Source organism: Aphis gossypii, chromosome X (genome assembly GCF_020184175.1).
Source record: "Aphis gossypii isolate Hap1 chromosome X, ASM2018417v2, whole genome shotgun sequence".
Lineage (NCBI taxonomy): Eukaryota > Metazoa > Arthropoda > Insecta > Hemiptera > Aphididae > Aphis > Aphis gossypii.
Window position 1 is genome coordinate 23730056 of NC_065533.1, and position 66994 is coordinate 23797049.

The 66994-nt window shown below is 28.4% G+C and overlaps 2 protein-coding genes and 1 long non-coding RNA gene across 8 annotated transcripts in view; all 3 read right to left on the reverse strand.

Annotated features, from left to right (window-relative positions):
• Positions 1 to 824: 824 nt before the first annotated feature.
• On the reverse strand, positions 825 to 25304 carry LOC114121265 (zinc finger protein 628-like). Its single transcript, XM_050205827.1, has 5 exons — positions 25130 to 25304; positions 20392 to 21020; positions 16841 to 16995; positions 11534 to 11684; positions 825 to 3416 (listed from the first exon to the last, which is right to left on the reverse strand). The coding sequence occupies exons 2-5, from the start codon at positions 20840 to 20842 to the stop codon at positions 3067 to 3069; spliced, it is 1107 nt and encodes a 368-aa protein (XP_050061784.1). The 5' UTR covers positions 20843 to 21020; positions 25130 to 25304; the 3' UTR covers positions 825 to 3066.
• A 7489-nt stretch (positions 25305 to 32793) lies between these two features.
• On the reverse strand, positions 32794 to 39445 carry LOC126552758 (uncharacterized). Its single transcript, XR_007606177.1, has 2 exons — positions 39226 to 39445; positions 32794 to 33044 (listed from the first exon to the last, which is right to left on the reverse strand). It is a non-coding gene; the product is annotated as an uncharacterized LOC126552758 (long non-coding RNA).
• Positions 39446 to 59814: 20369 nt separating this feature from the next.
• The window catches only part of LOC114121259 (uncharacterized protein F21D5.5-like), an 8563-nt gene continuing 1383 nt past the window's right edge, over positions 59815 to 66994 (reverse strand). For 2 of the 6 annotated variants that reach the window (XM_027983511.2, XM_050207565.1), the window contains 6 exons: positions 65488 to 65816; positions 65060 to 65410; positions 64710 to 65000; positions 64356 to 64649; positions 62119 to 62180; positions 59815 to 60136 (listed from right to left, as the gene is read on the reverse strand). In XM_027983511.2, coding sequence (XP_027839312.1) covers positions 60019 to 60136; positions 62119 to 62180; positions 64356 to 64649; positions 64710 to 65000; positions 65060 to 65410; positions 65488 to 65816 — 1445 coding nt within the window. In that variant the 3' untranslated portion in view covers positions 59815 to 60018. Of the gene's footprint in view, positions 60137 to 62118; positions 62181 to 63747; positions 63953 to 64355; positions 64650 to 64709; positions 65001 to 65059; positions 65411 to 65487; positions 65817 to 66994 lie in introns of those variants that run through there. The other 4 variants (XM_050207563.1, XM_050207562.1, XM_027983512.2 and 1 more) reach the window with 4 other exon arrangements.

Consider the following 66994-nt stretch of genomic DNA (forward strand, 5'->3'; position numbering starts at 1 on the left):
ATATAAACACTTACCGGGTGAACTGTCTCATAATAAAATATTACTTATATCGTTATTATCGTGTACGACAAAAATGACGGTCTTCGCCGCAAAATGTGTACATATTATTATATCGCACCTGTAAAGGTCAAAAATTCTTTTTTTGTTTTTTTTTCTCCAGACTCCAGTCGTTCTAATTACAGAATAATAACACGGATTTACATTTATATTATATATGTATATAGATGTATATATAATATCTTCGTATAAAAAGTACATTACAAAAATCATTGTTTATCGTAATATTGGTAATAATAAAATAATATAGGTATACAATTAGTGTGATTTTTCTCGTTAGTTTTATCATAAATCAAATAACAGTGTATAGATATAATACGCAAAGAATGTTATACAATCATTGTTCATAAATTCAATTTGTATTCGGCTCATTAATGCTCACCGTGGTAAGGAGATTAGTAGATACTTAGATTTTCCACCTTTTCACATATCACAACGGATCACTAGTGAGCCGAATCCGAATCAAAGTAATGAGCGACAAAATATCTTTACATTTGTGTTGCATACATCTATATTATGGTATATTTAATCTGTGGTTTTATAAAGAGCTGTGCGTGATTTTTGACAACATGCAGGGCCAAAAATTGTGATAACATATAATTTTTGTTAACTTTGGTGTTTATACATATTTTAAGAATTAATACATACTAAATAATTATATAATGAAAAGTTAATTTGCACAAAATAAAAACGTAGGCGTACAATTAAAACTATTCATATCCGATAAACGCACCATTTTCGGAACGTAATACACAATAATTTGATTAAAAAAAAGAAAACAAAGAGTAAAACAAAACAAATCGATATATAAAAAAAAAAAATTATAGTAAAAGGAACAAAATAATGTCTTACATAAAGTTTAATAAAATTACCGACCGTCACGTATCGTGATGTTATTTAAAAATCACTGGTGTATACGGACAACGGTGAGGTACGAACATAATAATATCAATATCAATATAATAATAATAATAATTATTAATTAGTCAAATATAATAAAATATGATTAAGAACGACAACAGAATGTGTAAAATATTGTATTACTTGATATTGTTGTTTCTTGATTTTTAATTATCACTTTCTTAAAGCTAGCATAAAACAAAAACGCATTATACATAATAATAATCACAACGATAACACGACGTGTACAATATTATGGTTTTGTTTAATTGTTAACATGAAGTAAACCGATAGTGTATAGTGGCAATTTGGTAATTGTTATAGAACACGGCGTATAGAATTATTAAGATTTATGACAAATGCTAGTATTACGGATTGTTCGTCAATTGCATTGAGCTCGATGTACGTTAAAATAATAATTGTAACGGTAAAAATAATATCAACGCCGATTATATATTATATGGCGGCGCCGGGAAAATAATTAATAATGCGGCACGTGCCCTCCACTGCAGAGAAGGACAGGTGTAAATAAAAAAAAATTTATGTAAAAAAATGATCGAAACCGTGAAATGTGTGTCGGGTATTTTATTATCGTTTTAAGTGCTGCGCGGTGTACGTTTTTTTCTTCTTCGCTATGATATATATATATAAATAAATAATTATTTCGGAAAAAAACTCGCACCACCGTAAAACTTAAAATGGTTTCTTTTAATAAATTTGCCGTACTATTATAATGACGCTGCGAAAGATACGCCTGTACGGAGTAATCATATTGTAATATCGATACGATAGCCAATAATACGCTGCAGAATGCAATTGAAATATTAATATAATAAAAAATATTTTATTTGGGGTGAATGCGTGTATATAATATTATTAATTATTAATATTAATAATAATCAAGCTGCGTTTACTATACTCGCCGACTGCCCGGCGTGCGGTTTCGGACGCATCTAAATAATAACATAATATGATTATAGAAAAAAAAAAGTACCTAACACGGAGGCTATAACGTTATAATATATTACACGATTCTGCACACTCGTAGAAAATCGAATGGTAAACGTGTGGACGGACTAGAGATGCTCGCATATCCGCTACGATGTACGGCAGGCGTTTGTATTCTATACGTGGCAGATAATGAACTATAATAATTTATACTTTCGATATACACATAATATGACTCGACGTTAAAATAATAATTATGTACAATAATAATATTAATAATAAATGGTGTGTTGACTATATAAATAATAATTATAATAATATGTTCACGATATTGGTTCTCTCGGCAGTCGATAACCATCATAAAACACGACTTGTCGAATCCTCGTCCTTCGTTGCAGTATTATGGATGTAGTTACACGCGATTTTCGGTATCAAACGTGCCACGTTTACGAGTCGGAGACGCGTCCCGAAAGACTTGCACCGACCGAGGCGAACGGACATTATTGTTTTACTTATGCTAAAACTCACCCAAGTCCCGAGGCAGGTCGGGGTGACCGGCAGCCGTTCGTAATTCGTTTAATACGAGGAGCGTGTTGTGTCGTATCCGTCGCGGCCATCGTCGTGTTGCTGTTTAAAAACGCTAATCGTCGATTTCGTCGTCATGATTTCCTGCAGCGCGTGTTCGGACGGGCCCTCTCTCGAACGGGTAGACGATAGTGTGATGACTGATGACGATCCGACAAAATTCTGAAAACCCGGGGGCGCCTCCCCGAGCGGTGGTTTTTCGGATTCGTTTTTTCGACTCGTCGGCGGCGGGGAAGCTGCGCGTAGATAAACGATTTATAACCTAACCTTGTTCCAACGCGAAATTTTGGATTAGTTGCCGACCGATCCACGATTGATTCACCGCGCGTTGAAACAAACCATATTTTATCGCATATTATAAATGGTATTATATTATATAGAATAGCTTTTTTTTTTCAAATAATATCTCTTATTATATACAATCATACATATATATATATAGTCTTTGGAGAGTTGGCGCGTCGTCGTCCTGTCGTCGTCGGCGGCGTCCAGGCCCGCCGCGGTACGGGACTAGTGCGGCGGCGGCAGTGGACTCGGCGCACGACGAGAACGAGCGGCCCGCGGACGCGGCGTCCACTAGCTGACGACCGTACCGGCGTCGACGGCGGCCGTGCCGGCGGCCGCGGCCGCGACGACCGCGGTGGACGGGGCCGCCTGCGGTTGCGGCGCGGTGGCGACGGTCGTCGCGGCGGTCGGGTGCTCGGCCACCGCGGCCGTGGTGCTGGTGATGTGGTACTGTTGGGCGGCCGGGGACCCGGGGTGCACGCTCTCCCGGTGCCGGCGCAGGTCCACCTTCCGCTGGAACGCCCTGTCGCACAGGCCGCACGGGAACGGCCTGTAGCCCGAATGTTTGCGCAGGTGCGTGATCAGGTTGGACGACTGGCTGAACGCCTTGTGACACACCACGCACTTGTGCGGTTTCTCGCCTGAAAAACGACCGGAGAAAACAAATATATAAATATAATATTATTATTATGTATATAATACGCGCGGGGCAATGTACATGCGATATACGTCGAACGTTGTCGTTATTATTGTATATTTGTATCGTATTTTTTATATATTCATAGCTTCGCTGCACCCTTAAAAAAAAACAACAGTCGCGTACTGTCGCCAACTGCACAACCAGTAAAATATATAATGCCATGCGGGGCTTTATGATATATATGCATAGACCTTATACTGAGTATAAGGTCTATGTATAAATGTATTATTATGTTATGGTGTGCACAGAAATAATCGACGGTCTATATATTGGTGAATATACGCGTATTAATAGTATATCAATGTATAACTGTCCGAAAGAAATTACCACGCTCGAATTAATCTCTCCCCCGCACACGATTTATCGACGAGTTTAGTCATTTTTTTTTTTTTTTTTAATGATATAACGTTCTCCCGTATCTTTTGACCGCATATTACTCTTATATTATATACACGCAACATATACTTATTCTAATCAAAAATAATTTGTCGTAGATGGACACATATATCGTACATACCGAAACACAAACATATTATGTTTTGTGTTCGAGTCTTTTAGGTTCTTTTTATCCCGATCAACATTCAGGCACATTACCTGCGATAGCTAAACGTTAACTGGACTAGCCGTATATTATATATTATAATATTAGATCACAAGCGGGTTTTTTAAATCTTTCATCATCATCACAAATCTTCCAATAGGTTTTCTACTTCTCGATTCGTAATTCTAATGAAAAAGGAGGGGAAAGAAAGAGCTCTCCAAAGGTTAGGTTTTTTTTTTCGTCAACACTTTATTTTGCTCTAAATTATATGCAATTTTATACACCACCTGCTATTATACACCTGCAGCTGTCTATATTCTATAAAATATATTCTGCTCAACATTTTTTTAAATGTCCAACTACATATTATCGTATCATTACTTTTCAATGCTTTAATATTATCTGATAATATTGTACACGGACAGCCCCCTTCTCACTACACAAATACAAAAACCTGCAATTCTAATTACGTCATTAAACTACATAGGAAATATACATACTTATTAATTCAGCGATACACATATGTAAAATATTATTCGTCTAAACCACAATTTACAAATTTAGGACGGAAAACGATCACTCTGTATATTATAATATCAAGTGTATAATATATTATGTGTTCGTGTGTGTGTGTATGTGTTCGTAAACATTCGACGCGCCCCCTTCTCGTCTCGCTCAGTCGCGACCACCCTCGCCAGTGACCGGACGGACCGCGCAAACTTTACACCAATCCCTGCACGTGACGTCAGAGTTTTGCGTACGGGGGTGGCGTGTTACCGGCACCACAGGTAGGGCGGCGGTAGAGGACTCACCGCCGTTCTGTTTGACCGTGTGCACTATATAATCGTATTTGACTATATATACGAGAGTATAATATATAAGTCGGGTAGATTAGCGTATGTATTTCGTACGCTGTACTTAAACACGATAATTAAAATGCACTTACTGCGACTAATAATTGCACATTCGCCATAATATACCTAACGTAATTATACATTATATTTGTGACGCCTGCGACGACGTATACATATAGCTCCGAGGGTTGAGCTTATTACGCGACGGTCAAAGTGTATACTATCCGGTGGAAAAAAACTCGTAGGCCGTTATATAATTATATTTATACGCCGCTTGCGATTTATAATATGTTATTAAATCGTGTAATTAGCTCGCTAAAAATCGTCATCAAGCGCCCGCAGTACCTTATAAATAATTAAAATACAAATATACAATAGATATATACACGCAATTAATGTATTTATAATATAAGTGTTTGTCGAAAGTCGATAATATATATTATTATTATTATTACAGTTCGTCGTGATAATATAATATAGACCATAATTATTATTGTTGTCCGTGGGGGCATGTATACACTCTTTCATAGCTTTTCATATATATATATATAATACGCGCGTAGTAAATATTCAAAAATATGTCAATTTATAAAATATGTATCGTCTACCTTGGGCGTAAAGTATAATATTTTACTGGTATATATTGAGTATAAGGTACCTTTTATACATAAGTATATTTAAAGATAGGTATTACTTGGAATTCTATACTGACATCAAATCGTTGGATCGACATTTACGGGTTGTCGGTATAGGTATATTATGATACGCCTACAATACAATATATTCTAGTGACATAATGATAGAGTGATAGGTATTGAGTGATATAGCCGGAAAAAAATAGATAATAGGTAATAGTTATACCACTTATACCTATATATTTATAGGTATAAATTTTTATTGTGATTATTATTGTTATTTCTTATTACTATTAGTTATTATAGGTATATTATTATATTACCGCTATCATATTATATTAATTAGTAGTATATATTTTTTATTTTTGTTAGAAGTTAAAGCTTCAATGACATAATTAGCCTATACTATAAGCAAGTCGAGAACTTGCGGCTCTTTGGAGTATCCATCAAATCAATATCGAGACCCGTGAAATATAAATTAAAATTCGATTATATTATTATAATAAAATAAAGATTTTCTGAATTTAAGACTTATATTATTATATTTTTAACACATACCGATTCCCGATGAAATTGCTTAGTGAAATATATTAATCATTTTTATGTACCTACTATGGCATGTTTTTCTTTATCTTAAGTAGTGCGGTTCTTTGAAAATCACAATTTTGCAATTATTTGAAAAAATGGCTTGTTAACACTACTGAATTCGTTGCGGTAAAATGCTTAACCAACTATTGTGTACTACAAAGAAAATTTATGGGAACTCGAAGTTATAGATTCAGGAACAAACTATTGTATAACAATCAGATAGACTATAATACACAGCAGAAAATAAGATTAATTTTTATAGACTATAACAGAAAACAGCTAATTTATGTACATTGTACCTATAAGTTTTTGTAAAAATGCAAAAACGTTAGACTTATTAATTATTAGTTATTATTATGACAAACGTGTAGCGATAATTATTAATATGTTTTTTTTTTAAGTTTTAATAATTAGAATTAAAGTTAATTAAGCATTTGTTAATTTGTAATCCTAGTCCTAATCCTTGATTAAAAAAAAAAAAAATTCAACATTGATTATTTCAATAATTAATAAATGATTTATACGAATTAAATGTTATACACCAGTGTTTCTCGACCTTTTTAGTGTCACGATTCCCCTATGTATATTAAGTACAAATTTAAACAATAAAAATATCATATCATCAACCAATTAACCAAAGAAAATATAGGTACTATTTATAAATACTACGTGTAGTACCTGATTTAAACTTGTAACAGGTATAGTATTTTTTTATCCAATAAAAATGTTTATTTTGTAAATTATCGTTTTATAATTTTAGCCTACTTGACCTTCAAGTTGAGAAACACTGTTATACACTACATATGCATATGCAAAAATCGAATATTTTATGTGACTGCATCATATTATATAGGTACATATCATACGAACCCAACCCACCTGGGAACAAAACAACTACGATCAAAAAAAAGAGTTGAAAATTATATATAAATATGTGGAAAAAATTCTTAGAAGTTACTGTTTATTAAATTGTGCAATTCTGAAAACGATGTCACATTATCAGACTTGCGTCTTATGGAAAATCCAAATATTCGAAGGTCACGTTAGTATTTTATGTTGACCTACCTTATCTGGTTTAAAAGCAAACGAAGAATAAAACGGTTAATATATAATATGAAAAGTATAATATAACCGAGATATTAGTGGTATTATATTGAATTAAATAAACACACAACATTTTTCTAAAATACATTTCATTATTATTAGTCAATCTGTAGTAGGTACAAGTAGATTTTACAAAAAAATTTTACTATTCTCAAAATAAACGATTTAAATTAATACCCTCATACGCTAAAGTATTAAATAATATTGTCGATTCTCCAATGTATGAATGCAATTACAATTCAAAATCGACAAAACTAAATCAAAGAATAAATCATTATTTTATTTAGGCCGTGGCTAAGTAAACATAGCGTTTTCCATTGCGTAGACACTTTAATAGCCCCTTAAAAAATATCTAATAATCAATAATCATAATATTATCTTATTCCTCGGATTTACTTATATTTACTATAATTCGAGCCTACAAGAAATAAAATTAATGACGTATACGTTTTCTTAACTTCGTTTTCAAATTTATCTATATGTTTTCATTATGTAATATTAGTAGTTTATAATAAGGAATTTTGTACTTAAGTAGTAATACTACTATTTTATTTAAAGCGAATTTCGAAAATTCTCCTGAAAATGTATTGCAAGATGTTTTAGAAAAATAATTTAAAATATAAATATAATCGTAAAACAAAAATTAATAATTAATAATATTATATGCACAAAATATGCAATAATACCAGAAGAAAAAATTAAGATACGTAAAATGGAAAGTGAGTTGAATCGGATTCTACTGCGAATAAAAATTATTAATTTGAGCCCTAAACGATCTAAACACAATAGTCAAGGATTAAAAGAGAAAAAATTCAATTACAATAAATTCCGTTTAATTTAGTGATAAGCATAATGAATAATATTATAGTAGGTACTGATTATATGTATATAGGTACCTAAAACCACTGCAGTAAATATTACAAATACCACTAACACGTATTCTATACACCTTTTCCATCATTCGGGTAAAACGTGTACTTATAACATAATAATAATAATAATAATAATACTTATAATAATATTATTATTACGATTTACGGCAGTGCTGCAGGGGTGTGACTCCCGTATATACCTACAACCACCTTCCTATAATATATACATATATTATACATAACAAATATAATATTATATGTGTCCAAGTTCTACATAACACAAGCACACGCGTCACACACACACTTTACGGTATATGCGACCGACATAATAATATTTCCGAGGGTTATCGATAAATCATTATATTATTCAGATCGGACAAACAACACAAACACGCCTATATACTTATTGCTTATACATATATATATATAATGTTATATACACACACGTATACAATACATATACGGGTGGTAGAGTTTTAAGAGTCGGTGGGTAAACGTCGTTATTAAAGGACGTTTGATTTACGGGTGAAATATCTTATAATTATGCAATTATTTACGAAATACGTATATATAGTATATAAAGTCGTCGCCGACAATTACTAAAAAAAATAACTGAAAAAGGGCGCAAGCACGCGTATATGTGTGTTGAATCGCAGGGCGCCCATTAACTCTCGTGTGTACACACGTCGCGAGTATATATCTATATTATATATTTAAATATATTATTAAGTAATAACCCTCGACCTTCTTACCGCACAGGTTTTTTAACGAACGTAAAAATCATAAATATATTATACGCAGATATACCGCGCGTATAATATATACCTACAATCGCAATGACGTGATATTACACGCCGCGTTCTCTCGCGAGTGGAATTAATAATAAAATATATTTAATATTTTATTATCGACCTGTATAACTGCTGAAGCGTTTTTCAAAGTCGAGAAAACAATAACTCGCAACAGGGAATGAAGGGGAGGGTGCAGCCCGCCGATTTGCAGTTTGTCCACTAAATTCCCTCTACCTCCTTCCACGATAGTATAAATAATAGTAATGACTAATGATTGTTAAACTGAAAAGTTACAAAAAGAGAGCTAAAAACTTAAAATTATTAAAAATGCGTTTGAATACACTAAAATATGAAACCAAAAAAAAAGTCTTGTAATTGCTAACCAGCCTGCAATGTGGAGTACTCGAATTCAAATGCGTCTTACAGATATTTGCTACATAAATTAGAAGCACAGAAAAAAAGCACTAAAATCCTTCCTATAACTTATTTGTCCTAGTGTATGGCAGTATAAAATAAATAACAATAATAAACGTATAATATGACAAATTTGTTACGGGGACTTTAAACGGGTCTCGCTACAAATTTACTGCGCAAATACAAGTACAAATAAGTACATAAATAAAGTACCCCGCCGGGGAGAATCAATAAACCGTACACATAAATCATAATATTATTATAGTACCTATATAATTACATAGGTATATTATAGTACCTGCCCAAACACACGACTAAACACATACAGACCGACTAGGAAAAGTCATCAATTTCGCTTTATCGTTTGATTATTCGTGTATAAAAAATACAAATATATAATAATATATATAAAATAACTTACGCCGCGGGAACGAAGCGAGACGGCAAGGTAAAAAAAATACAATATAAAAAAACCGTATACGGAAATTTACGCGTCCGGACGCGTGCCTCGCTCGACCGTTTAAATAAATATTGACACGTCCGAGGAATTATTGTAACGACTCGCTCCGGTGGCGGCGGCAGCGGCGGCACATCACACACGCGTTTTTAGTCAAATATAACATATTATTATTATTATTATATAGGACGAAGGACACCGTCGATGTATTATTTATAAGGGTGATATTTATTATATATATGTGCGTACGATAGATATTAATATTATATATTATTGTAACGAGTGGGACTGGGGGATGTATGTATATATATAATATATTATTTTTTGCGTTTCCTTCGCACGCCCCCGAGTATCCCGTGCATCCCCTGCACCGCGACTCCACCACCCGGAACCAGCGGCACCGCCACGCGCACACCGTATGTGAGTGTAGAATCTCCGAACCGTTAAGTCACACGTATCCGTTTACCTAACCGCATTTTTTGTGTTTTTATTTTTTTTTTTATATTTTGTTAACCTCTTTTTTTCCGCACCGCTGTCGATCCCGCCGTCGAAAACTCTCTCAAGGGTAACCGCGCAAACGCGCGCTCGTGCCTCGTGCCGTTGTTCAAACACAATGCGAGCTTAAGTATTATTATAATAATATATATATAGAACAATAATAGGTTTGCTTCTATAATACGTGTATAGTCTCTACGGTACCTACATGTTATACTGTACACACGTCTAAGTGTACGATGTGTAAAAATATTGTAGTGACGCGATTTGCGTTAATGGAAAAGTCAATTTATCTTCGTGCGGAGTCCTTACAGTGTCCTCCACCCCGTTAACCAAACATTACATGATATATTATATTATATTAATATTATATGTATATATTTGATACACGTGGTAGTATAATATACCGAGCGATCTATTTTACGTAACATTCATTATTTCAACAAAAAACTATTGACATTTCTTACTTTTTTAATGACAATTATTGTATTTTAAATTTATTATTTTAAAACAGAATGTTTTTTTTTTATTCGAATATTAATATCGATACGAAATATTCAAATTTAAATGAGGTGAGTGAAGGAATACCTTACAAAATATTGACCCACTAGTTTGCTCATTTTAACTTCAAATGTTTGTAGCTATAATTAACACCTTATCAGAAATTTGATTTATATAAATCGAAATACTCCGAATAAAATTCTGTTCTGAAATATAAAATGAAAATATTATATTATATGTTCTCATTCAATATAGAAAAAAATGTAAAAAAAATTATAACTGTAAAAATAGTATAAAATATATTTGTTTTTTATTTTAAATGTCTTCTGTGACAACAGAAGTATGTTAAAAAAAATATTTTTTCAAAAACGTACGGTTTTTTGAAATATTATGAGTCTTCATTAAACGGATCACCATAAATTATTCTTCGTTCCCGCATAATATATAATATAACGCGTTGCAGCTGCAGTTTTTGTATACGCACTGAATGTAATAATAAATGAATAAGACGAGCGTAGACGGGCGCTCGCTGCAGTTAAATACGGCCTAATAAGTGCTGTCACCGACAATGGCGTATATTATTTTACGAAACAGTGTTTTTGACAATATTAGTATAATAGTATACAGTACATGAACAACTTGGTTATTCAAAATATTTTGAACCGTCACGTGCACATCATCGTTTTTTTGTGACTTTATACATCGATTAAATAATAATACAAAATTATCTACACTGGATAAACCGCGGCGAGTAAAATTTAATTTTGTTCTTACTTTACTATTATGATTATTATAAAGATACTCACCAGTGTGTATATATGTGTGTTTCTTCATATCCGACTTCTGGTGGAACCGTTTACCGCAAAACTGACAAGGATATGGTCTCGTGTCAGAGTGAATAAGTAGATGTGTCGATAGCGTGGAAGAACGCTTGAACGTCTTGTAGCACAACTGACACTGAAAATAGAAAACTACGTAAACGGATGTTCGTAATTATACAACATGAACAGATGCAGTGCAGTTTCTAGAAAAGTAAAAGTGCATAAAAATATATCTACGCATTTTATACAAAAATGTTATAATACCTTACCTAATGTCATACTATCTTAAAAAAAACTAAGCATAAACATTAAACATAACATAGCTAAAAAAATTTTCTTTGCCTATTTAATATGTATATAAAATGTGCAATTAGTTATATAATACTTTAAAAGTAATTCAAAATGAATCGAAATACGTATTGAATTTTTTACTTGTAATCGCATTAATAGATTTTTGAAGGGGATGATTTCATTACTGATGAAACAGCCATCCTTAATAATTTAACCTATGTTATAGATTATAGTCATTATATACAGCAATCGGCGAAACCACTCACACTCTAGACCCACGATAGCTGATGGAAATAAAGAAAGCAAGAATACATCGTGAACAGTTGAATGTCTGGTAGGCGTGCTAGTTAAGTTTCGCGTAGACGATCGTTATAAAAGTTCATAAATACGATTTAAGGGGTTGAGATTCGCGACCGTGTCTTACCGTGCGTTATATCTATATACAAACGATTTATTGCATATATAATAATGTAACGCTGTCCGATTTTATAATCGTCCGCTCGGTTTTGACTCAGCGACCAAGTTTAGGGTAATAATTATGCGTAGCTAGTTATTAACGATTATAAATCGCAGCGATTTAAAACACGCATATCGTGGTGAAAAAAATCAGGGTATAAATTATTTTGCTGATTTCGTGAATCAAATTGCCGTGACTGTTTATGCATGTTCCTGTGAGTATAGATTTGATTTTATACTTTTATCATTTATTGAGTAAAATATTATATTTTATTATAGACTAAACATTATTGTAATCATTAAAATCATAATAATTATTATAGCCCAGGGGTGGCCACAACGAGGCTCGCGAGCCGCATGCGGCTCTTAAATTAATTTTGTGCGGCTCTTGAACCAAACTTAGACTACAATTAAATGTAAATAAATGTTCCTTCATTTGATTTAAAATGAAAAATGTATCCTTATTTTATAAACATTGCTTTACAATGTGGCTCACCTCAAACTAACTTTATAAATTTGCGGCTCCCAAAGTCAAGGTTAGTGGCTATATTAAATATAGCCTGTAAATTATAAAAACATACACGTACAAAAGAATATATTATTGGTCTAATGTTTAATTTCCACACTGAATTATTGATAATTACAACTTAACTTTCAACTCTATGCGTCCATACCTCTGTAGGTATATTATTGCTAAGCGTTGCACACTATAATACTTGTACCGTTGTACCTGCAGTCGTATTATAGGTACTAGTACAACTAATAGCCGTCCGTAAATTGTGGAATTAAGAATATAATATCATTATATATCCGTATGGTCTTCTCGTCAGCCATTCCATCATACTCTTTATATTCTTAGCTCCGTGAAGCTTTTTACAAAAGTGCAAGTCGTTCAGTCCATTTCACGTATAATGTGATGCATATACGCTTTATAAAATACATAATAATTATGTTATTATCGTATACAGCGGCGCATTGGCACAATTCATTATTACAGTCTTAGAATGAGAATAAAAGGCCTCAGTGAATTGCTTAAGTGTGTGTGGTGCGAGGGGGTGAAGTAAACAAATTTGCGAAACTCGCGTCGCGTCGTCAGTATAATAATATATATCAGACGCGCAGTATAACGCGGTTTAAATCGCCGACGCTATGGGAAATAAAAAAAATAATAATCAACAACAGTTCCGGGCTTTATCTCGTCGCGGAGAGTGGCATAAAAAAAAATTGCAATTTCGTTAATTAACTTGCGGCCGTATTTGCGTGTGTGTAGTTGTAGTACGTATACAATACTGCAGTAATATATTCCGAGCCGCGGTGTGACAAATATGGAAATATTGTCGCGAGATCGAGTCGTTATGTACATTATATATTAATATCGTGTACAATTGCGGTCGGCAGTAAAAAAATAATCTCATACGTTCTCGATTAACTCGTATAACGCGTGTGGGTATTATATAGTGATATTTATACACGCACAAGACCGACGTTTTTTAATGACTTCTCGGCAGCGCTGATACGCTCAGTATAGTATGCGCCACTGTTAAATAGAATAATATTTTTGCGTTTTCGTAAACCATATATTACCTACAGTTATTCTACCTAATAACTTTTCACGCCACATTAAGATGAAATATTGTTCATGTGCCCAAATCAGATATACGTAGGTATATGGTAATCAATATAACGCAATCACATATTATATTGTGTATCTATAAAAGTATAATATCATTTAGGACAGCCACAACCGCCAATATAAACACACAAAATCATAAAAATAAAATGTTCAAGATTATCGGTAGATTTCTTTACTACATAAGTATTAAATTTTGATGTGTCATATACAAATTAATAAGAGTGAGCAATGAATAATTTAAAATATATCACGAGAAAAAAATCCGAGAACTTATTTGGACGTTGCAATGTTTAATTATGAATTCTACAAAATTTAAAATTACTCTTATTTTATGCGTAATCGCGTTAACTAAATATTTGAAAACTCTATTGGGTGTATAAACTTGTTCCGATAAAAATTAAAAATAGATGTTTTATTGTATTATTGTATATTTGATTTTTAAATAAAGTTAATATAATTAAAATAATTAATTTTAAGTTGCTTCCGACAGCTGATGTGTGTAGATTTTAATTATCAACGTGGTTATACTAGCTGTTACATTATATTACCTTTATTTATTATCGATATATCCATGCGCATACTTAAGTCTTGTAAAATTTATAAAATTATCTCAAAAGGTTTGCTGATATACCTATATCGTATTCGTTTTAGTTTACATTTAGTAATACAGTGTAACACCAATAAAATTAATAAAAATAAGATAATAATCGTTTTAATCGGATATTTTCTGCTCGTTATAAATTATTTTAACACCAGTCGTATAGTGCGAGCGTGTATACAGAAATCAATGTATTGACTATTGATAAGTATAACACAACAACAGGCAATGCACAATGTAGTATGTACTACCCTGCAATAAAGTAGCCATATGATAATGTGTGTGTTCCGATACCGTGAATTTAAGTATAATAATAGATATTGTTATAAAATAACATAATACAGTAGCACCATTTTGGACACGTCCAAACGAAAACATGGATTGGCGCAGGGGTATTTGTGAATGCATATATTATGTGTAGATGCACATCATACAATATAAATATTTTATGATTGTAAAATTTTCGTCGATTAGGATTTCTACGTCAAGAGCACACGGAAATAAAATAACGGTTTGCGTTAAGATTTATACATCACCTCTTTTATTATTTCTTTTACGTTGATAATCTATATTGTATACATTTGCGCAGTACATTGGAAAATTTTTCATCATTTTTAAACTCCACATCAAAAATCATCTTCTGTATCACCAATCTATTCGTCTCCTATAAAAAAGACCTATGGTGCGGATATCTGTTGAGAACCACTATAATATTATTATAATCTCGGTTAAAGGTTTGTGAGTTAGTATAATATACTAAATTAAATAATGAAAGAATTTATAAACGTTAAGACAGCACAAAAATGAACAAGTCAGCCAAACCGTATCGTATAATAGTACACTATCTGACATTTGTAGACACAATTATAATATAAAGTAATTCAACTGCTATAATAATATTTAAACGAAAATGACTATAATTTCCTATTTTTCTATAAATTTATTTTAATTGGTCGTAACGAGGTAAAAAAAATGTTGGCGCATCCGTTCCATTTATGATGTAATCGTTATTATTGTTAACACTGTATTAATATTATTTTGTAAACTATGCGAATATGAAGTAATACCTATATATGTATAGTACACATGGCTGAACACACACAGGCGACAAATGAATAAGTCATCATATACGCGATGGACGATTGTTTTTAATGAGCGTGTGAGATGGAGATGTATATATATTATAATATACACTATATACAGTCCTTGGTTTAGCGATCTATATATACAGATGGATTACGCTTTATAAACACAAATTACAATATGTAAATGACTCCAGTTCATGAAAATATTTATTTTGCGAAATGCGCTTATATATACGTGTAGTAAAACGAAATATTTGTAAATAAAGACAGATATAAATTAATTAAGATGGTGTGCAAGTAATCATGTGTATAATAATAATATAGAATTAATACCATAGTATCTCTTTAAAAAAATAATATAATCTACTTAATTAAAATTTGTTTTTTTTCTGCAGAGGGAGGGAGATAAAATAAAATAAACATATTTTATTTTTTATTATTTATTAATAATTAATAATATATTATGATGTAAACATTATTATATAAGTACACGCATTTATTGAAATGTTTTAAAATTGTATAATAAGTAAAAATTTATCAAAGTATTATATCCATATTAATATTTTATTATATATAATGAGCATTGCAGTAAGTGTATCGTCATAACTATTTCAATATAAAAGTTTTGTGGCAAATTGGAAGTTACAAAGCTATTATGCTCATATAAAAATAATGTTCAAGCATAATAGTTAGAAAAAATTGTTGTAATGTTCAATAAATTAGAACTTATGGAAAGAATAATATATAAAATTTCAGGAAATCAATTTCCTCCCATAATATATGTATCAGTGTGTGATAAAACTTCACTCCTTATTGTATAAATACATTGGTCTATCTGTACAACTATATCTGTAACTAAACATCTATGCGAGTACGTCACATAAAAATTTTATACAAAAATGATTACAACTAATTATGGCAGTGTAATCTGTATAAATAATATATAGGTAAAGCAAATAAAAACCGAAATCGTCGATTGGCAAGCCAAAGCAATACATATATGTGCGTTTCCAATATCATCATTATTGGCGGTAAACGTTTAGTGCGATTTTCGTATAAGCAAACAGGACAAAAGTACGTTGAATTTTTATATACACTATACAATATAGGTGCAAATTATATAAAATATAGATAAAAGTAATTCGAAGTGCGTTTAAAATTTCTTGTGCGACAAACGTAAAAGTATGATATTGCGTACATTATGATACGACTATGTTTTATATAGGTACCTGAAAAGATCTCTCTACTCCCAAAACATTGTCTGTTAAAGTTTCCGGGGCTACAGATACGGGTGACGTTTCCTTCTCGCATAAGCTTCCGGGTGACCAAATTTCTTGACTTCGCTTTTTGATACACAAGTTCAATGGCGTTTCAGAAACTTCATCTGAAATATTTGTATAGTTGGATTTCTTAACAATATTATACATTTGGTTACATTGATATATTATATAAAAATTCTTTATTAAACATATATTATATTATGTGGTACGTGCTGAAAAAACGGTGGGCCGCCGAGGACGAATAATATTATATTATAATAGGTATGATTGAACCAACTCGTCGGGTGGTTGGTGGAACACTCGGCCGATTTATCGTCGACTAAATTATAATTTGAAAGAGGTGGCAAGCAAAAATGTTTGCATGACACGCCACATGATTGCCCACGTTCTGGTTACACCATATTATATACGTAGTAATTACTAATATTATAATAATTGCTTACCGCGTGTATTGAAAAAATAATAAATGAACGAGATGATGATGATATTATACAGTAACAGTTTTATTTTCCGTAAGCGACGTAAAAGGTAGATAATAATATTATAATTCCGTGACATATATAATATGAAGCGACAACAACCCTTGTCGCATAAATTATGTAAATATAATATGTACACCAATATATATATGGCCGGTGTATAAAAGTGAAACAAAATGATTACAGACGATAGCCATCTAGTAGACTGCGGTAGGTAGGTACCCTGCATAATGAATATATATATATATGTATATTATATAATATAGTATATTATATTATATAGTACCATAACTATATTATAAGCAAATATACCTATCAAGTGTACATACTTACCATATAATATATATAAAATCAAAAATAATTCAATTCCTAATGGAAACGGTTTTTCGGGTTGAATATTTGACGACCTGGTTGTATAGCATATACTCGTACCTACTTATTATATGGTAGCTTAGATAACTCATCGTATAGTATATTACAGAATGCATTTATATTATACCTATTGTTATAAGAGATAATTTAAAACGACAGATGACGCGATACAACTACAGCTATCCTGTCCTTATACCTATATCAGATTCAAGACAAATCTTGCAAGTTGGATAGTTGTAAATACATAATATTAAACATATATATACATAATATAACAGAGACTGTTATAATATAAAAACATAAAAAATCATCATAATCATATTTTTATACTCGTGATGATTTCTACAGTGTAAGATTTGAATGAATCGCTTAAAAGTATTTAATCTGCTTACTACAGGGTTCATGGACGAGCGGTGGTAAATTCCTGATTTTTAAAATTAGTAATCCCTCCTAAGTCTATTTATTCAATACTACCTAAAGGGGACATGTAAACTTTCCCGAGTTCTGTTAAATTACTTTGAATTTGTACGTTCATATTATTAATTTTATAATGATGGAATTATAATAAATAAAAATGTACAAACAAAGTAATTACAAATTCGAGAGAATTTACATTATGCATACATTTCAAGTAGTATTGAAATAGATTATTAAGTAACTGATAAGTTTATCGAAAATTAAAATCAATGATTATTACTGCAGTAATAATTATCCTACCGCACCCAAGTAAAAATTCATAAATTAAACCAATATGATTCACAATTCTATAATGATTTTATGAGCTCAGATATAGGTATGTATAATAGTGTATATACTATATATGTATGAACAGAGAATAGGAGTAAAAATATCATACAAAATAATTTTATTAGTATCTAGGAAATATTTTTAACCGTAAACCGTTTTAACCGTGTTTGATAAGTTTTTGAAGAATGTATTACACTATACTATACCTTAAAAATTCAATCAAAAACATATTATATTTTTGTTATACTCTTTTGAAAAACTCAATAATTCATTTTTCAGACATAATACATTATAATAATATAATCTACAGACTTAGTATTTCAGTTCTATATAATCTAAATCTACCAAAATTCGTAGAACATTGCATTTTTTATTAGGTTTAACATTAAACCGATGACCTCGAAAATATTACTGGAGAGACATATTATATCATACCTGTGTCACATATACAAAATAATTATATCATCGATAAAAAACCTCTACAAGCGATATATTAATATATAAAATATTTTATCCACATAATTTAATTAGAGATAAGTCATTAAACATGTTCTTCCAAACTATGCAAGTACATTTTTATATTTTTACATTGATATATGTCTATTTAAACCAGTTATTGATATTAATTTATTTTATCACGATAAAATATAATTTTATTACAAAGTCATGGAAAAATGTGTTAAAATAATAATTTTCATTTGGTTTATGGCAGTTTCGCCGTTTAACTGTTCTTTGTATTTACGTAATCACATTTAAGTGATAGTTATTGTTTTTTTATAGGTAAGTATAATAAAATTATTGACATTTGGTACATATTGTATTGTATAAATACATTTTATATCTTGGCATACAATGTTAAAAGAACAAGATGTACCTATGATGAAAAAAACTGAAATTTTTAGATGTTTCGATTGGTTTTTATTTTAGGCATTTTTAAGTCATCATCTTTAGACTTAGGGTTACTCAGCCATTAGAAAATAGTATAAAATTACATAAGGATATGACGATCACTGTTACGCGGGGTGTGTCGAAGAGACACGATATCGTCATATAGTAGGTACAATATTTTCGTTTAGTTCACATTACGTGAGTTGACTAATATTTTGCAGGTTCGATCATTTTAAAACCTATAATCGGTATTTTGATATTTAAGTATATATGGTTAAAACTTTTATACGGACATATAATATATCACCTAATAATGAAATAACAACTAAAACCTAGGGGGGAGGGCGAACACTCATGGTAATAATAGATAATAAGGAATCAATAATGAATTCATGACATGAATATACATACTTGGAAAAATATAGAATCTTATTGATAATGTGTAGAGCAATAGAGATTACAATCAGTATTTTATGATATAAAACCGGATCTCAAATTTGTTCGAATATACATAAATGGTCAAACTAACTATTTTTAGTTTTATTCTCTTTGATATTAACGTTTAACTAAATAAATATTTGTAGGCGTTAAGCAGGCCGATTCAAAATACTTGTCATCATTATAGGTTGTAAGCGCACATGTTCGTTTTCTCTCTCAGATCCACCCGCGACATGGATAAGACGTAGGTAGGTATAATTCGTGTTGAACGGTTGTTTATCACTTTTGAGCGATTTTACATTAAAACCAGATATACAATTATAAAAATATATTATATATTTATATTTTTTTTCATTAATTGGTAAAATATTTTCGAAAGTTTAAAAAAAAAAATTAGTGCGCTGACATATCGTCTTTATGCGTATAGGTTATAGGTACCTATACAAGGTTAGTCGAATACTTAACGAACGAATGAATCGACAATAGGTAATATTATATTATTAAATATATTTTACATATTATATTATTATAGCTGAACTATACGGATCTCTTCGCTCTTGCAAAACACACACTTACCGAGTTTGGCCATCTCGGGCGTTTGACCGGCCGCGTCCACGCTGGCCCTGTCCGGCGAGAACTGCAGTTGCCGAAACCGTTCGTGCTGCTGCCGGTGCATGTGATGGATCTGCAGCTGGAGCTGGCGCTGGTATTCGGCGGTGCCGGTGTTGGCGGCGCAGAACGCCTGACTGGGCGCGGTCAGCGGCGAGTACGGCATCATGAGCGGCCACAGGTACGGCGACATGGGCACGTTGAGAAACCCGTACGGCATCATGCTGTGGCCGGGGGTGGCCACCGCGGGATACGGCATCTCGGCGGCGGGCGTGTCCGCGGCCGCGGCGGCCGACCGCACCGGACAGAACGCGCTGTTCCGGTGCGACCACCGGACGCTGGTAGCGGCCGTCGGCGACATCAGCGGGCCTTGCGGCGACGGCGTGCTGCCGCCCGACGAGCGCGCCTGTAATTTCATTGCCGTCGTCCCGCTCGAAACGACGAGATTCCAATAATATTGGACTGCAATATCACGACGGCGACGTCGCGATACTACTGCTGCTGCTGCTTACGTCCGCCGCGGCTGTCCCGAATGATGCGATTAGATATTGCAGTTGCAGTATTGAATAATAATATGTGCAATCGGCAACGATCGTCTGAAACAAAACGGAAACGGTGAGATCCTCGTGATGATGATGATTAGTAGCGTGGTATATATGTTTAACGTGTATCTATAGATACGCGCGTATAAATGGTATTTACCCAGGTGATATTGTTATGTGTAAATGTACAAGAAAAATGAAATCGCGACTTAAAATGCACGTAAAAGTATACTTATATAATTATATAACAATGACGGATTTCGGAATCTATTATTGTTTTTACAATGATTTAAATTGATTTTGAGATAATTAAACTGCCCAAATATTATTTATATATACCTACCTACACATACATTATCTATAATTCATATTATGCTGACTACGTAAATTATTAGTGCAGTCGTCCAGGGATCAGTACAACGGGATTGCGCATGCGATGGCCACATGATTGTATTATTAAGCAAAGCGTAAAGAATATATCGTGACGAAAACTTAGACCAATTAAACAATCGATATCTCTTGTCGTTTAAATTTTAATATTTTAACCAGAAATTGCGGACGGAGACTTATCAAATGCACGATTATCATTACTATTATATTATATGCCTACTATACGCGAATGTCGAACAAAAACTACCTATGTATAGAAATATAACATATCATGATTCATATACCTATAAAGTTATATAATATACACGTAAGTATAGCGTGTGTTCCAAGTATGTCCACATGTGTGTGTGTGTGTGTGTGCACGTGATATCATATACATCTATTATATATGGCATAGGCATAACAATATAGCAGCCAGCACCAACTATTCAAATATTAACTAATTGCCTTGTGGCGTGACATCGTCGCGCAATCCTATAAAGTCATTTGCCAATGGGTTTCATCGATTTTTTAATTATTACATCGCGGCGGATCATTTGCGTGAATTATTTACGTAGACTATACAGGAGACATGATATATTATACAATATAGGTAAATATGTAATATGTATATGTATAATGTATATATATATATATATAATAAAAAGGATTTTTTTTTTAATATAAAAAATAATATTTCAAATTATAATTTATATATAATACGCGTTGAGTTTAAATATGTCTTTAGAGTCTGGGTCTATAACTAGTCATATAAGTCGAGTAGGTATAAGTACCTAATATTATATAAACGGCCAATTTAATTCGATTAAAGCCTATAAGGAAAAAAAATATGATACATTAAGTCAACTTACTTAAAAATAATTTAATCTAAATTATATTCATTGATAATTTATAAACTCCATTTGATAAACTTTCTTTGAAATGGTCCTATTATAGTCATATACGCTCAAGTATAGGTTGTGGTCAGAATTCAGAATTGTGATGGACCCGACATATCACATGTGACTATTAAAATGTTCAAAAACGCGTACCTATATACGCTATACGGCTATACGTTGCAACTAATTATAAATAATACCGTGTAATATATGTCGTAGGCCATTTAAAAAAATGCCTATTTACAAAAGACTAATTTTTCATATAGTCTACAACATCGCATATATACTATACATATACTACTCAAAATCCAATTCTTAATGACAAATCAGCTATTACCTACCTCCTATATACCTACCTACCAATGGTTTTTTTTCATTTTGTTCTAATGAAAAAGTTAACACTAATCGCATTATACTGGAGTATATATCTACTTTAATTATAACTTCTTATTATACCAATATTATATAGTATAATAACAACTTTATTAGTTACCTATACATGACTCAATCTAACTGTCCAGAAATAGTATAATCAGGCTAGAGAGTCATTGTGCGAAAAATTGTAGTTATTGGGTTTTTTATGAAAGCAGAATGAGCGGTACCTATATATTATTACTCAATAGATAATATAGTTACTATTTTCTATACTCTGTCATAGGTATAATTTATATGAGACACGGAAATAAAAAGTTATATATTTACATATTTTTAGTCATCATAATTGTTATGGATTCTAAACAACTATATAGAAACGCAATAGAATATTTTAAGTTCATAATTCAAAAAAAAAAAAATATGTTATGTAAAAAAACGGCCTATATCTATATACGTAAAAATAAATTTTATCACGGGATTTGTAGAAATGATTGTATAAATTAGGTGATTAAACTACGAGTATATATAATAACTATATTCAAAAAATATATAAGCATCATCTATATACATTAAAATATTATTAGTCTATTATAAATAGCAATTATCTGCAGAGGCTGCAAAGTGAATTTTATTTAGCATTATGATGTACATATAATATATATATTATTAACATGTGCCTATATAGGTACGTCAATCTATAAATTCCGTCAAATAACCCATTTATTATAGATATGCATTATATTCTCATTTAGGCACTTCCTCTAAAACAATACTTACGCCTATTCTATGTCTATTGCAGGATAATGCGTATAATATAAATTAGTAACTAATATATTCTTTAGCGTGGTTCCTTTTAACGTCAATTTTATTTTGTATATATGGCTGTGTTTGTAGCAATAGTGATACCCAAAAGCACATATTCAGTTTTGATTTTATATTTATATCTTAGTAATGAAATAAAAGCTCAAAAATAAATCTTATTCCCCGATAGTTGATAAAATATTGTAAATATCTATTACACTAAAAGTTTCAGTTTAAAAATTAACGCTTATTATATTTAATTCACAATAATAACTATACAGAATTTTTAAATTTCAAAAATAGAAGTTACATTTTAAGATTGGTACTCATTATATATTTATAAATTTAGAATAATTTAAAATTCTAATTTTAATTTTTAATTTTTTAAATTACTTTAATATCACTGTAAAGTTTAATATTAACAATAATTATGATTTTTATAAAATACACTTCAATTTTTCAAAATTTGCATTTGAGACATATTTTATATTTATTGGCTGCACCCCTAAAGTATAATAGCTTATTATTTTTTCGAGTGTTTTCGGCGATCAGCGAAAAAACGAAATATATATTATTATATAAAAACATACAATTTATTTCAAGGCTTTAAGGCATTTAAGAAAAGAATTAAAATACACCTGTATAAAAGTCGATAAAATTATATTTTTAACTACACGTAGTTTGTCTGCTGACAAATTAACAAAATAAATTTTATTTTTTATTTCTGTTTTCTTTTCGTGTCTATCATGTATAATAATCTCAAGCAAATTAGCAAGTAACTTTAGTAACTGCGTATACCAAATTTAAAAAAGAAAGTATTTATTTAAAACATTTTTCTTATTATTATCAAATAAACCTCGAAATATAATAAGTATAGGTATATATATGTGTATAATATATAACTATAGATAGGCACCTACTATTGAATATTTAAATGTTATCGTACATAATATAATACACAAATAGAATTACTGTTATAGAGTTCTTATATATTATATAGTAAATAATCGAAATATACTTATTTGCAAGTGTACTATAGTATTAATATTTTGTAATATTTTGATACGATCGTTCTTTATACGAGTTATTTGTATAATGCAAATATGTACCTATAACGTTTTCGTAAATTATAACACGACGCGTATCTCACCACGGTGTCATCCGCAATTAAATTTATTTAAAATAATTTAATTAGGTATAATCCGCAATTTATTGAAATTGAACTTACAAAATTAATTACGCTCTGATTATACGTGATATTAATAATGGACGATATATATACGCAAAATAATAAATGTGGTCGATTGTCAGAAACAGGTAGGCGTAAGCACATCGAGTAATAAAAATAGTGTGCATATTCCTAAACTTCGTTTTAGTTCCCATTGAAAAATAACAATTCAGTTCCGTTACGTTCCCGCAATCCAAACAATAATCTATTAGGTATATAGGTACCTACCTAGGTAACAGTTTCGCAAAATTTAATAGAATATTATTGTATCATAAAAATTTAGACGATCGGGGACGTACGAATGAAACGTTACAATGGTACTTAAATCACGTTATGTCAAATCCTTTCAAAAAACTCGCCGTGTGATAAGCGTGTGATGCGTATCATCCCCCGACGTGCTATATATTATAAGTTATATACGATTTCTGGACGAAATGTAAACAATTACTATATAATGTAGGTATTGATAAAAATATTATTTATCAACTCACCTGTGATCGTTGCAGACAAAAAAAAAAATAAGCGTGACTTGATCCTATGCGAGACGTCTTGAGATTACAGTCATACGTCGATCAGCGGTTGTGGTTAGCGACCCAACGGACGGACGACAGAGACGACGAGAGATAAAACACTACCGCGGTTCACTGACGACTGACTGACGTTGGCGCGTGGCGTACCCGATACCGCCGAAACGTCCGACGGGACGGGCTCCGCCCACCGGACCGGTGATTGGTGGACGGTCGTTGCGCGCGCAATACCCACCGCGAACAATCGGACGGGGATTTTACGGTGGTGATCGAAACGGGAAAAACACTGTCCGGCGACGGTCCCGCGACGATAATTTTTTTTTTTTTGATTATCGCCGTGCACAATACAAATTATATTATGTACCTATACGTGCAGGTACTATATTCGATACGATGTAATGTAATAAAAATAATAATATTGCATTAATACTCCTATATGATATTATTGATATTATATTATACTGCGGTGCCTACGATCGTGTTTTTAAATTCGGGAGAGGGTAACATATTTTTACCGCAACGAGTTTAGATTACACGTCTAATAATACTTATTTATTGTTTCACTTGGATTTTCCAATCCGATATACAATATATAGGTAATCTAAGTATACCAATAGGCTATAAAACTGGTACCTAAGCGCAAACAGGTGATAAAATAACTCCTAATTAAAAATCTGTACATATATAGTTTGTTTTACATTTTACAGAATTTTTTGCAAATGTCTAAATAGTAAATATAATAATTATGGGCTGTGTAGTTTCTAAAATATAATAAAACACTGAACAGTAAATGGGCGCGCAGTATAGAATGAAATACACGCCCTGCAGGTTTAGAAATATATTTTCGTTTTTTATTTAAAATATATATAATAGGTATATTCAAAATATTTCAACTATTTTTAAATTACTGCATGTATTTTTTATCCATAAATGTCAATAAAGTTTTATTTTTATAAATATTGATAAAAAACTATTTGCTAGGTAGAAATATATGACAATTTAATACAATGTGCTGTAACTAATAAAATACTATATGGCTGTCTGCGGGCTGTCACATATATTATGTATATATTGTATGAAAAAATATTGTATTAGAAAGTCAAATCAATTTTTTATGAGCATCTTTTAAGCCCAAATATTTTCAATTTACTTCATCCGATGTTTACCCATAAAATAATTATTTCTCCTATAACTATATCTACCTATTGTTGGTATTTTATATTGTACTTCAAAAAAAAAAATAATATAGATAATTTAAATTTCCACTAGAATAACAAATGGTTGTATAATATTGTTATCATATTCATTTTTCTATTAAATTTTTAAATTTTTTTAAACTCTTTTTAGATTAGGCATAAGAAATTTTTTTTCTATAAGTGTCGTTAAAATTTTTCGTAGTGGTAAAAATTCTTGAAAATTTAATATACAAGATCCCATAAAAGTTATTCTTATCCTATCTGTATAAAAATAATAAAAATAGGTAGGTAATATACATATAAGCACAATTTTTTATACATATAGATATACCTACCTACATTTGAAGTTAGAATCTACCTATATTGACGAATTTCTATTATCAAAATCACAAAATGTTTTATAAACCATTTTATAGTTATACATTCATATAAAAACTTTTATTTTTGTATCTAAGTTTTGAAAATTAAATACAAGATTCTTCATATAATAAGTAGCTATACTATATAATAACCTATAGGTACCTAGTTCAGAGACGTATTTATAAGAATTTTGCGCCCCAGCCGGTTATCTGAGTGCCATTACTTTTTTTATCAGTTTATCACCCAAATGGCCTAAGTATCGTATTATATCAAAACGCTCTCCAAAATGTACTGCCCATGCCCCTCCTGACCCCCCTAAATACGCCACTGACTAAGTTCATACTGAAACTATATAAAATCTAAAAAATGATGTATAAAGACAATTATTCTTTATAATAGACATTTAATTTTATTCGTAAGAACTTAAATACTATTTACTATTTAATATTATTATGAATTTTTATACTATATAGGTACCTACACAATAACATTTTTGATTTATTTTAAAATATTATAAATCTATTTTTATCGTAAAACGGTATTTAAACACATAATAGATTTTATTTAATTTTGTGTGATATACCTAAGTTGATATAATATGGTATAAATAGGTATATATTATTACAATAATTAAATATTATAATAATATAATAAATACAATATTTTCGAAAAAAAATTATATCAACCTATATAGGTAGGTACTCTAAAAAAAAAAAAAAAACTTTAACCGAATACTAAAAATAAAATAAAGCCGCGGTATTATACCTACATGGCGTTTTCCGTCGAATTCATATAATTCATATTGTTTTATATCGCAAATATTATAAACTATAATAGACGCGTATTATAAATTATAATACGCACCATGGATAAAATGCGGCAGAAAACGCCGTGTAGAGCCTCGACATTATAATGGCTTTAATAGCTATACCTATTTACAAAAAAAAAAAAACATATCACTTGGTGATTTTCCACTCAGAATCGTATTTTATACCTATACGTAATGTTATATAATTTAATTCAAATTTAAACACCTATAAAAGTGACTTAATTCATAGGTATATGTACATGCTACATATTATAGTGGTACTCGGTAATAGGTAGGTACTTATGCCTATTACCGCTATACCTTTTTTTTTACTTTCAAAAGATTTTTTCCAATATTAACAATAGTTTGTATAACTTGGTTATAAACAGTAATAATATGTGGTTATATAAATAAAATTGTAAGCAACTGATGTTATTATTGTAGGTTATTGTAGGTTATTGTAGGCTATAATAACCTCCTTGAGGAAGTAATGCGAAAGCAGTCCCCTCCAGGTCGTCGGTTCTAAACTGCAAAAAAAAAAAAGGCTATAATAACCAATAATCACTATTAGTATTATTACTATATTATATAGCAACGAATAAACATATTTTAATTATATAGTTTAATGTTGATTATACATATTAAGCTCCTTATCTAGCTCAAAGTCAACACACAATTGTGTATAACATTGACTTCATCTTTATTATACCTATACTGCAGACTAGTAGATACAGTGTACAATCAACTTCAGATTTTTAACTTTATGTGATTAGGTTGATGAGTTGGTCGTTAATCGTTTTATATATTACCTATGTAGATCAAAAATTTGGGTCAAAATTGTTTTGCACTGAACATAGTAGCAAATATTTTATTATAGGTATATGTTATAATACAATCGCATATGGTTGTGTACTTGTGTAAAATTGGTTTGATTCACATCACGAATCGCAAATTGTTATACTGATAAAATTGATGATGGTGACTCAGGTAAACTGAAATTATACATTTAGTGGTTATACCCAATCATCACGGTAGTATAGATAGGTATACTGTAAAGGTCAGTAGTTCCCAACCTTTGTCATTCTACGCCCCCCTTCTAAATTTACTAAAATCTCATTACCCCCCTTAAATTAGAGTTTAGGTAATTTTTTATTTGTTTTGTAAGGCATAAAAATATACAATATATTTACTTTTATTATTTTCATCATTTTAAAAATATATTATATAATTTGATTTACGAAGTAATGATATTAAATATTATGAGAAAAAAATTATTAAATATAAAAACAAAAATATTAATATAAAATATATAAAACAATGATATTAAAAGTGCGACTTGACTGACGTGTAAACTATAAACATGAAGTTGCGTCTATAGAAATAACATTTCAATTTTCAATCCATGCTCTATTAGGATTGCAGTTATAGTACCCGTTATCGGAGGCAAACAGATAACCGTGATTCATGTGAATCAAACTTCGACACTTTGTACCTTGGTATCTATTAATATTAAATTAAATGCGAAAAGGTCTATATGGTCTAAAGGTCTTACGTACCTAATATATAATTGTTATCGATGTACGATAATCTGAAAATGAATATGTACAATTGAAATCAATTGTAGGTATACATTGCAGTGTAAAATTACATAAATATTTTTGTGATTCTATCATCACTATATATTCTCCCAGGTTATTAGGGGGAATTTATTGAAGTATTATAATGAAGAACTGTAGAAATAGGTATATCAACATTGCAAATTTACGCAGTAGAGATAAAAAGAAAATAGACTTCATTCGTAAATAGTAAAAACACTTATTGTAATTAATAATATGTTTAAATTGTTTCTATATCGTATAAAATTTTTTAGCAATACTTTTTAAATTTTTCAAAAAAAATATACTGCAAATATATTACAAGCTATAATTTTTTTTATATACAATAATCTCATTTTTTCTCCTGTTGGCTGTTTAAATACTTTCAGGTAATGTAAAATCTCTATAAAATGTTTCAATGCACCGTAGTAAGAATTCATCGATAAATTGTGTAAATTTCATCTATCTACTTTTGGTATTTTTTATAGTTGAGTTTTCAAAGTATAATTTCATTAAGCATTTAAGCATAAAAAAAATTTTCTGTGTAAATTCACTTATTCACACTTGCAACACTCATAAGATTGATAAATGCCTACTAAATGAACAAAACATATTTTATATACTATATTGACAGTTAAAATAGATTTTTAAGACATTATAAATAATGTTGTTTACACAAGTGTGTAATTTTTTTCAAACAATAATTGCTAAGGATAAAGTCACGGTCTATACTTTAAACACAATTCCTGAACACAGTGATGCATATAGTCTATATGTAATCTCTATTCATTCAATTGAACAAACAGTACCTATATTCGATTCATTGTAGCTCATTTAGACCTTATGTATATATACATTATTTACACATTATACACGTGTATAATATACTAATATAGACTTAAGTATTAAATGTTAATAATTTTAATATGTACTATTATGTATAATACAATCATTTGGTATCTTTTAAATGTACCTCTATACATATGAATTGAATGTAAGCACTTTTCTTAGGAATAGCATATTTCTTATAACTTATACGAAGTCGTATTTTTACATATTGTTCAAGTATATAGTAATAGCAGAATTTATAGCAAGAAGAAATCAAAAAAAAAATGTAGGTGCTTAAAAAATATTTTAAAAACGAATATTTGAATGAAATTATTAGTATATTTCAACTGTGATGGATATAATTTATGAACAAAAATATAAACTTATTACTTTATATAACTATAGTTTATAACTTATAAGTACAAATACCTAACATTATAAAATTTTATATAAATCGGTTTATGAGTTTTTTATTATCATATATAAGGTTACACATGTTGCATGTTATATTTATATTTGTTATACTATAGATAGGTATAAATATTTTATTTAGTCTAGTAAAACAATCATCCAAATTTACCACCATAATAATTAATTTCGTTTCATCTATGTAGTATAATATATACCATTTCATATTATATACTTATTATGATTTTTTTGTTTTTTTATTACCTAAACACGTAGTAAATGCATGCAAATACGTACAGCGAAAGTTAATGATCGTCGAAATAATTCAAAAACAAGAGAATTAATGTCATTATCAACAGAAGAATAAATTAAGTTTAGGTGAAAAAAAAACCATTAACATAATTGAAAACGGAATGACTATATAGGTACACGCCGCGTGCCGTAGAGAAAATAAAATGTGATTATATTACATTATTATTACTATAACCCAAAATGATTTTAAGTCAACAGAAGTGCACACGACCACATACATTAATTAAATGTTAAGTCAATATTAAATATTATTCGATCTATCTATAATAAGTATTAAGTATATATATCTACAATAATTTAATATTAATATATTAAATTGTTATTCGCCGAATTGGCTTTTTTGAATTTACGAAATTAAAAATATAAATGTACATTACGCGCTCAATCATTTAAGATTTAATATGATGACTATATTATGAGTGGTGTATTCGTTTTCATTTAGAATTGATTGAATATATATTTATATATAATACAACTATGCGATTTAATGTATTACAAATGATCCACGTGTACATTAAAGTACCCAAAAAGCAAAAACATCTGCAGTTATAAGTATAGGTACCTATCATTTTTGTGGTATCTATGTTCATAAGCTATAATGCGATTTTATAATTATAATGAAACCTGAGACAGTGAGATTCAAGTATATTGTTGATGTAACATCTTATACATAAGTATAATATAATATATTTTTAGCATATAGAGATGTTCCATTTATTCGTCTATATACCCCTATCCATATTATAAGTTATAGGTATAGTATGCTTAATCAAAAATCAAAAATCGAAAATTTTCATATATATAATAAATATTAGGTATAAAATATTTCATAATAGGTAGGTACAAACATTAAAATATGCACTGGGTAATTATTGAATGCGTATTTCGGTAATTGAATATTATAGTTATTATAGACGTTCATATTTTTAAAGTCACTATAATATATTATATAACTGTGGTGTAGTTCACATATTTATTTTAGTAGCGTTCAAGTCTACTCATATATCTTTTGGTTAGTTCATATACACATACATATAAGCATATAACTTACATATTTTATAAGTCATTGAATAATGTACACGTCTCGGTCTACATACATATATGTTAATACGGGTCAAAATATATATATATAAAAAATAAAAATAAAAATTTGATTCCGTTCCATCCTATGGATGGATGCACAATCGATTCGTTTACTACTTTTTTATAATAAGACTTATATACCCACGTCTGTATACTTGTGCCATATTCTTATATGTATGTAAATACAAAGTATAAATACAATAATTCAATATACTAATGTATTTATTATATTATAAAATGTTAATGTCAATCAAATAATTCAACACTATTTTTAGTGTAGACACAATAAGTATATAGTATACGAGTATACCTATTGTTAGCCAAGTCTCAAAAATATGTCTACAGTTTGTACACTGCAATGCTTCAAATTATAAAAACTAATAAACCTGGCATTAAATTAATAATCCGGAGGAGTCACCCTATAGCTGTTTAGAAGGTATATAGAACCGCGCTAGCAAATATTAATATTATTCAACCGAGCAACAACAAAATATTTATTTTAAAATTAAGATTATTATATAATATATTTATATATATATGTATATAGTTGTTGGAATAAAATAAGGTACAGCTAGGGTATATACTAAATAATAATGGTTAATATTACTTTAAACCGCTTGCCATATGCTTGTAGAAAATATACGTATTACATTGGTTGGATGGTAAAATAAAATAAATTCATGTGTATACTTAAGTCTTTAATTTCATTATTATCGAGTATCAATAAAAGATTGTGGTTAAAGGCAACATATTATGATAAGATAAGCATTTGTAGTTAGAGGCCTACAGGTTTCTTTAAATTACAATCCTCACTGTTTGTTATTTAAAGGTATACATATATATTACATATTAAGTATATATTTCACTGCATTTAGAAAATTACTATACAATAATTATTTGTTAATCAAACTAATACATTAAGTTTTGAGAACACTTCAGTACTTCACCCATTAAGAAAATGTGTTATATATAGAGGAATACATCAAATACCTAATAAACAGAAGTGTGCACAAATCGAGAGAAATAATAATAATCGAATGATGATATTAACATTTACATTTTATATTTAAATAATAGGTGTACATATACATAAATTAACAATTTAATATACTATATAGCTGTTTTACCATCACGGTTTAAATCGACGTATTTTTCGTTGTTTAATTGAAAATGAACTGTAAAACGAGACGTGAACCATATGTTAAGTCACACTTGCATGTAGTTATTGTACATCGACTAATATCATAACGTCTTGTATGTACATTAACAAGCTTTGTCCACAAACCTTCCTGGAAACAACAAAGGTCAAATTATATAGATAACCAGACCAAAAATCAAAAATCCATCTTTTACCCGAGTACTATTAGTTTGGAACCAATTATTTTATTTTTAAACAATCTATAAATGTTTTATGTGCCAAGTAATAATAGGTATATAATATATAATATAATGATTTAGAATTTGTTAAAAATCGTCAACACAATTACAAATCAAGGTTCCTCGTAAGTCTTTTTTAAATAGATTTAAAAATATCAAAAGATATGTGAACAATATTTAACTATATAAGCGTTTAATTTTTGTATTTTCACGAAATCCTTCAAAATTGCGAACATTTTCAAATTATGTTCTACGTAAGAATTCAACGAATTATTAATTTTGGTATACCAAAGATTTAAAACTGTATAATAGGTATAAGTCAAGGTATATCAATGCATCATAAGTTTTTTTTTCAAAAAAAAAAAATAAATAACTCACTTTAAATTTGTTTGAGTGTTTGAAAATCAAATATAATAATATAATTCGATATTTATTTCATAAAAAAAATAATGATTACTCTCCATTTAAACGATATCAGTAAATATGTATTCTGTTGCTATTTTAAAAGGTAGGTATTAGTCGATTGATTTAAACAATTTTCTTTGTTAATTAAAATTATCATTTATTATATACTGAATGAAATTTTCAAAATATAGCCTAATTATAATAGTATAATATTAATTCAAAATCTATTAATGCTATACACTATACTTCAGTATATTATATGGTATACATCGCTTATTTATGTGAAGTTGCTATATTATAACAATTAATAATTATATTGTTAACTAAAATTGTATTCATCTTTACTTCACTTAATCCAGCATTTTTCAAATTATGGTTCCTGATCCACTGCATGAAATTTGTATTATATATTATTTATAATTTATTTTTTTATCGAATTTTTATTGTTTTTTAATAAAATAAATTTCTGTTATAATTATGACTAGGTATATATTCATATTCTCACGTCTTTATACGTTACTTGTTATTACGCATAGGTACATTTACACTATATAGATATTTATTTGGCACCATCATATTATATAATTAATCTTTCAAAGTCATATAATTTTTCAGGAAACGGGAATAATCGGACGTAGAATCGGAAACAGTCTATGCGGTTGAGCAGCAGTTTTTTGTAAGGGGGATGGATGATGTATCCCTGCACATTACAGATAAAATACAGCAGAGTATAGTTATATTACTAAATATATATATATATGCGATTAAAAATCGGTATTATATTATTATTACCTATACCCCATTGTATACCTATAACCGCACGCGTGCCTGTAACCGAATGAAATCGAAATCGAATTTTATTACTAATACTGGAGCGGCAGCAGCAGCCGCCGCCGTGACGTACAACGTCCTAATATCGTATAATATCACATATTATTATACTTTACCTATAATACACAACATAGATCAATTTATATATATCTATATATCGTATACACTCATAATACGCGTAATATCGTAACGGGGAGAGTGGGTGCTGCGGCGCGACGGTTTTATTTTACAATATAATATTAATTAACGGCGCGCACGCGTCCGCCGGCCCACGTCAAACAGCAGTATACATCACGGATATTACAGTATATATTGTAACGTCTGTCCGCGTCTTTCCATTAAAAAAAAAATAATAATAATAATAATAGAAAAAAAATCCCCCCACACACACACACGAGCACGGGCTAGAGCGCGTGCATATACGTCATATACCTCTATATACATGACGGATAAAAACGAGAGGGAAAAAAAGGTATAATATGTATTTAGGTACAAGTACGCGTCTATAGCGGTACACCGCAGCTCTTCTTTTTACACTGCATCCACGTATATATATGTTGTACTCACCAATACCTATATATAGGTACCTGGTACCTATATATATATATAAGAGTGTGTATATCTGTAATAATAATAATATTATAACCGTATATATACCGACGTGGTGTACATGGCATTTTATGTGTACAACAGATGGCGGCCGGCAAACCGTTACGCTACGGCTGTCGTACCGGCAGACGCCGCAGACCAGAGGACGCGCGACGACGGTGCTATCCCGGCAGCACGCACTCCTCCTCCTACACGCGTACGCGCCAACACCCCCTTCGCAATACGTGTTGCTGTTTCGCGTACGCTCGCCCGGCTCATCCGTCCGGAAAACGAAATGAAAAAAAAAAACAAAATAAATAAATAATATTATATAAACACCACTGCGATCCACGCGGGAACGATGACGTCGCGTGCACTAATGTGCAGCAGTGCGCGCCTCCGACATCACGCGCGCCGTGCGATGCATCAATCGCCATCACGCAGATAAATAATAATTGTGCATTTGTACACACAGCACGCATACAGTGCCCCCCTCCTCCCCCGTACGTAATAACGTTATTATTTTGACGGTTATCATATACCTTGTGCGTTACCTACATAATATTTATAATATTATAATATGCAGTGGCGTGGCGAAGAGTAATTTCAGAGGCAATTGCCTCAGAAATTTTTTAAGTTTTGTAGGGTTGGGTAAAAAAACCCTATTTGAGTCTATAGTAAAGGGGTAGGTGGGTCCTCGGGCTATATGTTACTTGCCTCTGGAATATTTTCACTTCGCCACGCCACTGATAATATGTACCGGTCGAGTCCGCGATATACGCCATCACAACGACATTATACGAGAGATATATGTAAAAGGCGTTCGTATAGTCAATAATACAATTTAACCGACGGAGCGATTGAAACGTGTACCCCCCAGATGGGCCGTATAAGCTCAAACGATGTATTTTACACGTGAACTGCATGAAGTATTATATATAGGGAGTATAGAAATTTCGTAAGTCGACCGCTGCCGTCGCACAGTGCAGGACGAGAATCCTATATGATGCATTCGTCCTGCAGTTCGTCGATGGAAGATATTTATCTATTTATACTATATATAGGTGGCCTCGACGAAAAAAAAATGGTAGGACGAACCGACTTTATATTAAAAGCTACACATGATTAGTATATATAGGGGCTGTATATTGCACAGGACTGCCACTCGATCGTTTTGCTCACCGCGGTTTTCTAAAAATATTGTAACACTTTTTATAGGTACGTCGTTCGGTCGTTCCTAATACTATACCTACCTATTACCGTAAAATGTTCACTATACTCACTTGTTTACCAATTATATATTATACCTGTTTTTATTGGCGCATTAATTAATTATATTACATCACAATAAGTTAAAAATGTCGTATACTAATTCAACGTTTTTAAATAAAAAATCGCTTGTATTTTGACCGCTTTCTAGAAAATAAAATTCACTTTTTTCACTTTATATTATGGAAATTATATGAACGCAGAGAGTCCTGTTATTGTCATTATAACCATACTGTATATTACATAGACTACGGTAATGTAATTGCAGTGGATATAAACTACAATTGACTGTTATTATATCATTGAACGACCCTTAGACCCTTATTGTTAATTCCCCACAAAATTACTTATAAATGGTAAAATTACTTTTGTTTTTTATCTATGAAAAATAAAATAAATAAAACAATCGCTTCAATATTTACTTGATGCTAACACGTACACTTCTAATGGTTTCGAGAGCACGCCAAATAAATTAGAAATGTTATTAATAAACTTTTGGACAATTATTTTTGGTCATTCAAAAAATGTTTATAGACATTGTATAGTATCTAATAATTGATAAGACATTACTATACATATTATTTGTCAATAAATAAGTACCTATTAAAACTGAGAAATTAATTGTATGTATAGGAACTTATAATACTAATTACAAATGATTGATAATGGCGTTTAATTAATCTTATCCACGTTGTATATATGACATATAAAATCAACTAAAATTAATCAAATAGTTTCTGTATTATTGGTCATACCATATTTTTTACGCTATTCGTAGCAGATTTACATAAATAATTTTAATTATAATTAATGTGATTAAAACAAAATTTATAAATACAATTACTACCGTATGAAAATTATATGCATAACATAAATCAGACGTTAGGTACTGTCTATACATAACATATATATATTATATATACCTACTATATAAAGTTTTTTAGGAACTTTATCAGTTGGCCCAAACTTCTAAATATTAATTTAATGATAAATTTATAAAGAAGTTGTTTATTTTAATTTTTCATATTTTAACTTACTCAGGAAGAATTAAACGAGTACACTCAATATCAGAATATTGCAGGATATGAAAATAAAATAAGGAATTATATCATTGAACGACCTTTAGACCCTTATTGATAATTCCCCACAAAACTACTTATAAATGGTAAAATTACTTTTGTTTTTTATCTATTAAAAATAAAATAAATAAAACAATCGCTTCAATATTTACTTAATGCTAACACGTAGGTACACTTTTATGGTTTCGAGAATACCTCTATAGGTACTATATAGGTAGTAGATGACTGTGATAATTCAATAATTGACTAAGTACATAATATATTTTATACGAGTTTTTCTTATAAAAACACTATTTTTAAATCTTTTGAGTTGGTAAAATAACTTAAGTGTTTTTTTCCTATCATACACATTATACATATTAAGTATATAATTAATGCATATACCTACATGTATAAGATCAGACGTAAGTAACGTCTTACATGTAGGTATACCTAATACCTATATATTAATTATTAATTAACTGATATTAGGAAATATTTAGATTTTATAATTAATACTTCATATACGAATTTCTTAAATATTAATTATTTTAACTCAAAATTATTTGATTAATATTTAATAATAATACGTACGATATATTTATACACATAGTAATAAGAGTTAAAAGCGATTATTAAAACCTAAAACCTTTATCACCTTTTTCAATGCCTCATTGGCTTAATAGTTAATACTTAAATATTTAATTTTTTTTTTGTTTTGTTTTTAATGCGTAATGCGATTAGTAAATAATACAAAATAATTTCCTTATTATTTGAATAACTACAATTAAGTATTGCGTTTATTTTTATTATTATTATTTTTTTTTTTATACATATAAATCATATTAAGTAGGCGGAAATTTAGGGTGCTTATATACCTAAGTACCTACCTAATATTTTATAAGAAAGCATAAACAATTTTTTTGTTATCATAAATAGGTGTGATGAAAATAATTATTTAAATTAAGTTAAAATCATAATCGTATATTATTAGTATTCATTTTATTAATGGTCCAATTACTATGCTCCAAATCCAGTGAAATTCAATTTAAAAACACTAATTCGCAACATTATAGAGATTCCACACGTTGATCTTCTGTCTTTATCTAACACAGAATTATAAATATGATATATTTCCAACAAACCTATTGATTTAATGAAGCAATAAGAACTCTAAAAACTGAAGATTTGATTTTTTTGTCATAGTCTTCTTGAGATCAACTTTCCCATACTTTTAATTTTTGATTTAAATAAAATTAAAATCTGTTTTCAGAATTTTTATCGGTTCATTATATCAATAGATTTGTTGGAAATAGATCACGTCTATTATCCTATATGTTGTACATATAAATGACAAAAACAAAAAAACTACCGCTTCCAATTATCCTTAAAGAGGACTGCAGTTAGGGAAATCGATAATATAATTTAGTATCGGCATATGGTTTACCTATATTATTTAAATTTGGTTTCTTCGTATAAAATAGTTGTCTTCAAAGATGAGTACCCACGCACGGATGTTAATTAATATATTATGATACTACAATTTCGTGAATATAATTTCAACAGGCATTATTTTAAATGTTGTACATGGTAAATTGATATTTTCTTAAATAAACTTTTAGTCAAACAAATTATATTTTAATGTTATTTTATAAAATATAATAAATATTATTTACTTAATAGTTAATACTATGAGACTTTGTAGCCTAAAAGAGATGAAAATACAAAAAATCTCTAAATCAAATAAACCTTTTGGTCTCAAGTTTCACATTTTTAAAATATTCTGTACTAGTAATAAAAAAAAAGAATAGTCAAACTGTTAACCGGGTGCTATCCGAATTGTGCAGCTGCTCTATTAACTATAAGATATGCATAAGCGTGCCCAATTTTACCGGCAAAGACGATTGGATTTTTTTTTATTAATTTCTAGAAATGCTGTTACTTGTAAATTGCAGCGGCCAGGTGGTGGTCTATTCGCTGATAAACCATCAGGTGCGGTTAGGTTAGGTCATGAATAAATCAAAGAACTCAAAAAGCACAATAAATTACAGTTTTTGATTTGTTAAAACTTAAAATATTATCTGCAATTTTTTTACTATAAAATTTATATTAATTTATAATTGTTATTTTATTTTAAATTTGGTTATAAGAAATAAATCTAGTGTAACGTCTTATAAAGTGTGCAAAAAAATAGTTTTCACTATTAAAAACCATGACAATGATGATGTATTTAATTATGTTGACACTATATCTTTGATCTGTGAAAATGAAAAGAAAAATATAACTAACAATTATTTAAATTTATTACATCGAACAATTTTCACTAACATAAATATTAAAAAATTCTAAAATTTAAATATTAATTTATAAACAGCTAAAAATTAAACTAAATGTTTTCAAAATTTCATAGTGCATAGAAAGTTATAATTTAAGTTATTGTAAGATTTTAGAATAGTTCTATGCTGTCTATAATTAATATATTTTTATTTATAAAAAAGCAACAAAAAAAAGTTCAAAGAAAAAATATGAATAAATATTTTTAGATTTTGAACGGAGCGAAGAATCTATAAATTTTACAACAATGTGTTAAATTTTTTTAAATTTATGTGTGAAGACGCTTTGCTTAGTAAAAGAGAATACTTTACTTTTAAACTTTTAGGGTGATTTCTAATAGCAAATGGATCTAGTTTGTATTTTGAGATACCAAAAATAAAAAATAAAATTTCCAGCACTTTTCAAACAATACAATACTTATATTATATCATGTATTTTAGCTTTTTAGTTTAAATGAATATAGAAAGGACCTGAAACGAAACGTATAAATAATAATACTACTACCTATACTAATACTATTACGCTCTTTTTTTTTATAAAAGTGAGTATCGAATTTTAACAGTAGAATTTTTTAATTGCCTGTATATAAAATAAATTTATACTACATAATAATGTAAAACCGCTATTTTATTTACACCCTGCACTACTGTAATCGGGCCTGCAGTATCTATGTACAAAACCATTAAAGCGTCAAAACACACGAAACATTTCAAGATTTGGGGGAGTAAAGCGATTTCATCTGCTGCGGATCTGAATACGCGATAACAACGGCTCTAATAAATATTAGCGTAGCACCTATACTTACATCCGTTCTACTTTCATTCGTGCAGCGGGAAGTTCGAAAAAGGACATATTTTTATCTTATTGGGGGGTGAAAAATCGAGGTTTTTTCTTAAACAATACCTACAATAACTATGAGTGAAACATCTGTTATCTGTGTCAGTCACATATACAAACCAACAACCGTATACCTATATACCTCTATACAGTATACTATGTATAAACCGTTATTCACGTTTCTCGTTTCGTTATACCAAACTGCTAAAATTGAGTAAACGCTACAAAATTTACAAAGAAAGTGTTAATCTATAGGTAGGTAAGGCTGGTTTTAAATAATTAAAATATTAAACAAATTATATTAGTATTAGTAATATGCAATTCTTATGAATAAGTACCTATCTATACAAGCGCTAGCAATTCGTTCGGACAGGATAACGGGACGGTGTCGGGCCACGGAAATCAGAAAAATCACTTTTCATTCATACACAACAATGACAATGTGTGTTTTTGATTCTGTTGTTTTAACGATCAAACCACTCATATTACATTAATGAATATATATTACCTATTATTATGTCCATCGCATTTATTATAATAATATGTATACATTAACTATAAAGTAACGCGCGTGATGGGGATTTTTGTTTTTGAATAAACATTTCGGTGCCAATTATTATTGATCGTATATAGTGCATAACATTATACTCTACTATATGTCTATATGGCTGTATAGATAAGTATAATGAAATGATATTTCGTGTACCTATACGTAGTAGGTATCTACCTATATATTGTAATTCATCGGTTTTGCAGGAGACCACCTGACGACGACGCGCGAGACCTTGACATCAGCTGTCGCCACCGCCACTGCGGGACGTTAAATAGATATTTAAATACGGGAAATTAATAAACCAATGCAATCGCATAGGTACGAGAGAAAACATATTGAATAGATATTAGCGGGGTTTTGTTTTTTAGATTTAACAGGTGTTTCTGATAACTCGTTGCGTACCGAGTGTGTGCACTTTTATACGTATTTATTTGCGCGCATTGTGACTATGTGTGAGAGAAATCGCTTTTTTTACACACGTTTCAATATGTATATAGGTAATGTACACCTATACTTAAAACCCGGGCAATAATAATTGGAATTATAGCGGGCTTTTATTGTAGGTACACACACACACACACACACACACATAATATATAGTACATGTAACGCACACGTATATATAAGTACCATCACGACGCGGGACGACAATGATTTCAATATGCTATGTATATCAGAGTGTTTTGCATATGCTTACTGCAGGTTTTATTGGCGTTGTTTCTAGGTTTATTATTTTATTTAATTTTTTCAACGTGTATAATAATAATAACATGTACGTATATAGGTATAACGAAACACGTTATAGGAAACATCTGCCGATAAAAATTTATTATGCAGCGCTAGTGCCTTGATACATAACCTATATATATTATATACCTACACGATAAATAATGTGACGTGAATCTTTTGTACAACCGATTTTCCTAAACACAGTAATAATTCGACATGCGATGCACGAGTGCATTTATATACCTAATATAATATACAAACATATTTGTGTTAGACGTACGACTTCGCCACACATCGCTCTCGTATTATATATTATTGGTATTATTATTACCTGTATAAAGTCAGATTCGTATACTAATTTGGACTTGATGAAAAACGATCGATAATTATGATATTTTTATCATAATCATAAGCGTTTAACATCTAAAGCTAGAATATTTCACTAGAAACAGGAGCTGTAGTGAAATAAGTGGAAAATAATTAATTTTCAACATTTAGAGGACAAGCTGGTTACTAAAAATCTCTTACTCCACGTAATTTAAAATAATTATTATATTTTATTATTTTACCCAAAATAATTTTACATTCGTAATTATATTTTGAATTTCTTATATAGATTCATTATCTACTATATTTTTTTCTCTTGTTACTTTGAGTTACATAGACACATAGTACATATAATATACTGCACGTATTTATATAGGTATGTAGGTATACCTATATATATTAATATGTAGAATGTAGATAATAACTTTTTCAAGCACTTATACGGTTTGTTTTACACAGAGTTTCACCTGAGCTTTTTACTAACCCTGTCCTCCAAATGTCATATATTTATTTATTCGTTACTTCAATATATTATTATGATCTCCCGTCCTCTCGAATTATTATTAGCTTAAATATTTAATTAATAAATTATAATACAAATAAAACTTAATAACAACTAAAATAAAATATTCTTTAATTTCTATAAATACTTAATATTAATGTTTATAATAAAATAAAATATAAAAATATTTGAGTATAATATAAAATATTTAATTATACGTTCAGTAACAGCATTGGGATGATGAAACGTCGACTATTTTATTGAGTTCTACATCGAATACGACCTGTATTTAAATATATATCTACGATGGTTTATTGCAATATATATATTATATTATTATACAGTCGATTCCGCTTTATTGGGACACATCGGTTGCACGGTAGTACAATCCTGTTTCATCTGCATTATAAATATCATCGAGAGAAAATTTTGCAAGAATCTGTGGTAATTTTGTAAATTTCCATTCATCGGCATACTCTGAGTTTGCACTAGCTTTTTCACCATGTGATCTTTTAAATTTTATGTCGTGTCTTACTTTCCATCTAGATAACCAACCGACGGTGGCTTTGAATTCGTCTTTACCAAGTTTCCTTGCAAGGTCTTCGGATTTAGCTTTTAATATAGGACCCGACACTTGAACGCCCCGACTAGTAGCCAGTGTAAACCACTTTTTCAGTCCCTCGTCTACATCTGCATCTTTACCCTCTCGTTTCCTTTTCCGGGTTGTCACTTGACTAAGAGCTTGTTCTCGCAAAAACTGTTCTTGTAGTTGAATTCGCGCGATTGTTGATTTCGATACTCCTAAAATTTCTGAAAGACGACGAGTACTATACAGCCTGGTGACTGTAATTTAATTTTGTCTAGAATATCTAATTTTTGCGCAAGCGATAAATCTTTACGTATACGAGACATCGGAACTGCACGCGACAAACACGACTAATGCACTAAATAACATTTAACACACATCACATTTGAACATACGATAAAATAAAATGTATATAATTTAATCTAATGACCGATTACGTGAGTCTGTCGCGATTGTCGGACTATTGATCTATTAATATTTAATATTAAACTCGATAAAAATGTCTCAATTATCCGGATTCGCGGCCCAGATAAGCGGCGTACTTTTACATTACAAGTATACATTTGTTTTAACCGGTGTCTCTATTAAACGGAATCGACTGTATGTATATACCTACGTAGCACGCTTTTAAAAAATTTCGTGTGTACTGTATATACATATACTTATACTTTATAGATTACTTAATATAGTACGTTAAGCATTGTAATTTTAAAGCATACATACATACAATGCTGTATTATATTACCATAATATATATATATATTAATATGTATATATACATGTAGTGATTTTAAACAGATTGTCTGCAGGTTAGTTCATTCTATATATGTTCTAACTTCTGTTCATTATAAACATAACATACAAACAAACAAGTGTTTTTTAAATATTTTTTTAAAACAGATTTTAAATTAATACCTTTAAAAACCAAGTACGACAGGTATTTTTTACGATTGTATATTTAACACGACGATACGAAAGAACTGAAACTATTCATTTTTAACGTAGTTTTAAACCATTTTCATTTGTAAAATAATTGGTTTATTTTCCATAGAATATATTACAATATCGATAATTTCACTCTCAGTATTAGGCATTATTTTGTATAATTGTCTATTTACTACATATGGCCCATTATATACTATAAGGGTCCACGCCAACTGCTTTATCTATACCAAACGAGTTCTGTAATGTGTTTAAATCGAAAACTGTAGGGTGAACGATGTACCTATTCATATTTAAAAAATATCTAAGACTTAAGTGAAAATATATCCTAGAATTATTTTAAAAGATCGGGTAAAATCCATGTTTATAGGTGGTAACTGGTAAAAGAGGTGATGCACATGAGTATTGAGTATTTTTTTATATAAATCTTAATGAAATGCATTGTAAAAAGCAACTAAAACAGAGATCCTGTTCTACTAGTTTTAACCATGAAAAGTTACATACTATTTTATACTACTAGAATAATATCGTTGAGTATTGACATAAACAAAAGGTGACATATTATATAATTGTTGCAGCAGATGGCATTAAAGTTTAATGCCGCACTGCAGATTCATTTTTATTTGTTTTTGAAAATAATTAGATATCTATAAGTAGAATAAAGTAATGCGTACTATTATTACAATGAAATAATTTGTGACTCCACTACTCCAGTCCCCAAAGAATAGAAAACATCATTAAATAAATATCGGTATTAGTGATTATTAATTTAGTGTCACACTTGACAAGGAATAATTGTTTATCTGTTTTTTTTAAATTTATAACAAGTCGCAATACCAGTTTCTTTTTAGATGCGACGCCTGATATTAGGTATTCAGAGACATGGGTAATAACCTAAGGTATAAAACCTCATTTTATATAACTAAACATTAAAATATTTTATGGTTATTTTTATATACATATTTTTTTTTAATTTATTATATTATATATTATATTATTATGTTTACGTGATATATTGATTGACTTTTTTAAAAAAAATTTTAATTCATTATATTATTATAATAACGAGATCTATTGATTGATTTTTTTAAATTTATTTTATTATATTTACCTAGTACACAAACCGAACCTCATTTTATATAACTAAATATTAAAATATTTTATGGTCATTTTTATATACATATTTTTTTTTAATTTATTATATTATATATTATATTATTATGTTTACGTGATATATTGATTGATTTTATTTACATTTTTTTTTAATTCATTATATTATTATATTAACGAGATCTATTGATTAATTTTTTTATATTTGTTAAAACTTATTTTATTATATGTACTTAGTATACAAACCTAACATCATTATTACAAAACTAAACATGAAAATGTTAAAATTCATTACTGATTTATTTTTATTATATTTTTAAGATAATATAAATACAATATAATGGACGGGGAAATGTCATACGGAAAATTATATTGGACGGGGAAATGTCTTACGGGGAAGTGATTACGGGGAAATGTCTGACGGGGAAATGTCCATGAATCGGGTCCAAGGGATCTACTACAGCTCCAAAATTTTCTCCGTACCCGTGTATAAAATATTTTGTTAATAAATAAATACGTGTTATTTAAAAATATTATATTGTATTATAGGTAGTACAAAAATAAACCACTATAAAACTACTAAATTTTGAATATTATTTACATAGCGGAAATACGATGTACCTACTTCAGTAATGTCGAATAACGTCAATTATTGAGCGGAGAGTTCAATAGGGTGCAGTCTAGAATACGCCTATAATATTCAAAAGCAATATTTGTACATTGAGTTGCTCATAGATTAATGATTGTACTAAATAACATCTATATTTGTACTATCAATAGACAATCTCATTTTAAATCGGGATAGCTTTTTTAAGCAAAACAATAGTGTTTTGTCGTTTATTAAAATCCTATTACCAAAATTTGCTCTATATCAATGAAAATAAATCAAAACTTAAAAATTCTAAACATATTTTACGAAGATCGAATATCTATGAAAAAGTGATCATGTCTGAAAATGGCTAAATGTAGAAAAAAACCTACTAAAATGATGAATGAAAATGGATGCATGCGTGATGTACATTTTTACATAAACATAAATTTTTGCTGTTAAGCCAGATAATCAAGGTAAGTATTTTAATATAAGTAATAAATACGACCATTACAAATGAGGTGCTTATTCAAGTCAAACCTTAATAGTATCCAATAGTGCAAGATGTGATGAAATAGGAATATTATAATATTATAGGTATAGCCATTAGACCAAAAGAAATTATATTAACTGAATATTGTACCTATATTTATGTACACAGACTTATTTGGATTATAAGTTTAATACGTTATTTTAGTATACCAATATAAAGATAAAATAAAACTATAAATAGGTACCTATACTATAGTATATTACTGTTTTAATAATTATAATTATTAAGTGACTTTTACTAAAATAAATATTTATAAAAATGTAACCAATGGTTTTCATATAGTTATTAAATTCTTGGAAAATTGAATGTTGCCCTACAAATGTTATTTGCTGCATAATTTAAAATCTACAATAAGAAAAGAACATTACGAGATAGGTCCGAGTTCTCCGACATAAGGCTAAACTTTTTATTTACCATTTTTATATTTAAATCGTTAATCGAATGCATATTTGAATGTGTCTACGAACATATGCATATCGAAACAGACAATACAAATAATAAAGTATAAACTATACTTCATATTCTTTATTAGATTATAGAATGTAGATGGTACCTATATTATTATTGTCGTTTTAACGATAATATTATGACCCATGCGCGTGCGTATATAATTGTGCACTCAAGCCTGCATGCGGGCAGCTACCACCTAATGTACGTCAATAAATAAAACACATTTACTTATCTATTGTATATTATGTACACGGTAACGTAGTATATTAGTACATAAATTGTAAAGCACACACAATATTATGTTGCTTGGTGCGATTCAATTTTTATTTTTAAGTGCCTAAATCTAAATAATGAAAAACGTTTGTAAAAATAATTACGATAATAGACGAATCGTTATTTTTGTTTTTTAACGACGGCATTCGGTAATTTTAAAAATGCAAAATTACAGTTATTTTAATTTCTAAATGCAATATTATAATTTATGAATGCTTGATGCTCAAATTTTCATTACCAATTACAGTTGAATAATTGTCTATTAATATTATATTCGTATTTAGTTTTTTATTAATCGCTAATTCTGTCGCCAAACACTCATTCACTCATACCTACTATTTAATATTCCGACATAATATCACGAGGATAATGATTAACGACATATAGTTAATATTTTTAGTATATATAGGTATGCCCGCAGTCGTCTGAGTATTTTGTATAGGCGTTACATTCAACAGCACATACTATTAAAACGCCGAAGCTGCTCGTGTTAAATAAAAAAAAAAAAATACTTTAACATGAGGTAAACGATTATTACTTTTTTTAAAAATTATTTTGAAATTTCAAAGAATCGAAATGTTTGACTTAGGCGTAAACAAACGAATGTGCATACACCGTACACTTTTTTTTTTACTTTTATGAAAAGTACAAAAACAATATCTTATGCATATGTGCCAGTTTTTCATGCGGTTTATTTAAAATATTCAAATGTACCTTATAAATATAGTATATAGGTACGTATTAATGCGATAGAACGTAATATACGAATTAATTTTATCAAACATAATTTATAAGTATGTTTTTCTTTCAAACACCTGTCAAGTTTAATGTTCAGGTTTTTTTGTACACTATTTGCAGACGGTAGTGCGTAATATTTAATAACTGAATTTATGACTTCTAATCTACTTGAAAGTGTATATAATGTACACATAAAACAGTTCTAAAAGACACGGACCCAAGGGTTTTTAAAACACGTGCGTAATAGTAGGTATAAGCACTGACTATAAAAATTAATTGGAATACTCATATCTATTGTACCTATATAGGTACACGGCTATATACTACACTTATGCGTTTCACATTGAACCAGTGTAAATGTGTTGCAAAACAACAACAGAGTATTAATTAAGTATTATATTTATATGGTTGTTAAATTTTAGAGCATCGAGTATTTAGAAGTTTAAAGCACAGGTACTATACACCTTATAGTGGCTTTGTACAATGCATATATAGCTAGATATAACTTATATATGTGTATATGTAATGTGTGTGTGCGCGTACGATCGCGAATGTTCATTACCTATACATTATTATCGTTGGTAAAACACGATAATAGTTCATTAAACAAACATGGTATTTTAATATTTAAATATACCTATATAGCTATAAGTATTAACCATTAAATATAATTAATATTAGTAAATAGTAATTGATATGTGATAACATACATAATAATATATAATGATTATTTATATCACTGATTAATATATTGTATACTATTTAACTAATAAGGCCTTACACTTCATATAGATATGACCGTCGAATATGGAAAATCGTCGGGGCTTAAAATTAAAATTCAATATTTGCAGGTCTTTTACATCTATTTATCGTATATATACGCATTTATATTTTGCTTTAAAAAATAATCCTATAGAGATTTCCAAAGCTATAAGTTTTTTTTTTTGTATCAACCTGATTGATATCATGAATATTTTTATCTTATATATTTATTTTTAGTTGACATTTTGACAAAAATTTAATTAAATATTTTTATCTAGTCTCTATACTCTCTACGATCACACACATTTCATTCAGTAGAATGAAACATTCATTATGACTTAATTACTAATTAGTGTCTCAAGAAATAATTTCATTCATAATTTGTATATTTTATAAATACACACATCAGATAACCACACATTTTAATATTAGATATGTGAACCATCAGTATATAATTTAAAAATATTATTTATATTTATATCTACCCATAAAATATTATATACTATTTAAACATATTGAAACCTATATTGCAGACTGTACTCCTCTTGTGCTATATCTATTGTATTAAGTACACAACACAAGCAAAATGATTCTTAAAAAATAAGTAAACAATAAAAAAATTAAAAAAACTAAAATAAAATTTAAAAAGTTAATGCAAAAAATTGAATTTTTCGACAAATTTAAAATGAACTAAATTCTAAAAATTGTATAGTGCCTTCTTTTTTTCCCGAAAATAGTAAAAGTAGGTACATCCTATTTGTATACATTCTATCACTCAGGGTCTCAGATCAATATTATAATATAGTCCAGGAAGAATGACAATGAGGAAATACCCCCCTAACACACACACATTATATTGTTTCTTACTCGACTTTTTTTACTATATTGAGTACTAATAATAACTTAGAGTAACTTAATAATAATTTAAGTAGGTAGCATATAATGAGCCAATATTTAAAAATAATGACATTGTTGATTTGTATTTTGTAATAGATAATAAAACTAATACTCGCTTAACAGCCTATTACCCTAACGGGCCTAACGATTTTTCAATATATTATACAATGCACCTATATGAGTTTACCTAATCGTTATTGTAAAATAATTACTGCTATCATAATAATTGTTTAATATAAAAATACAATATAGGTATGTTTCAATAATTTAAATCTTATTTTCACAATAAACGTTTCGATAATGTTTTCCCGCCTTTTTTAATACGTTTGTGTGATACAACCTGTATAAGCTGTATATTATATGACATATTCTACCATAAAACTTGGGGTAAGTAGTTGATTAGACGTTATTTTCCTGCATGTGATAATTTATACCTCGAGTTTATCAATAACCTGATGACAAACGCTCATAAGTCATAATACTTAAAACAATAATTATTAATAGAGTTAGCTACAACAGGTTGGATATTCGTGTATATATGGATACTCGATGCAATTAGTCAAAGTCGAATGCATACCTATTCCATAATATGACATTTACATAATAAAACCTATAATTTTTTTTTTTTTAAAGCTTTTGTGATTTCATTTTACGTGAACAAAACAAATGATTGTGAAAGTATATAATTGAAAATAATCAATATGTAAAACATAAAGATACAGGTGTTTTTTTTTTTTTAGAAACCATATTATAACTTGAGGCAATTATTCAGATATGCACCTGATTTGAAATGTTTCAATACAATATAAACAGACACGGCGGGAACGACCTGTGTCGTGTATAAAAGAAAAAAGGGCCGACGCGATTGAAAACTTGTAACTTTTTTTGTTTTAAACGCGAGACGCGTAAAAAACACGACTAGCTCATTACGGTGCAGTGTATATTAAACACTCGTCGGTTTCACGTGCGCCGTTTTTTTTATTAGTAAATATATATATGATATTATACGCGGTGCTAGTAGGAAGAGTAATAATAATAATAATAATAGTTATAATTAAAAGAATAGAGAAAAAACCGTCGAGGTAAACGGATTACTAACAAAATTGTACAAATAGTATCTGTATAAGTACATATATAGGTATAATGTGGTGCAAATGAGCTGATGGTTTATAGGTTTGTGTGTGGGTTTTGCAAGAATAGGGGTCATAAGTTAACATAATCAAGGGCGAAAAGAGAATAGGAAAAAAAATTATAATAAATTGTGTAATAAGAGAAGACCTCCTAATCGGCTCGTGCGAGTCTGCTGTTGTTGGCAGGTGAATAGTCGGGCCCGGCGCGTTTTAAACCACCTGCCATCGCGCGTAAAGGTAATACTATTACATATATATATATATATATATAATTTATACGTACTCTATGTGCATATTATATATATATATATATATGCATTATATGTAAGTACATACACGTACACATCTATATATACGCAGTTAACACTGCAAGTGATTTTCGAAAGAATAATGCAGCAGCTGTTGTAAAAAAATATACGTGTACGTACGGCGTGTGTATGTGTTTCAGTAGAAAAAAAATTCATTGAAATGCGGGTCAATGCTGGTATTTCTTTTCCGTTTGAAATTTGTCAGCGCCGCCGCTGTCGTATAAATAAACAATAAAATGATTAAAATATTAATATTAAATAATATTATTACCTATTACAATATCGTCCCATCGTCCGATGCAAAACGACTACTCTAACGCTGTTTTTACCGTGTAGTCGATATAAGGTGACACTTATCGGAAAACTATGTTTCTTCATTAAAATATATTAGCCAACGGCGATTCGAAATTCGAGAGAAATAGATAATATGATAAATGATAATAATAATTGGAATTATGTTATTATAATGTGGTCGTTGAAAATTAAAAATTATAAAATATACCGAGTGTTACTAAATACGTAAGTTTGTAGGTGCATTGTCATTTTTCAAAAAATTTCAATTATGTATTTTTTTTTTTTTTTTCGAAAGGTAAGAAATGGATATCGCTCTCCTATTCATTAATTTTCGAGAGGGTTACTGTTATGGGGAATAGGGGATGTTAAATTTGAATCTAATAAGGTATCGCGCGTTATAGATGAAAAAAAGATTCAAAGTGGAGACAATCAGTGTCGTCTAATCGTCTATATCACGAATTCACGAAGTATTTTATATCATATCATATGTATTTTTAATATAGCTATAATTTAAGTCATTTATTCTACTATTAATCATACAGTTTTTTGTTTATAGAGACTGAACCTAACCTAACCTTGTATTACAATTTTAAATCTTAGGTATAAAAAAAAAATTATGAATTTCTAATTACAAAATAATTTGTACATTTTTGAGGTTTTTAAGGAATTTTATAGGAAATCTAACTTTGAACTATTATAAAAAATATTCTAACTTGAGCTTTTAATTGAAAAATAAAAAAACTTATAAGAAGCTTTGTATTAAATTTTCAAACATTTCTTCCCAAAGAATAATTTTTAATCGACAATTTTTCATTCTTATACCTAGATATCTCAAAAAGAAATGAAATATTTTAGAAATTTGATCGTAAATTGAAAACAATCATAATAATAATCATAATTATATTCGGAGAACATTTTAATTTTTAAGTAATATGCTATCGATCATGTTCAAAACTAAATATTTAATTATACAATCTACACTACTCATCCTAACATAGGTGTATAATATATATAACTTCGTTGATGTGTTAGTAGTGTTACTTAGTTACTAAGTTCAATCTGAAACATCCATAAAATGCAGAGGTAAAGATGGTAAAATAAAAAAAATATGTCAAAATGAAGCGTTCATTAGAGAACAGAATAAGATGACAAAGTTCGAGATAAAATAAATAAAGCAGTTTTGATTTACCTAGTTAAATCATTAAAATTTAAGTTTTTGGCAAAACAATAATAAAAAAAAACCATAAAACAAAATTATTTATACAAGAATTTGAAATGTGAAATATTTTATTGTTCATATTACATTTTATTATTATTAATTTGATTTCAATATATATTGAATATTCGAAAAATGAGTAATATTAATAATTAATTTAGTAGATCACTTTAAATACTTTTTTCAATATATTTATAAATATATACATATATATATTATATTATGTATATATTGTAATACACTGATGTACTATATATTATAATATTTATTATACATTATTATGTGGCCAAAACTCGTTCTTTATTTAGGCACTATTGAGCCGCAATTTAATAACATCAATTAGGTATAATTAATAGATTACCTACCGCTTGAAATCGTTTTTCCAATACAATTATGTATGTAGGTATAATGTATTTAGCATATTATTATCATCAAACATTTTTTTAATAGGTACTCAACACAACCCTTTTTTGAAGTATTTTGTCAGAATTGCTATTTTTATTACAATATTGAAGTCACAGTTTTGATGCAGCCGGCGTCCCTTGTGATTTGTTTTATCTTTTATTATATTTACATATAAAAGGTACCAATAAACATCCACATGATATTGATGAGTTATGATTAGGTTTTTATCTTTATTTAGATGTTTAAATGTTTTATTCAGATTTGGTTTTATAGATTACACATAACAGATAAAATATGTGTACCTATATTGTGAACCGTATAATATACTCATCATAAAAAAAATTCCATCATACATATTACGAGTATAATATTATGTACTAATTGGTTGCCGTTATAGTTTATGGTATACTTTTCAAACATAGTTAGACCAAACATAAATTATTCATAATGTAGGTATTATGTGTCAGGCTTAAAATCTCAATCCATTCATATTTTTTCTTTATCCATGTGACAAAATTATTAATTAAAAGTGCTGTATTTCAGTATAGAGATATAATAATCACAAAAATCAATGTTCAAAAATACTAATTGTTATTGAGTAAGTAAGTATTAAATTTGAATTCAATGTTAAATCATTGCATAATTTTATACGAATCCAGAGACAGTCGTGTGTCATTCTATTCCTAAGGATGGGCGCATACCGTAAATTCCGCCACAAGTACCTATACCTTTTTTTACTGTTAACTCCACCAGAAAAAAAAACAGGTAAAATTGAGTTCATGTAAACTCCGCCAGAGAAGAAAATTAAATAGTAGTATAAAATTAATATGATATATTATTAAAAAAAAATTACAATTTACCTAATCCACATTAAATACTTAAATCATATAGTAAAACAATCATATTAATAATCGTTATACCTAATAATATAAAATCATATTTTTCATAATAATATCTGATATATAATTACCAGGGAGTGTCTGAATATAAATTCCATATTTTAGCAACTACCTATTTTCCGATGGTCGATGATATTGTGAGAAAAAGACTTTTCAACGTAAATTTGTGCTTGTGCGACGTGCACATATTATGAAAAATTGTTCTTAGAATTCTTGTTGGTTTAGTCCAGTTTAATATTAATAACATGGATTGAGTGCTTAACAATGAAATATGTTAATTCTTAAGTCCTAGACATATAATAAAGAACGCACGCGAATTGTGTACCAAGTCAGGTAAACATATTTTATTGACACGTCGTCCGGGACACAATTCGTGTTACTTTTGTACCTACAGTTAATATTCATAAGTGATTCCTAAAGTTAGATTGCAAAATAAAGTATACATTTGCCTTAAATAATTTAAAATTTAGTATATTTTAGATATTCAGTGATTCCTAAATTTAGATTACCAAATAAAGTATACATTTGCCCTACATTATTTAAAATTTAGTATATTTTAGATATTTAATGTCAGGGACACAATTCATGTTACTTTTGTACCTACAGTTAATATTCATAAATGATTCCTAAAGTTAGATTGCCAAATAAAGTATACGTTTGCCTTACATAATTTAAAATTTAGTGTAGGTATATTTTAAATATTCAGTGATCCGATAAATGATTGATATTATAATGATGTAGGTATGTCGTATGTGTGCTTTTTATTTATTTATTTATTTATTTTTGTTTGTTTGTCATCACATTTTAATGGAATAAAAATGCTTAGATTAACAACAATAATACATTTCCCAGTAGCAAAATAAATCTAGTTGTTACTTAGATCAAAAGAGAAAAATTCCTAGTAAATTTTTTAACGATAGGGAAAGACATAAAATTGTTAATGAATTCATTAAAATCATAAAAATTTCCAAACTATTTTGTACTTATAAATTTAAAAAAAAATTAATATTCATGTCTATAATTATACTACAAAGTTTAGTAAATTTAATACAAGGTGATAACAACTATTTAAAAATATTAATGATAAAATCGTTATTTATTTATAATCATCTGAAGTACAAAATTACAATTAAATTAATATAAAACTTAACTTATACCTCTTTTTATATTTTATTAACTTTTTCATATCATTGTATACGAATATGGTAACGTTGTACAAAAACTAAAAAAAAAATAATCTAAAATGTTGAAAAACAAATAATAGAAGATTAGTCACATCACTTGTCAAATTGGGTAAGGTGTTAGTGTTATTTAAGCATTGTCACTTTATTGACTGATTCAAAATATTATTGTCATATAATATACCAAAAGTAGAAGTCTAAACACTTAAATGTTTTGGTCATAGTAAAGATTTAGATACTTACATAATTATTTTTGGTTTTATTATGTATAGTTAGTAATAATTGAAATAATACATCTCAGCATCTTTTAAATTGTTTACAATTTCTTCAGTTTTTTTAATCATTAATCAGTGGCAAGTTTAATATTTGAAGTATGAATTTAATATTTTATTTTAATATTTCCAACATACAGTTTATTGGCTTAAAAAATATAATATATTAATGCTGTATAAAAATTGTTATGATGATAAATAAAATGTGACTATTCTTGTTTCTTCTTTCAATATTGAATATTCATAAATTGTGTTCATGTTGCAGCAGACGTAAGTAATTTTTTTTAAAACTAATACAGTGTACTTTCGATTATCCGTATTCTTCCGCGGAACCATCTACGTACAAAATACAATTGTATAAGAAAATTATAAATATTTTTGTAATATTATATGAATGTTAAAATAACAATAAAACATGCCCTAATAGAATTTTCCTGAAATACTATTTTAAATTACATGATTTAATTTTTTTTAAAAATACATATAATATGTAATTATAACATTTTTGTCTGAATTTAAATTTTGCATATTATCCGTGGATGCCAATCCACCCTATTCAGCGGATAATCGAGAGTACACTGTACTTAATTTTTGCTCAATAAGTTATAACAATTAACCAAAAATAAATTCTATTTTTTCTATGTTTATGCAATATTAACAATACTTTTGTGTAGGGTCATCAAACAAAAAAATAACATGTTGTAGTGGCTATAGACTTAAAATAAAATCATATTAATATTCATCTATATATATAAGAGAAAGTATACTTTACCAATAATCAACGTACAGCCAAAACTACCGTACGGATTTATTTGAAATTTTCAGGATATGTACTTATTACTATGTATAGGCGCACTAAGAAAGGATTTTTCGAAATTCTCATTTTAAAGGGTTGCTCAAACGGGGATTTTGAGATTTACGATGGAAATTTTGTTTATAATTTTTGTTTATAAATGGTTGCTATAACAACCTGATTTATGTGTTAACACATTTATCACTTTATTATTACAGCTAATTATTATTATTATGTATAAAAACATGATAACATGAAGTCGTAAAATACCCTACGCATTTACGCATACACGAGAACAAGGTATTTTACTTATTATTTTCGAATATTAATTATTAATGCGTCTTCGTATATGCACCCCAGTTTATGAACGGTTATTTCTAATTCTTATCTAAAACTGTTTAAATTCTTACAAATTAATAAAAACTAATTAATATGGTTGTCGAATATGAGCTGGTGGCAGCTGGACAATAATTTTTGATATTTATTGAGGTATACCTCAATGATGAACTGTATGAAAAATTTAGATCAGAAAGGAACCAAGATTGCAAGTTAAAGCTCTGCACAAAAATGTAATAGACGCTATAGTTATCACTGGGAGCGCTAGAGGAGATAAAGTTTTAATCCCGAGAATAACGTTGATTCCAACTGATTATCCCTTTGAATTAAAAAGAATACAATTCCCACTCAAAGTTTGCTTTGTTATGACTATTAATAAGTCTCAAGGACAATCATTGAGCATGACAAGGATTGACTTGAGAGAAGAATGTTTTTCACATGGATAGTTCTATATCACATGTTCTAGAGTTAGCTCTGCCAGTAGTTTGGTTATTTTAGCCCTAAAAGGCAGTACCAAAAATACTGTTAATAAAGAGTTATTGAGATGAATAAAATATTTCAATACAAATATTTTTTTTGTTTTTGGTTTTTATAACACCATAATGTAAAGTAATTTTTTGTCAACAAATTACAATATTACAATACATGGGCAACCAAGGATAAACATAACATCTAAAAGCAGGTTATAAATATAAACTGATAAAATAAAAGTTATAGTAGGTAACACAAAAAAATGTACACGGTCAAAGCCGGGTTATTCAAGATTTTCGAGAATCAAAACCTAGGTTAGGATTATGTATTAATTGATTATATTAATCTACCGTATTATGTAAAACTTAGTATAACTTTGATACTTTATTAGAGTTAAATCATACATTTACGTACAAACAGCACTAGGTCCGCGATCTACCGCAGGTAGATTGCCTACCTGATAATATACTGCTGCGAATCAGAATTTTTATTCCGGGCAACAGAAAACTTAAGATAAATCTAGAACATCATCCATCGAATATTAAAATCCGTATTGAACAAAGTCTGAGTCATATAGAATTGGCATTTTTAACGGGCAGCGAAGTGCAAAACGAAGTACGCAATACGAAGTCTGCCGGGTCAGCTATTATTAATAGGCCGCCTATTATTATTATTAATATAATATAAAAAAAATCTCGGTTTTCACCTGAGGTGACTTTTGCGCGGGCAACGCCGGGTGGAACAGCTAGTATAAGATAAGTTAATTAAAAACTTAAGAATTATTGTTTTACATCTTACCTTAATTATTGAAGAAAATTATAAAGCGATTATTTTCTCCTAATAATTTAATTAAGAAATTGATCCCTAAACGAGCTTGGAAATTAATAGCAAGATAGACTAGGCGAATGTATTTGTAGAACAAAACCAGAGTGCCAGCTAAAAATGTCGCTAGTGACTAAACACAAATGTAGCTAATTTAAACACCACAATATCTTAGTAATCTATAAACGCGACAAGCGTGAAAATGTTTGCTTTAATTTTATCGTTAAATTAATAAGAATTATAAGTATTTTAATAACTGCTATAGTCTAAGATCTAAGACTCAAATATATACCTAAGGTTGATTTAGTAAAATGTGATTATTGTGTATTTACTGCAGTTGAATAAAATAATTCATTACTTACATTAAAAACTGTTTAATAGATCTTATTTTATTTTTAATTTATAATTTGTACAGAAATTGGTAAATTTATTAATTGTTAATGCAAGACAATAATTATGATTTAATTTAATTTTAATACTTACTAATAAACTATTAATTTTTTATTTTAAAGGTAGCAATAGTCATTGTAACTAGTATACCTAATATGAAAAAAGTTGAAACTTTCTCACAACAACCTCCACCCCCACAACAACAGCAGTTAACAATGCCTCTTTTGGCAAATTGTGTAACATGTACAGCATTCATTTTAATTAATTAATGTGCAATATTAAATTGACAAAAGCATTTTTCTTTAATAAACAAAATGACACCACTGACTTGATAATTTTAGGTTGTTCATAAAATGAAATGTTTCTAGCTTCCATGAAATAAATTAAGTACTACCAACTCATATGGAAATAGCTCATTTATTTATTTAAATATATTGTACACTCACAGTATACAGTACATTATATAAAAAACATAAAATAAAATAAATAATAAAAACTTTTAATACTCAACCATAAATATAAAACATATAAAATACCATTAAATAAGATTAAAGAAAAAACATCATTAAGATCAAACTTCATACAAGTATTACTTTATACAATTTGGGGTTCTCAAAAAAAAAATCATATACAAATATAAACAAATATTTACAAGTAGGTAATTATAAATAATAACTTTTTTATGATTGAAAAATAGTTTCATTCAGACCAAATTCATTATTAATTTCTACTATCATTAATTTCCGAAATATTTATTTTGTGATATTTTATAATTCATAATAGTTATAACAATTGACCCAGGTAAAAACCAAATGGGGACAATTGCCCCTATTCGCTCCCTCCCCTGGACACCCTTAGCTATGACATAAGTACATGATTAATACATACCAATTAAAGATGTGTTTATCATACATTGAATAAGCAAAAAATCATGCTATAAAATATTATAATCAAACATTAGGTACATGAGATTAGTTCATCATACGGCTATAGATCTATAGCCGTGGTTCATCCTGTTAAATAGCTCTGAAAATGCCTAACAAAGTAACAAAGATATCAAATTATTTCAAGAACACACTCCCTATGAATTAATGAATGAGTTATCTCGTTGTTCAACTAGTAAACACTTATTTATATTTTAACAAAACATTTTTTTTTATTATAGTAAAAATTGCAAACTCTTGATAGCCATTTATGATGTATTTTGGTATGGAGGTCAGATAAATGAGTGCCTAATGTTTACAGGATCCAGCATTCATTGTATTCAAATATGAAAGTATCTCATTAACTATAGGCCCTCATTATAAATAATAATCTTTAAGCACAACATTCCCAAATATTTAAATTACCTAAAAAGAGATTTCTAGTATATTCTATGTAACGAGCAAGAAATTGTATTTTTCTTTTATTCAAAAACAAACTATTAACAGTCATATATTGTCTATAAAGTAAATCAGCCTCAATATTATGTATTCCTTCGTCAACTAGTGAGAAATTTAGTCTATTTAAATTACAAAATTAACAAAGCCATTTCCCTTGAAAACTTTGATTATATCTTGCAGCAAATCTTTTTAAATTCATAATAATAACAAATTGAAATAATACTAATAATAAAAGAAAAACAGTTATCCATATTTGTTAATATATTTTATTAGAAATGTATAAAAAAGGAACAATAAATAAAAAAAATTCTCTTTCCAACTAGAAGACATCTTTTCTTCATACGATTAAATATCAAAGTTATTTATAAATGTAAATTAACTTACAATGAACTAAGTCTTAAAATAACATAATATTATTAGGACTAATAGAATTCTGTATAAATCAAAAACTTTTTAAAATAATAGTAATTCTGTTTTAACAATTTCAAAATAACTATATCAAAGCAAAAAACAATTTGTATAGCTTTTGATATAAACTAACATAATAAGTTATTATTAATAACATAAAATTGGAATAACTAATTGGGTTCTGTATAAATCAAAAAACTTTTAAAATAATTACACATTGATTTGAACAATTTCAAAAATATGGTATCACAGCAAAAACATTTTGTATAACTTTTCATGATAGGGATCCTTGAAATGAGGAACAAAATTGATTGGAACTATTTCTAAAATACCTTCTTTTTTGGATGGCTTCTGAAACATAGAGCTAAAAAAAAAAAACACAACAATTTAATTAATTAAGAATTAATATACTACTACAATGATTGTTTTAAAACACATAGTTTTAGATAGTTTATCCAACAAATCTATTATTTTAATGTAATACCAACAATAATGATTTTTTAATAATTACGAACATGAAATAATTAATATTGAAACAAAGTTATTTATTTTTTTTATTACAAAAAAAATTTATAATCTATATACCTACAAGTTAATATTATAAGTAAATGTGATGAGTTACAAGACATGAAAACTTGAGGGAAGAAAGTGTTCAGTGACACTACTTCCAATATAAACTTAGGGGGGAGGTAACTTTATTAGTATTACAGTAATACTAGGCATTATTTAATAAATCACACGGCCATTTGCATTTAAGACAACGGAGGGGGTTGTCAGGGATTGTACAAGAAGAGAATTTAGATATGACTATATGAGTGGATTTGAATGGTGAAAGGGATTTTTAAGATGATGAGAGGCAAGTGAGGATATTGATGGTATGTTGAGGTCTTGATGAAGGGTGCGGTTGCTGAAGTACCAGGGAGCATTAGAGAGGACACGGAGAGATATTGATTGAAATTTGATTAAATTTGATTTTTTTGAGGTACCCCACAGTTGAATTCCATATGTCATTACGGGACGTAATGTTTGTATATTAGTGTTTTAAAAAGTTATTTTATAGTGTTAATATTAGTTCAAATATAGCAACCAAAATGGCCTAATAATTAATGTCTAATTACTCTGGTTTTAAAAAAAATTATTTAAATGTCAGTAACCTACAATTTAACATACAATTTTTAAGGTAGTTTGGATTTAACATTATATTATTTTATACTTAAATATAATATAATAAAACTGGATTTTTTTTATGGTTTATTTATTTTGAGGCATATAGGTTTTCTTAGTGGTTAGTTTAAAAATTTATAATATGATAGGACTCACCTTTAAAAAAATAATATTTTACATATTTTATAACTAATAAATTATCTATTTACAAAATTAAAAATAAGTGATTAATACAAAATATTCAATTAAAACTAAGTGTCTGATTGGAATTTTCAAAAACTGGTTAGCCATAAAAATTGTATGTTCTTGCGAAGTTTTTAGTAAAACAAAAAAATTGGTTAATACATTTTTTCAAAAAATTAACAAATTGTAAGTAAGGTATAATATCTTATTATATTTAAATAAATTACAATAAATGTAAAAAGTTTAAAATTCAACTGAAAGTTTCTTATTCCAAATATATAAAAAGTTATTTTGTATATTTTGTGTTTAAAACCCAATAGATATTAAATATTATAATAAAGTGTACTTTACCAAAAAGTAAAAAATATTAACATTTTTTTTATATCTTATTATTATTTAACCCGTCATTGGTATCATTAATATTTTAACATTGTTGGTGTCGTGTTAGTGTTTCGCTCACCTATTAAAATACACGTGTGACCACACAAATTAATATATCGCAGTACTGACAAATATCAATATTGAACTGCTAAAGCATAATAATACAATATCAAGATACTATGGTAAAGTAAATAAGGTGATCAGTGAAGGCGAGCCACTGCAGCGAACACAACGCCAAAATATACGGTATTATTACAAATATGGCAATATTGGACTAAAATAACTTTGTTAGTTTATTAATAACATTTAATGTTTTTCTTTATTAATTTTTATAACTAACTCAACGCAGCATTATATAATATTATCAAAATCGAATGAAATAAAAACCATTGGTTCTAAAAATAGTAATTGTATAAGCTATGAAATGATCATAGCGACACCAAGGATGGGTTAATTATATTTTATTGTATTTAAATCATCAAATTAAATCATATTTTGCTTCATTAAAGTGGACAAAGTTCTCAGTATTGTAATAATTCAATATATAATATCTACTACATGTGAAATTAAAATGTCTAAAAAGTAGCAATATAATAAATTATTTACTCTTATACTTACAAGTATAAATCAATTTCTTCTTCGGGTACTTTTTTATGTTCTTTATCAATTAGTTCTCGAAACTATAGGAAAAATATCAAAATACAATAAAATAAATAAAATAAGATTTGTCATACAGTATTCAAGTACAATATACTATTATGAATGGTAAATAAATATAATTTTAAATAGAATAGATAAATACTAATTTTAAATATGCATGTATTTAAATTCATAATTTTCATAGTATATTAAGAATATAAATATAAAATATATTTTCTTAATATAATTATCTTACATGATAATAATCCTTTGTTATCCACCAAAAATTACATTCTAGCAAAGTCGAGCGGATAAAAAGTGCATTAAACTATGTAAAAAAGGAAGTTAGATTTTATTCTTTTAATATGTATTTTCTACAATTACATATTAGAAAGGATGTGTACCTTATGTGGCTGCTTATCTATAATAAGTAAGTACATACATAATTGTATAGTTATACCTAACAATACAACAATTATCTACAAAAAAAAATCTACTTAAATTATCTACTGTATATTATATAACATCAATATAATGTCATCGCATTAAAAACATTTTATCGCAAACTTAACTACTAATAACGAAGGATCACTGTAGATAAACATGAAGTAATTAAAAATGAAAATGCTCTTATCATTACATTACGTAATTAATTTTATATAAAATATATTTCATGACAGGTAAACAGGTTTTAAATAATATTTTATTTATAGTGAAAAACAAGAAAGGGAGTCAACATGTTAAAAAGTTATAGTTTAGTTAATATTAACAAGTTACATAACAAATTATTATAATTACTACTTTATTTTTTTTAAATATGTTTTTAATGAATAAAAGTTTGTACCATGAAGTTAGGTTGGTTTATTTTTTCCCAGTATGAACTCCACATATTTAAAATATATTTTATTTTGTTGAAATTATTTTTTAACTAAAAAATTTAAAAAAAAATGTTTTAATGTAAATACTGCCTAAATATTAAATTATCAAAATATGTTAAGCATTACTTTTTGATATTAACAGAGATAAAATAACTTAAATACCTAATTACAACTTAACATAAATTTCTAATATTACATTTTTGTTTAACATTTTAATTTCAAATATCTCAACTATAACACTATCAGATAAGTCAATAACATCAGTAGCATGGTTTAGATAAAATGTAAACAGAAAAATAAAAAATAAAATAAATAAATCATGTAGTACTATGATATATACAAAATTATAAGTGCTAACATATAGTGTATAAATACAAGACTTTGTCTAAAACATTGTGTGTTTGTTTTATCAATGAACTCGAGTAAGAATTTTTAAAACATAATATTGAATAGTATGATAGGCAAATACCAAGTATCAATAGAATGAAAATTAATTTTCTACCATTAGATTCGCCAACATTGCTGTATTCGTCAAGATTTTTATTATGATAAAATATAATAAAATTATTAATTTTTTATTTAATTTTTTTAATGAAAGTAGTGCCTACAATTCTTACATACACAGTATGCTCCAAAGATAAGTAAAAATTCTGATCACTATTTAAATTATGTTCATTTTGTGATTTATAAAAAAAAATTAACCTAAATAATTATATAATTGTCTTAATACCTACAACCTAGTGGGGCCTTTTCTGTTATCTTTCTGTTGAATGTTCTTACATATATTATGTTCTTATATACTTTCATGATATTAACATATATGCTTTGACATAGATTGTAAATATTCAATTTTTTTGTTTTTTTTTTATTAAAGTGGATTTTTAACTAAAATAAGTTGACGAAAATTAGTTAACTTGCCCAGCCTTGGTGAACTTCTATGTTAACATTATAATATATTGGTTGGTTTTCTTTATAATCCATATATTAATTAATACTCAATAAAAAAATTGGCTCTCTGAATAAAAGAACAATATATTTTTAAATCGTCTGAAAAACATGTTATTACCGATTTCAGGGTTTCAGAATAGGTAAACAACTTAGAACAAAGATTATTTATCTACTGACTAACAATAGACTATTTTAAATACAGGTTTTGTATTTAAAATACAAAACGTTCAATTAATGATTTAAGTTAAGTATTTATTTGAAGAAAAAAATAGTTATAAATTATGTTATTTTAATCTAAAATTCTAAAAAAAACAAATATTTATGTTCATAAATTTTTTTAAAGAGTATAAAATGTATATAAAATGGAAAAGTTATTGTTATTACTCTTACTTTGTTATTATGTTTTCCATGTTCTTTGGAAACTTTCATTAAGAAAACTCTACATGGGATTTTGTATATTTTAGCAATGTCAATGAACTGTTTTCTTGATTCTATATCCGGATTTGTATTATCAATCACTACACTTACACTACCATTACTTAAATACTTTGTAGTCTTAGCAATACACTTTTGCCATGAGCCAAGTGTATCTTTGTTAATTATTTTCATACGATCATGACAAAATAAATTATTAACAGCAAAATAACTTTTTCCTGAACCAGGACAACCAACCATAATAATCATCTAAACATTAATTGTTATTACTATTAAAATCATAAAATGCATTTATTAAGAAAAACTTACCTCTTTATTTGAGGAAAACAAATTGTTTGATGATAAATCTGTGTATAAGATATTAGACATAACATCATTTGGATTAAACGCAGGTAATGCAAAAACTTTTGTAGTTGGTTCTTTCCAAAAGTATTCTTCAGGAGTATAAAATTTGAGACCAATATTCATGGCAAATAAACGGTCACAACATGATTGGTCTTTTTTAACTAGTTTACCATCAGAATCAAAACGAGCAGGCCGGCCCGCCGCACCACCACAAAAAAAACTCTTATCCATGTCAACTGATATACCTCCATTAAACTAAAATAAAAATATATGCGTATAAGATTTATTTATTTCAATAAAAATAATAACCTTACATCAGACACTAAAGCATTCCACATTCCTGGTGCAGGTTTTCTATATATATCTTTCCGATTGGCAATGAATACTTGAACTGGTGTTCTGATTAATTTAGGGATATTTTCAATTTTTATTCTTAGCGGTAATTCATTTTCTTTGTTACCTACATTATCTACTTCATTAGTGAATATCACTATTTTGTAACCATTATCAAACAATTTTTTAAGAGATCCAATAACTTTATGGTTATCTATTTGCCAGTCATCATCATCATCATCATCATCATCATTATAATCATCATCATCATCAAGAAAAGATTTACCTGACAGAAGAGCATTAAGTATTCCATCCAAATCAAATGCCGCTATCTTAAACGTTGAATAAAAACTTAGATAAATTTATGTATAACACTTAAATTAACAATTTTAAATCAATTAATATTTACCTTATCTTTATGAACAATATTTTTACTATTGAACACCAACAATGTACCTCTATTAACCCACATGCATGTAGAATGTGAGAGAGGTATTTTAGGTATAATTTCTTTATTTGTACAATAACTATTCTTTTTGTTGTTGTCTATACCATAAGAAAGTGATACAGAATCAAAATGATAGGTGTGATTACTTTTATACAACAATGCCACTTTGTCTCCATAATTTAAAAGTCTTTTTTCTCCTTTTACCATAGGTTGCTTGTTAACAGCTGACCTGCTTTTACCTAATTGTTGAACACATATTTGGCCCGTAGAATAGTCAGCTATAAATTTCACTAAAAAAATAAATTAATACATTACTAAGTCATAGTTATGTAATTCAAGAACTAATGTTAAATAATATTTACAAACATGCAATATAAATCTATAATTTAATTTAATTCAAAAAATTAAATAGGTTAAAATAAAATGACAAAATATTATTATAAAAATCAAAATATTTTTAACACATTGAACATCATAAGATCGCCAGAGGTCATGCAATAGGTTTTTGTTATACACCAGGCATATTTTTCAATGTCTTCCTAATTTATATATAGTATGTATTTGAAAATATATTTAAAAATATAAAAAAAAACCTTATTATATCAAAAAAATTGTAATAACTCCCAATACAACATGGTCACGGTCGGATTGGCATCAACAGGCCCAGTTTGCAATCTGATCAAGGAGCCTTTATAAGATAATACTAAAAATTGTTAGCTCTGCTTTTTACTTATTATTTTTTGTATTTATTAAGAGGACACCATACCCACATGTGTTGTCTCTGTCTTACACTCCTACTAATATACATCATAACAAATTTACATTTAGCAAAACATATTTTGTAATATTAGCTTTAATATTAGAGTAAATTTACCTATTGGCTATTATCAAATTTAAAGGTCAGAATATTATCTAAAAAATGACAAATGCTCAATAAAAGCTTATGTCTTCATTTACATCTTTTAGTAATAGAATTAAACTGTAAAGTGAATTGTTGTAATTCATACACTAGTGTATTTCTATCAATAGTTGTTAGAAGTGAAAGTTCACTTAATGCAATAGCAGGTACTTTATTATTTAAAAAACTAATATATTTTGGATCCAAACAAATGCAATCACTAAGTAATTTTGAATTACTTATAAATTGTTGATCCAAGCTATTTACACAAATATTATGTATATGTATATAAGTAAAAGTTTCAATTTTAAACCCATCAGTTAATAAAATATTTGGTTGTTTATCTGTTGCAAACGAATCGTCGACACATTAGTTAAACAGTGCATTAAATTATATTATTTATAATAGCATAACATATTCATAATAAAAGCACTTAGTACTTAACCTTATCGTGAGCTAATATTAATTTATTTTATGAATATAAAATCAATAAGCAATCTTTAGAAATGTTACAGTTACTAAAACAACAAAAATATATTTAATTTTAAAATATTAACATGAAGTCTGAGG

Coding starts and splice junctions, on each gene's coding strand:
- LOC114121265 (XM_050205827.1), bottom strand. CDS start 20,842: ATGAAATTACAGGCGCGCTCGTCGGGCGGCAGCACGCCGTCGCCGCAA. Junction 16,996..20,391: donor GCCCGAGATGGCCAAACTCG/GTAAGTGTGTGT, acceptor CAAATATTTCAG/ATGAAGTTTCTGAAACGCCA. Junction 3,417..11,533: donor ACACACATATATACACACTG/GTGAGTATCTTT, acceptor GTCGTTTTTCAG/GCGAGAAACCGCACAAGTGC.